At 32.3% G+C, this 72,089-nt stretch overlaps 1 protein-coding gene across 1 annotated transcript; it reads left to right on the forward strand.

Moving 5' to 3' along the window:
• The first annotated feature begins 14,409 nt into the window (after positions 1–14,409).
• On the forward strand, positions 14,410–49,005 carry Con (leucine rich repeat protein connectin). The gene is made up of 3 exons (XM_090103939.1): positions 14,410–14,450; positions 46,091–47,151; positions 48,135–49,005. The coding sequence occupies exons 2-3, from the start codon at positions 46,101–46,103 to the stop codon at positions 48,620–48,622; spliced, it is 1,539 nt and encodes a 512-aa protein (XP_089960065.1). The 5' UTR covers positions 14,410–14,450; positions 46,091–46,100; the 3' UTR covers positions 48,623–49,005.
• Positions 49,006–72,089: the final 23,084 nt, after the last annotated feature.

Genomic DNA, 72,089 nt, shown 5'->3' on the forward strand with positions numbered 1-72,089 from the left:
TGTCACTCATTACCATTATAATTAATTAGGTATGACTTCTAGCACATATTATAATATTCTTTATTCTCTTGTACTCTAGATAACAATATATAAATATCATTGTTTATGAACGTACTTGTAATATTGCTTCACATAATTATGTGCCTTAAAATTAACCTTTTTACGTGATTTCACTGAATTAGGGTGCACTCACACACATCAGTCACCGTCAAGTCACCGATGACTGATCGGTGACGGTTCGTGTACGTATCCACAAACACCAGTCACCGTCATGTTGTCCGTCAGTCACGTCGCCGGTTTGACTGAATCATTGAACACATACATCAGGTTAGTGAGTGATTAGACGTGTGTCACGCTAGAGAACATGTAGCAATTGACGGTAGCACGACGCTGACTGAACTGAGACGTGACGGCACCGGGTGAGTGGGGATAAAAGTATGATACATGTATGGAAAGATTATTTGACGTGCCTGACCGGGGACGTCACTGATAGATTTCGTGCCGGCGACTGTCGTGTGGGAACAGAGTCATACTAGAACTATTGATACATATTTTTTTTTAATCCTGTCCGGTGACGTGCCGTGACGGTGACTGATGTGTGTGAGTGCACCCTTAGTAGATAATAAAGGAGAATGGCGAACTCCCATAGGACTTTGGGCCTGATCGTTACACTTGATGATTTATGTGGGGTTAAATAGATAAAAAAGTACAGATTCTATAAATATAACAATTAAAGATCTGTTCTATGGGATAGCAGAGATATTGAGCATGTAACGTCACTAAAATTGAGGTTAGATTTGCTCGAGTTCAATGAATAGCTTTGTTTCTTTCTAAGTAGAGGTAAGTTTATATCCTATAATATACATTATTTAGATAAAGAGTGTAACAGAAGAACAGTTAGGTAATAGAGATATTGGATCGAACTTTTATTCTTTTAGAGTACCTACCAAAACATCGTAGGTACTTATATATAAAATAAAACACGTTTTTTCATAAATCGTTTATTCATCATTATTATCATAAACAATTAACACGTCTATACTACGGGTTAGATGAGAATAGTGTGAAATGGTTTAACAGTTACCTGTGCAATCGTACTCAAACTGTCTCAGTCTTAAAAGAAGACGGAAGCAGGTCACTCTCGAATACTAGTAGTGTCCTTAGAGGTGTTCCTCAGGGATCAATTTTAGGCCCTCTCTTATTTATATTGTACAGTGCAGATGTTGTAAATATGATTAAAAACTGTAACTATCAAATTTACGCAGACGACATACAACTATACTACTCATTTCATCCTAATCAAACTCTTGACGCAATTACTCGAGTAAATTCTGATTTAAAGGATATAAATACATGGTCTGAACGTAACTCACTTATTCTTAACCCATCCAAAACAAAATTTATGATCTTAGGTAATCCATATATAATAAACAAAATTAATCAATATGACATAAATTTAATAATTAAAGACAGAAAAATTGACCGAGTACACGAGGCTCGAAATTTAGGTATAATCTTTGACGAGAACTTAAGATTCGAGAAACACATCAACACTACTATTTCCAATTGCTTTTATCGCTTAAAAACTCTATATAGAATACGAAAATACATTGACACATCTCTTCGCATTCGCCTCTGTGATGCGCTTGTACTGTCCAAGTTCAACTACGCTGATACTGTGTATGGGCCTAGATTGCTCTCACGGACCAAATCAGCAATTCAACGTGTACAAAACGCTTGTGCACGTTATTGCTGGAATATACCGCCACGAACTCATGTCAGTCCATACATTAAGAGTGCCAAACTTTTAAACATGGAGGCGCGTAGGCGTTTACATTTTGCCACACTTCTTTTCGGAATAATGCAAGCCAAAGTTCCACTTTATCTATATACTAAACTTGCTTGGATGGGTGAGCGCAGTGCCCAAAACTATGAAACAAGATTTGCATTCCAAAAACTAGCCATTCCTAGACACCACTCCGCAGCGTTCAGGGGTAGTTTCCGCTACAGTGCCACCATGTGCTGGAATAATCTTCCACCACCACTGCGCCAATTGCGCAATAAAGAATACTTCCGTATAAAATATCGTAATTACTTATTGATCTCAGCTTCTTGAAGGCCTTGGTGGCACTGAAAGTAATTCCTTAGTTCCTTTTTCATATAGATTCCTGTGTTTGATTTTCATAAAATATTAGTTTCCGTTAGTTTATTCTAATATGTTACTGTTTTTTTATTGTTATTTTTCTTTTTTTTTTTTTTGTACGCTTTAAAAAGTTTTTGTTTGTTTTTAGACCTTCTTTACTTTTCTTTGGTTGTTTTAATTGTATTTTTTTTTTTCTCTCTCATTTCTGATACTCGTTTAATTGTAAGTATTGTTAGTGACGTGTTTTATTAGTTTAATTTTGCTGTTGTTTCAATCTCGTTTATTTTTATTCTTATTTTTTTTTTGTATTTCGTAATTGTCAACTCCAAGTGTCATTAGGGGCCACTGAAAATCAGTGGCACGAATGGTTTTACTATCATTCGTGCCGAACACTGAGTTGGTCCCTTTTGTCAACGTGAAAATGCCCAGTACCTTCCCACATTATAGTATGAATACATTTTTTTTTTTGATGATAATAATTACTTATTGATGATAAATAATTTAATGTTTGTATTATATGTGTGTTGCTAAATGCCTATATTGTGTAAAATCTCATGCTCTGGTGTATTTGTGTTATGTTGACAATAAACGTTTATTTATTTATTTATTTATTTATTTATTTATCATCCAGAAACTGTGCTGGCGGCATTAAATCTGGTTGATACCTTGCCCAGCTAAGGTACCATATTATGCACATAACGTGACAGCAGCAACCTACAGTTCTTCTTCCTACTAAACAATTACAATAATAAACTGTTATTGCTTCCCTTCCTATGAGAGCCCTCACTCAGCAAGAATGACATAGATATGTTGCTCTATTTCCAATCTGTAAAGAAATACTTTGTTAAAACACCTTTCATTTTTACTTTGAGATTTAAAAAGAAGATTATTGGCAACTTTTTACTTAAAATATTATCAAAACACTCAATAACTTAAATGACGAGGTAATATCCACTCTAATATCACTGCTCTAATTCTTTGATCGCGTTGAGAATCAGTTCTTAGTAAATGAAACCGTGTGCGCAATACAGAACGTCCACAATAAATGCATACACGTTGATGACCCAAAGTTACAGTGTCATCTTCATGATTTTCAATCTTCAAAGAATCATTTGCAAGTTTCCAGCATGCATCACATATGTGATCAGAGTGAGTGATCTACAAATAAAGAATTAATATTACAATTGGACAAAAGAAAGTGAATATACATATATATTAATATATATATAAATCTCGTGTCACAATGTTTGTCCACAATGGACTTCTAAACCACTTAACCGATTATAATAAAATTCGCACACCATGTGGAGTTCGATCCAACTTGAGAGATAGGATAGTTTAAACATGTAGGTACCACGGGCGAAGCCGGGGTGGACCGCTAGTATATATATAAAACAATGTGTGTTTACGTTTTTGTTTGATTTCAATAGCTAGTACTAAATACATTAGATAATACTAATCCACTAACCGTTAGAGGAGCAGCCCACCCTTGTATAATTGATATTATTGCGTTATCTTGTAACAAATGCATACGTATAGCATTGTTACGATTAGCATTAATACCACAGTTGATGCAGTTCATATTTGTAAATGAAAAATCGGATGCAAAGTCGGTGTCCAGGTAGGGTAGCAGTAGTGAGTCGTAAAGGCAGGTAATCAAAGTCCGGTGTGCAAGCGTTGGTTGGTAGTAATAACAGAGATCGTCAGTGTCCGTAATACGTAGCGAAAGTCGATAAAGATGAAGAAAATAAGTTAACCACGAAACGAAAAACCTCAATCAAATGTCAAAAGTCAAACGACAAACATGACATTGTAAGTAATTAAAATTGAAGCGGCCAGCTACATTTTTCAGAAATATTCTTACAAAGTGCGGCCGCCATGAGTAAAAATGTATAGAATTACCTAAATAAATAGCGTGCTAAAAAGTTAAAAATAAAATATGTAACGCAGTTAACATTTTAACGCATTTCTGATTTATAAAGCATTTGAATTTTATATAAAACTAAAAATGAAAATTAATATTCATTCGTTTTAATCGATATATCGACTATTTTACTCCTGACAGCACTGACAATCTCTGCTTGATAAGACCGGTAGTCATAGAAATCTAAATAACAATGCCGTTAGTGAACACATTAGGTATCTTTTTTTTCAAACATTTGTTTTCCCATAGAATCAGAAGTCAATATTTTACCAAGAATTATTAAAAATAACAAAATGAATTTTAAATATATTATGATTTCTGTAAGGCCCTAATTTTGGTAGGCCCAGTTTCGCCATTCTCCTTTACAAAATAAAAATAAATAATTTAAAATACATTCTAATTAATAATATCACCAAAGAACTAAAAATAACTGCATTTTCATTTCAAAGTACGCTAGTCTGTGGAATATTATATTTATTTATTTGTTGTCTAAATCCAAAGGATTTACATGTAATTTGCTGAGAGGAGCGGCTTTAAGATGATATATTGATTGAGACGGGCTTCGGCTACAAGAAAATTGTTTGTATTCAACCAGCCATTATGAGCAATGGTTGTTAGGTTTTTTATAGAAATAACTGAGGTAGGAAATCTATTTAGGTATAGAGTTGTTTGTTTTTTCTCTTGATAGTTATGGGAATCTGAATTATCATTATTTGAAATAAAAAAAAAATGTTTGAATGCTTGTAACCAGTTATTTGTTTTAAATAAAGTTATTTTTATACCATCTTTTTTAAGCGATGATTGAGAATTTTTTTTCAATAGTCTTTCAGTTCAAATAGAAACTCATTAAGAATAATACAATAGCTTGAGTACTTTATTAGGTTGCTTGGAAGAAATTGCTCACTAGCGATAAATTGCCCCTTACATACCTATCTAACAAAAATTATGTTCACATGAAGCAATTTCTATGTACTATGTATAATAAGGGGTTGCATTCCTTTCTTTTGAAGTTGGTTAAAAACAAAAACATACTGTCCTCTTACCTCGGACCGGAAAAACTTGTAAATCCATTATCTAACTTTGATAGAGGTTTCCTTCCGTGAAAGTTTCTAATAAAATCCTTCCGTTCACTTTTGTTTCCTTTGGAGCAAATAATTTTGTTATGAGTTAGGAATGCGGTTAGTAATGTATATTAGGTTACTTTTTCGTTTTATTCCCGTGTACCTTAGAAAGTTTCGGGTTCAATTCCGGTGAATCACTACATATTAATGTTTAAATCTTTAAAAATACGCGACGGATTTTGATGCCAGATAGAGTGATTCTCGAGGAAGGTATTCAGTTTAGACAAAGCGGGCGAAGTCGCGGCGGATCGCTAGTAGTAAATAAAAAAGATAGAGAATTTCATAACACTTGATAAGGTAATATGTAAATACATACGTATATGTACATATTATTGTATATAACAGGTATAAGCATATAAAAGTGTGTGCTGTGTTTTAAAGCTACGAATGCCACAGACATACAAACAGCCAAGAATTTGTAAAAACACATTTAAAGAGATTTACATCTTACTTCGAATGTTTCATTTGCTTTGCTAAAAACCAAAATAAAACATATCCATTCCAAAGGTGAAAAATAAGCGTCCCTTTGAAATTAATTTCGCGAACTCTGATTTCTGACCGTGTAGTATCCACTGTATATAGAGACAGCTTTTTCAAGCGCTCAGGGGGAAGCAAAAGCTCTTTGTAAAGCCTGAGTGTCCTCCGAGATGACGTTGACATGTCGACATAGAGCCTTCGCAACATTTTGTAGAGAGAAATTGAACTTTCTGTATTTTAAACTCTATGTTTTGCTTTGATTAAGTTTTGTTGATTTGGATACGTTTAATTTACATAGTATTGGTTTATATGGTCGACTTAAAATCTGTAAATAATAGATTTGCTTCTGTATTATATTGTAGACAAAAACTATATTGAATTAATTAGATGTTTTACTTTATAATCTTTGTAATACAGATATTTGTTATCAAAATAGATTAAACATTAAACTTCTGTATTCAACATGAAAGATCGAATTACAATAAAACAGATCGAATTCCTCAACGATTGCATATTTTAAATTTAAAAGCATTCGAAACATAATTACAACCCTATAAATACCAACGTTATTTTCACCTAGCAAATACTTTACCAAAAAGCATATTTTAAATCGTAAAATAGCACTATAACCTGTCAAGAAGATAAATGTAATGCTTGTAAAACAACAGTAGTTTTATATTTGATAGTTTTATAGCGTATAGGTGAAACAAACAATTTTATAGTCCAACTTTTTTATTGCTACATGACAATTGCGTAATGTTTATTTTTATGTGAACCGCAAGTTTGTTTTATCGAGGCTTTATGGTTGGAGGTGGCTTGGGAATTATTTTTTTATATTATTTTATTTGGTGGTGGAATATTTTGTTTTATAGATGTAGTTTGAGGTAGATCGTAGTTCTGGGATTTGTCTAGGATAGTTTGTATGTATTTGCTTTGGCTAGTTAAGTTTTATATTTGCTGTTTATATTAATAGTGAAGATAGTCCAGTCCAAGTGATGATAGTGTCTTAAAATTAATATTATATTTGTGTAGTTTCGATATTCTGTTAGACATAAGAGGCATACAAATTGGTTGTAGCAGTGATAAAGGAGAAGCTACCGAAAAGCAGTCACTTGATCATTGATTAGATTAAATTATATGATATCAAGAATTATATTTTTATTTATTTAGATTAAATACGTATTCAGAGAGCGTACTACAGTATTCAGGAATATATGGATGATAAAAACCCATGGAGGGTTGTCGCGTAAAAACCACAAGACAGTTCTTTGGCATGTTATTATAATATATGATGTTACATATGTATTTTGTAAAATTGTAAAAGTGACATGATTTAAAAGAGCAACTATGGAGTTTCTTGCCGGTTCTTCTCCGTAGATACTGCTTTCCGAATCGGTGGTAAATTTTAAAATATGTAATGACGTTTCAAAAGTGCTTCTATAAGAAGTCTAATTGAATAAATAAATGTTTGAGTTTGAGTTTGAGTTTGAGTTTGAAAATGGATGTACAGTTCTAATAGAAGCGAGACCAATAAGTACCACTACACTGTTTTTGTTAGAGATCGATACAGGCCAACAAGCAGTATGTAGTTTCGTCAGTAAAACTGAAGCCTAGATGTATTTGTATCAAGTTTGGTGTTATAATAGTCATATAGTAAATCAATATCAAATGTAATAACAAATCTATTTAAATAAACAATGATCTAATTATTGTAATATTAATGTTTTAATGAAAATTTAAAAAATATAAAACGACATAAATTTGATTAAAGAGTTTTTATGTGTATGTCTCTATTAAACCTACAACTAATGCTATAATATTACAAAAGCACACATAATTTCAAATTTACATATTCGTAATATATGTACATTTGGATTTAACTCATAAATTCTTTAATATCTCACAAAATGGGACCCTTATCTCTAACGTCCGTCATACTCTCAACTTCCTGTGCGGTAATTTTTCTCAAAACCCCTTGACACAAGTTGAATTTAACATCGTACATAAGGGAAAATGTATTTTCATTTAGTTTACTTTAACCTTATTCCTTTTTAGCATTTAGAATAATAATTTTATGTTGTATGGAGTGTCTAAGCTTATGTGATAATAAGGCAATAGAAAAGACGTTATGCTTCAAGGAATTTCTTGTTCCTTATTTATTTATTTATTTCACGTTTATAATAAATGCAATTAGGGGTGAGAGATGAGTGGAAAAATAACTACAGTATAAAGTAAATATATTCAATACTAATTATAAGCAAATGTTTTATAAAATGAGACCAACTTAAGATAAGGCTGGTCCACACAGAGCGAGCTGCCTCTCAAAGTAATTGCTTTAAATATAGGTGAAATAAATTCATTCTTACTTACGAAATCAAATCTCACAATTTTTCATTGAAACACATATAGAATAATTTTTCAATCAAAAATTTCAACCGCTACTTGTACACAATGCCTTTGAAAACGACAAAAAGATCTTGTTAAATAAACCTCACAAAACATCATAATAGCTCACAATGTTCGCAGATTTACCATTAAGTGGCAACCCTAACCCTACCGCATTCAACACCTCACGCCATATTATATCTGCCGAGCATCCAAAATGTCCCTAAATGACAAGACAGGATGATAAATAACGTTATATTGTTCTCGCACGAATGATTTCAGAGTAAAATCCAGGGATTAGCGTATCACAACGGGATTTAGCTGTTACCGTCCCGGACTTAAAGATCATATTTCTGTAATGTTTCGCCATTTCGCGCGTATTTTTTTATCTATTCACGTTAGTGTTTGATGGTGAATTACATGGGTTTCACGGATGATTAAATTTATTGTGGCTTTGTTTTTTATTCCTGTTTATTCAGTTATTAAGTTTTTCAGCTACAGTCAGTTTCAAAACTCTTTTATTTTTTGGACAAATTCACAATGGGCAGCGTTGGGTGAGAAAAGGCAATCACAATAGTGTGGAGGGCCTAAATGTCTACGATAGGCCGTCATTGTACCTAGATGTTTATTCATAATTGCCATAATTAATCGACGATCATTTGTTGGGACAACACTGTCCGTCGTGAAAGGGCTCATTGAATAATACTAAAAGGCCAAAGAATATCAATTAGTTGTTAAAATATTATGACAAACCATCCAAAACCAACTTCCCAAAAATATCTCGGAAAAAAATATCTCAGATGATATTGAGAGGTCCTATTAATAAAGGAAGAAGAAAAACAGCTGTCTAACAATAGACGGGCCAGACTTTTCACTTAATCTCTGAGACAAGGAGGCATTTAGCTAAACGGCGAGCCATCAATCTGGACACAGCCAAGTTACTTCACCTGAAGATTTTTTCGTATATTATAATTATCATACAAGTGTTTCTACTAATAGAAAGGTCTTATAAGTATTTGGTATATGGTATTTGAAACGTGTGAATAAATAAATAAAAATTATTTCTCCGATGCGTGTAGTTCAGGTCAAAGGCCAGCTACTTATCTACCAGATCAATTTTATTTATATGACAATCTTACTGATGAATCATATTGATTATTTCAACGATATGGACACGGAAAACTTATTCTAGTTACAATAACTGTTTTGCGCTTTAAAAGCAGTCTTATCCATGACCATTTCTATATTTTGCCTCTGATTTTTTAGTCATGTCAATCACTAAGCCAGGCCATGAGCGCATCGCCAACAAACTGCTCTGCAGTTTGGCGAAAATTTGTTAAAATAAAGATTTATATATCAATAAAAAAAAAAATGATATCCCTAACATGTTATTTTATGTACACGAATAAAGTGATCCAAAAATAATTTCTTCGACACTTGCTTGCTGTGAAGACATTCCTTTAAATTATACATTTCAAATGCGATATCCAAATCTAGAGTATCGTCCTAATGTATAAACAAAGTTCAAAATACTTCATTTTTCATCTTTAAAACAGTCACAATCTACAAAACTTAACCCATAATTCATCCAGAAATAAGTCCTAAAAATAGCACCCCGAGTTACAGTTATTCAGTGGTCGCGTTAGCAACAGGGTTAAGTTGGACGCCATGTGACAGGGCTATGAATTGCCACTTTTTGTTGGAGTTTCGTTGCATGCTACTGATTTGCATGCGAAACTTTGGCAAGAAGTACAGTTTGGCTTTTCTTTTTGGTGTCGCGCTTTGAAGTTTGCTTTTCCTTGGAAATTTTTGGATTTGTTTTGATGTGATAGGATTAAATTGATAACTATTCACTTAACTGTTACATGATGTAAAGAAACGTCTTTCATCAATTTGAAAAAAGGTAATACGTACGTCACCGTGTTTCTCGGGAGCAATTTTATTATTGCAATTTAACACTACCTAAATCTTCGTAGTAGCTATTTTATGGTAAATTATCGTATTAAATGTATGTATTTATCATCTAATACCTACTTATAACTAATTTTATTAAGCTCCCATAATAATAACATTTTCATAACAATTAAATACTAACGTAGATTAAATAATATACTCAAAGACATCCTTTTCTAATACTTTTTCACGTTATTCTAATTTACAAATACTTTCGCATTTGGTATTAGTTTTATAACAACTACCTTGACAGATACCTATAGTCATACAGAAATCTATTACATAGGTTCATAGGATCTCCTACTAATGCTAAAATAGGCCTTCCACTTGGCTGGAATAAAATCCACTCAATGGTTAAATTAGACCCATTTCACAACAAGACGACAGGGCTATGCATCAAAAGTTTTCAAGTTTTCTATTTGATTTGCATGTGGAACTTTAACTGTAGTTTTATGCAGTTCATTTTGTTTGTTTGTTTCTTCAAACTCTGTTTATTGAAAATGTTTGACGTTGTTGTGAGTTATTGTGTGTAGTTTATGAATAAGAATCTTATGAATTTTGTGTGAGAAATGATTTTTTATTTATTACTTATGACTATTTTGTTATGTTTGTGTTAAAATTAATTCAAATTACTATAAAATTTGTAAGTAATAAATTTTTAAGAGCATCATCTATCTGACAATTATTGTTGTACCTACTATTAAACAGAGATTATTTAATACGGGAAAAAATTGTTTCTTATCAAGTGAAAAATTAATCCTGGGGCTTTCTGCGATACACTTGTTTTCAACAACATCTTCAAACTGAGAGATACTTCATATTTATGAGCATTTAGTATCGATGATTCCTTTGCACAGATGCTAACCGTTCTTACTTTAACTTGTATTACTTTTGCTTTAATCCTTTGATCTATAAATGATACCAAAGGAACGATATTTAGTCTTAAATATCGTATTATTTTGAACGTTTCTTAACCCGCCCTTGCTCCGTTTGCTCTCAAAGCAAAGTACTGCGGTTAGTTTGAGATTTCCTAGCTCTTTGTGCCCATTGTTTGATGTGAAGAGGCCCTTTACTGTACGTAGTTCTACTTCACAATTTTTATATTATACCCTCTTTTCTTGGATAGTAAAATGCGAATATGTTATAGTTAAAATTCTCAAGGACCTTGCGATAGAAAGAATTTTGATATTGTAGACAAATTAACACACTTTCAATTCGATTTCAATAAACGTTTAAGATGTTTTCAAGATGATATTAGGTATTATAAAATAAGTATTTATATGTGGATAAGAAAATCTTTAAAAAATATGTTAAGAAAGATATTTTAAATTTCCATTAACACAATCCTAATCATGTACCTATAATTTAAAGATTAGTTATAGAGCTTAATAGCTTCAGAAAAAGGCGAATAAAGATAAATGTCTAAAAGCTTACAGCTAAACATTTTTTTAAACATACAAATCTATACATCATAATAAAAGAAAAGGTAAGCAATAAGGAAAAACAAAGCAAACAAGATTACAATTTGTAGGTAGACTCTAATGGTAACAATAACACCATAGTGTTAGAGAGTATTTAGAAAGTAAACAGAGATGGGTATACTAACCAAACACGATTCTCTGTGGGGGAGAAAGGGACGGAAATAATACCCTAAGTAATATTGTAAGGATATGAGTCGGGAAGTGGGGAGATATTACCCGAAACGGGGAAACTTCTGTTTATGGAATGGATGAAAATATTATCATTGGAGGTTCCGTAGATAAAGGTGACAAATATTGAATTTACGTATGTATTTTATGCATGGTTCTTTGATGATGTAGGGCATTGCTTTTATGTAAACTTGTAAGATTGTTGTTTTACATTATACTTATGATACGATATCGTATCATAATAAATTATTATTTCTAGAGTTGAAAATCTTACATTAAAATAATTCAGCCTTGCTGAGCAATTCAAATATTAAGATACCTAATTAACTTTATGAAAGTACTACAGGGACCTATATGTTTTCATTAAACGAATAAAGATGTTGTTTGAATTGATCGTTATACGTAACTGTGTAGTTCGTATGGCTGAGATTAACTGTGTATAAAAAAACACAACTGTAAAAAATCTTCGACTAAAAAATTTTAATTTCGTAAACCAACCTTAAATTTTTTACAATATTTCACAATATAATGAGGCTCACAAAACGTGACTAAAGCTTAGAAATTGCAACGACCAACGGTTCCCATAAATCAATCTAAACAATGACAGAAAACCTTAGCAGGGAACCCCAAAATTAGACAATAACGGGCCAAGTTACGCTGGACGTATTAAACTTTACTTTTGGCAAAAGAAATAAAGACGATACAATTTTATACACACCGAGGGGTCGTTAATTAATTATCTTTGTGTATCTTTTGTTGGCAACAATAATTGTGTCGCCGAAACTTTTTAATCGACGTTATTTTTGCGGTAACGAAATTCTTTTACAAGTTTTATTACTTCATGACTACTGGTTTTGGGAAGAATTTGTGTTGAACGATTTTGTTTTTATTATTTACTTTTTACGAGTTGCGGTATACCTACTTTTATATAGCTGTACTCCGCGGTTTTAGACGCAGTGCTCCGCTCTTGTTGGTCTTAGCGAGATGATATTATAATATATCCTATAGCATTCCTCGATGAAGGGGCTATCTAACACCGAAAGAATTTTTCAAATCGGACCAGTAGTTGCCGAGATTAGACGGTTCAAACAAACAAACAAACTCTATACACGCTTTATGATGCTAGTAAGTATAGATCATATTTTACTGTAATATCGTAAAAACCGTCCGATGATAAAATCTATCACTGCTATTGCAAAATTTCTATATATTGTGATTCATAAAATTTGCTTCAAATTTAATAATTTACGAAATTGTTTACTAACTAGGTTTTTACAATATAAAGTAAAAATACATAATATTCAAGATTTAATAATATTTGAGACTATTTTCAGACTTTATTGTTAGAAATACATATACCGTAGCGGTTTATCATAATATCTTAGGTACCTACATAATAATATTAAGTTGTCGTCTTTCCTTTCTTGTTAGTTAAAATTAATTGGGACCTAAAATTATGATATATAGCAAGTTCTTATAAAGGATGAATTTAATTACTGAGAAACAAAATAATAAACGGAGTAAGTAATAATATTTTTCTAATCATTATTTCAAAAAAACGTTGAAGTTCCAGAGATATTATTTACTCTTAACTTTATTTACTCAATAAAGTTTAATAAAAAATGTTGTGTGGTTTTATGAAACCACGGTAAAAGTGAAACTTAGGCACAAAATTATCGTATTTGTACGATAATAAAATTATCGTACGGTTCCGAACACTGCTCTATACCTACTCGGCAGCCGACCGTCACGCGACATGCGCTACACAGACCAAAAAGTTTGAGACGATGTAATAAAAGTTTCACTTTAATAATAACTAATAGATATCTTCTTATATATAAAATTCTCGTGTCACAATGTTAGTCTGCATACTCCTCCGAAACGGGTGGACCGATTCTCATGAAATTTTCTGTGCATATCGGGTAAGTCTGAGAATCGGCCAACATCTATTTTTCATATGTACCACGGGCGAAGCCGGGGCGGACCGCTAGACAGACTAGACATTTTTAATATAACAATAGGTATGTAAAAATAAAATCGTCATAATATATCTTCAAAAATAAAGACGACATCTCGGTATTATCATACAGAAGGTGAAACTTTTTATGAATGAATTCTCCCTTTACGATTTGAACTGATCACGGTTGAATCAAATATTCATAAGATTTATTCGACATCTCTACCTATTTCCGTAATACATCTATAAAACATAGAAAAACATATATTTTTTCTTCCTTGAACATTATTTATTTAAATTGACGTAAAATATGAGCTAATCGAAGAAATAGCGGGGGGTGTACCTTAGGGGAGCCTATGGTATACGCATTTTTGTTTTTTCATAACTTAGGGTAAATAAATAAATTGTAATGATGTTTGATCTGCCCGAAATAAGATAAATAATCACGCATATTGATAAATAACTTTTGCATTAAGTATATTTTCTTATCTTTTAAAATCTAAACTAAAATGTTACAATTTATTAACTTTTACAATTAATTTGTAAAATATTATTTGTTATGTTTGAGTAAAAAATCTTTTCTATAGAATTAAAATATTATTTGTACCTATATCTTTGGATTCTTAATGCAAAGTAGATAATACTATAAAAGGAATATAGAGAACGTATTTTATGAATGCGTAGTTATAAATATGTAAAACATCTTATGTATTTGGCACAGAATATATAAAATATTGAATATACCAATCTTTTGTAGTTATAATGTATACAAAGATTAATGAAAATATGTTTTATTTACAGATTTGAATGGGCAGCATTCTGGATTTATTCGATAAAGAAGGTTAGTATTACATTGAAGGTACTAAATTCATATAATTAATTTTAATATTAAAATTTAAGATATAGTAGATACTAAATACAATTGTTTGAGGCTTTAAAATACAACGTTGTTCATATATTTTTATCGTGATTAAATAAATATATCGTATCTCGTAGGAACATTTTTTAGGGCCATATTAAAAGAAGTGCAGTAAAGGAATAATAAGTTGACAATAAATTCTATTATATAACTGAAGCCTGCAGCTAGGAATTTATAATAACAATACATATCCTTTATCATAATAAATATTAATATCATTACCCGCCTCCTTAGTACAGTGATTAACGTGCGAGCGTAGAACCGAATCCTGGATTCGATTCCTGGCGGAGACGAAGAAAAATCAGTCTCCGTCTGGCAAGATATAGAAGGCTGATCACTTATTTGTTCCTAAAGAAAATCGACAGCTTTTTATCATTAATATGATAAAAAGCTCATCGATTTTCTTTCGTGTTTTCGTCGTGTTCTCAGCCATCGTGTTTTCAGCCATTAAAACAATCTTATATTCTTGTGAACATCCTCTGTTAACACAAGTTCACACTCAAAGATCACACGATCAACGTTCTAACAACGTATTCTAGAAGATGAAAAACGATGCTGTCCGAGCTGGATTATTGTTTATCCCCCCATATACAATTGTACGGACAAATCGTCAGCAGTGGATCATAAAGAAGCGCAAAAACTCGGTTTTGCAGTATCGCTCTTGGCTCGAATCCAACTTCAATTCAGCCGCGATAGCAGAAACCAATTTTTATATTAGAAATCCTCTATTGCTCTAATAGCTATAATCCATTTATTGGACACGGTCCTTAAATATCAAGTCGTTATGTAAGTTTTATTGTGGAATTTTTGCTAGATGTTTTTGGGAGGTTATTTGTTACTGAATACCTACTTGAACGGATTTATGAATGTGTTGTGGATCTTGATTACTGTTTTTGTAGTAGTTTGAAACAGTTACTTAATGAAAATGCCATTTATACGTTATGGCTTACCACCCGCGGCTTCGCTCGCTTTGACTTAAACCTAATAAATTATATACCTACTAAAACCTACCTCTCAAATCACTCTATCTATTTAAAAAACCGCATCAAAATCCGTTGCGTAGTTTGAAAGATACAAAGAGACATAGGGACAGAGAAAGTGACTTTGTTTCATACTATGTAGTGATAATAATATGTGTAGGTATTACGTATCAAGCGTGTAAATAAAAAAGTGTCCAAATGCATCAAAATTCTATAGAGTGAAGTAAATTGGCAGCACATGTTGTGTGTAGATTTTATTATAAAGATCATATTTCAATTCAATACGTGATTGACGGAAAAATTGTTTCAGAATTGTACAAGAAATCTATGAATGAATGAATGAATGAAAGCTTTATTGTACACACCAAAATAATGAAATAACATTTAGTAAAATATACATCAAGTTGCACAATAGGCGACCTTATGGCTACAGAGCCATCTCTTCCAGGTAACCCAACCAAGGAAAACAGTAACAAAGAATACAAGTAGGTGGTGCATACCAAAGCAATATATATAATAATAATATAGTAATACTAAGAAAGTAGGAATATAAATAATACATAATTTACAACAATAAAGAAAATAATATATGATATATAATAAAATAAATAAATACAGATAAGAGAAAGAATATATAAAGTCATCACTTAATTAAGGACATGTGGTAATCAAAGAGCATGTTTTTGAAAACATCAATGGATCTAGCTTTGCGTATGGCTATTGGTAATTGATTCCATAGTCTAATAGCTTTGACAGTGAATGAGGTGTTAACAAATTTTGTTTTATGTATAGGTACATTAAGGAGGCAAGTATCGTTCGATCTCAAATTCAACCCATGATTACGAGCGTATTCAAAATTATTTTTTAAATAGGGCGGGGTTCTGGGATCGAATAAAATTCCAAACAATAGATGCAGCACATGAGCATCCCGGCGATATCTGATAGGCAGCCATTTCAGCCTGTGACGATAAGCGGAGACGTGGTCAAACTTGCGCAATCCAAAGATAAAACGGATGCACAAGTTCTGAAATCGCTCAAGCTTGTCAAGCTGGATTCCAGTTAGGTCACAGAAACTGACATCAGCGTAGTCGAGGATGGGAAGAAGGAGTGATTGCGCTAACAAAATCTATCCTATATAGAAAATTGTAAAATGCTATAATATAGAACAGAACACGGATATTTAAATTATTATAAAACGAAACAACAAAGTTAATGGTGCGCGAATATTAAAAGCTATTTTTATTAAAGCTGTATTCTTCCATTTCTTGTTTAATCAAATTATATACAGTTCTCTGTAGTGCAATTTTTAGCTTTGTTTCTATAAGTTATCTTTATTTTTCTTAATTCCTATGCAATTTCTGCAATAAAAGGAAGATGAGTATTATGATAGTAATTAAAAAATACTTTCTTTCGTACATTTATTTTGTTCTTTGTACAAATGGTAAAATGTGTTGTTGCGCATTTACATTTATAGAAATTAAATCAATCACAAATAACAGAAGTGAAATATAGGTATCTGCTTTATATTCCAAAGATAAGTCCAAAAATAATATTAAAGTTTGAAAAGCACTATTACAGACTCATTTTAATAATAAATTATTCGTTTGTCACTTTTACTATCCTCACTTAGTGTGTCAGATTTGGCCGTATAAATTCTTATATATAAAAATGAATCGCAAAATGTGTTGGTAAGCGCATAACTCGAGAACGGCTGAACCGATTTCGATAATTCTTTTTTTATTATATTACTTGAAGTACGAGGATGGTTTTTATGTAGAGAAAACGTAAATAATATGTACCACGGGCGAAGCCGGGGCGGACCGCTAGTGTTAAATAAATTCTCTAACTGATCAATGTCTGTGGTTTTTTTTAATAGATAGAGTGATTCAAGAGGAATGTTTTAGTATATAATTTATTAGTTTTTAGACAAATCGGGCGAAGCCTGTATAAGCTAGTATTCCATAAAAGTATTTAACATTAATTATATTTAATAGCGTTTAATGAATTTCCCGCAAGAGGCAGTTAAATCCTCTCGAAGCTCGGAGGTAATTGCAAAATTAAAAGTCCAAACTTGAAGAGATAATACTTCGCAACACAATAATTAAACAACTCTTCAAGTTTAAGCTGTTTACTTATATTAAGTGGGATTTTGTGAAATTTAAACTGTTTAATATTTTATTTTTCGAGCTTGGAAACTGCGAAATCTGTGATTTAAATAGCTATTATAATATTGTTTTTATCAATTGCAAGGTTTCATTTACCTTTGTTAAATCTGATCACAACTGGCCCAGCCGTTTAAGTGTGAAGCTACAGCTACATTCGTATAGCTTATTAAACAAACGTATATCAGATTTTATTTATTTAAAAATTCAGAGCCTTACCTTAAAAGTACCTATAGTTAATTTAAAAGTAATTATTTTTATTTTTGTAATTTACACTTATTTTTAATTTGAAGTAACGAATCGTAGAGACTGCAACACCTGCAACCTGCAAGCACCTGCAACACTTCTAGTGTTACAAGTGTCTATGGGCGGTGGTGACCACTTAACATCAGGTGGCCCACCTGCCCCTTTGCTTGCTCTGTCATAAAAAAATACTACCTACTGCTTACCAATTTTTATTACATTTATCATTCTGTTAAACCACCTTATATGAAATTTTCGCGTATTTTTACAATTTCTTTACTTGCGATATCGAAAATAATTCGACAGCTTCATTTACAGATAAACAGGAATAAAGATAAACCGGTATTATTGTGTTTATATTCAGCCTGCGTATCGAATCGGTACCGACAGTATAAATCGATATTTATGCGAAAACCGAAAAATAAATTTTTATCGTTTCATCCTTGTTAAAGGCGATATCGTGATATTCTGTTGTTATAACCGGTCTTATTATGATTATTGTATCTTTTCATTTTGGCGCCAAAATGTTTTTTATTTTGCGGGTAGTCGGAATATTTACTTACGTTAATGTGACTGCGTGTATAGTGAATACATAACACGTGAATAAAAACACAGTTACAAATAAATGAGCATTAAACATACCTTACTATTGATTTTATTTATTTATTATTCATTTAACACCGTACAAAAACGTTAAGAAATATAGTCTGCTTTGCTCATATTATCTATTATATACATATAATAAAATCGTAGGAAAGTCAAAACTGTACATTGAATATTTTTTTAAAAGAATACTTGATCCATGATCTATAATCGATATAGAAGCCAAAAATATAGTTTTTAGAATTTTTGTCTGTTTGTCGGTTTGTCTGTTTGTCTGTTTGTCTGTATGTATTTCCGGGCTAATCTCAGAAAGTACTGCATAGATTTACTTCAAATTTTGCATGAATATTCCTAAGAGGTCGGGTGAGGATAGTTTAAACATATTATCATGATATCACCTTCGCGGGAGGAGCTGTGAACCTTTATTTTTCTTACATATTCCGTGTACTACGACAGCGTGCAATCTAAAGACTCATGTTTAAATGTTGGTTTCGAGTAAGCCATGCTATTATCTAGCTTTACAAAATAAAAACTATGTCATTTACGTAATTTGGGCAGAGAAACAGTTTAATGAATTTAGTAGTATAAAGACAAATTTGAAACAGCGCCATCTATGAGATTTCGTAAAAATCAAATCAATTTACATGTTATCACTACTGAACAACTGTTGAAAATTAATAATTTAAATATACCTAATCATGTTATTTATTTAACTCTTTAACCCATATCTTCCCTTCCCTATAAGGTGCGCTTATATTTCGTGTGAATATACTACATTTTTAAAAGTGAGGGTAGATGTTTATTATTTTAAGTCAAACTAGACACCATTAAAATTAATCTAATATTGATTGTGTTCATTGGTTACATTTTTAATCTTCGTGTTTTATAAATTTATAAAGAATAGAAAAAATTCGATCACGAGGCGGGACTCGAACCCACATAATTTCGTGATCGAATGTTTCTATTCTTTATAAATTTATTATTTATAAATTTATATTTATAAAGCATTTGAATAAATAAATAAATAAATAAATAAAATTAAAATAAATGTCATAAAACCAAAAATATCAAATTCAATCTTCGTGTTTTGTGAATTTTCACCATGCGTTCCCACAAAAGGTAAGTTGTTACTTTTATAGGTATTTTTTTTTATAATGATAGCAATTCATGTTTTTTATTGGTTTTATAATGGTTTTATATTACACTTTTAGAATGAAATAATAAAATGATGAATTCTTTTTGACTTTAAAGCTAGCCGCACACACAAAATAATATTGTCAATGCAAGATTGTCAAAAATCTTCATCAATATATGGTCCCCGCACACTACGCAATATTATTGGCAATTTTTCATGGTAAAATCTGACTCAGTCGTTCCGCAGCTAGATTACGTGCGCACGTATAACATAATAAATAGAAAGAAAAAAATCGTTGCATTGATTATTGCATTAATTTTACTATCTAAAAAAAGCAATCAAGAAAGAAACGATGGATTAAGGACTGGATGAGAAAAAAATTAATAATTTAATTTAATTTAATTAATTAAATTAAACAATAATTAAATTAATTAAATTAAATTAATTATTAATTAATTCATTCAAAATTCAATTGAATTAAATCTTTAATTCTTTCCGAAAATTTGTTCGTATAAGAATTAATTTTCTTCTTTACGTCTTCTCTTCTCTCTTTTCTTATTTGGTTTGATTTAGGTATTTATAAATATCGAGCAACTTATCAAGCGCATTATTTTTCGCGATATGATTTGCAGGATGTATTCCATAATTCTGGATAAGTTTCCCATGTTTTAATAAACACTGACAAATAGTGTTTTTCCGTGAGACTGCTATCATCAAAAATATTAACATTATTTTCGCTTTGGATACTGTTTTCGTCCTCCATTTTGAACAAAAAACACGAACGTCCGCCTGCCTTGAAATCTTTTTATCAACTAAAATATTGCCGTGCGCCCGCACACGTCAATATTATTGTCAATACCCCTGCCTCCCCCCGATATTGACGTGACAAAATCTGAATTTCTGGATAATCCACAATAATATTGAACAATACCGCAATACAGGCCGCACACACACAATAATATTGACAATACGTACTTTATTGTCAATATTATTTTGTGTGTGCGGCTAGCCTTACAAGATTTTGAGGTGCGTTGGGAACAGTAGTTTGTTGATAAAATTTTATTTGTAAGTAGCTTTTTTTATTGATTTACAATTATTAACGTTTGATTTTTTTATTTACAGATTCAATGTTCATAAAATTATATCGCCTTTGGAAGACTATTTCTGCTGACAATTTTACAACACCACTTGAAAATTGATGATTTGATGATGAAGATAGTGGCAGCAAGGATTAAGTGGAAATTAGTAATCATCCGCTTCGTCAATTTTTGACTGAAGTTAATGTCCAACGTATGGTTCAATCATTGGAAGTATCTCGGGTAATTTTGGAGGATATTTTTCAGGAAGGAGAGGAGGGGCAGCCAACTATCAAACTACTACGTTTCAGTACCGAAAAAAATGTTATTGCCAAATGAAACATAAATTTTGCACTCACAACTGTACAAGTTATGATTTTTATTCTGACTTTGCTGTTATCTGATTATAATATTTATCGTTATGGCTATCGAGGTACCGACCGTACTGGGATGAGAGTACATGATATTATACCTACTCATCATCCAGGATTGCTTAGAGCATTTTCACACTGAAAAAGATGTTTTCTTTGAATCGTAGTTGCTTCATTTATTTATTTTTAATCATTTTACATAATATGTTTTATATTTGCCCATTTTCATTATATTTTATAAATAAAATGGAACCAACATAACTTTGTTGTGTAGGTATCATTTCTCTATTAATAATCCGTAGGCATATTTTCCGAGCACCCCATTTAAGGTGCGGTCCTGAAATTATAAAAAGTTAATGTATACTTTTGCCTAATATAAGCTCAAGATCATTTTTAGATAAAAATAACAAAAAGAACTTATTTATTAAAATTTAGTAGATAAAAGAAATTATGTTACGATTTTATAAGAAAACACAGTATATTTATTAGGCGGCGGTGATCTCTTCCAGGCAAAAGATATTCATCAGCTCAATAAAATTGAATAGTTGTTGTTAGTTATTCTTTAAATTCACTGATTGTAATGAGCATTTCCGCATGCAAGTTGTATCGTAGTTTAGATATATCATAGTTTTGACACATTACAGTTCCAACAAAACCCTCAAATTTTTGAGCAGAGTTGAGCAAGATAATTTAAAAAATGTGCTGTGTTAAGTATTATAGAAAAGGTTAGTTCGTTGATAATTATCATTTCTTCATCATTTACATGGGTGTTGTTAAATGTTAGTAAAAATAAACTTTGACTGTTAATACTTTTGTTCAGTATTTACCTGTATGATTATTGCTTGGTAATTAATATGTATATTTTCATGTCGTATAGCTAATTATAAACATAAGTGTGATGTGAAACTAGCTGGATTTATTTTTACACACTCACAGCCATATATTTTATATTAAAATAGTGTAAATCATAATATTTTTTCACAATTAAAAATATTTCCTTTTTTCTGATGGTGTTGGCATCGAATTAAACCGCGCTGTCGTTTCGTTCACTAAAAGTGATGTTATGAGGACCGAATATGTAGCCGCCTCAACTTACGGAAACGAGAGTAACCCGCGTTGTCTGGTTATTGTATAGTCGAATTTAACGTTACATGGAAATTGGAATCTAAATATATTATGTATACTTAGGTATATTAAATCTGTACATGAAATATATTTCCTAAATAACTATCACGGGGTGATTAGGGATCGACACTGATGCCAAAGAAGCAAACAGTAAAATTTTTGTCCGTATAACCGGTATAGAAACAAAAACTACTCGACGGATTTAAACGAAACTTGGTACAATTATTTTTCATATTCCTGAGCAGAGCAGTAACTCCATTTTTAAGCTTTCGTCGCGTGTGCAACCTTAATGGTTAAAGCTACACAGAAATCATGTATGAAAGAAATGTTCTCCTTATTATATAAAAAATATCTCCCGACATCATAAATGTCTATCTTTTATGGTTGACTCACAATAACACGTGTAACTTCCGATAGCTTAGGAGTTCGAAGCTTTCTGATTATATTTGTCTACTAGCTGTGCCCGCGACTTCGTCCGCGTGGAATAGTGACTGCATAGTAGTTACTACTTAACACACAATTATTGAGTAAACACGTCTTGAAACACGTACTAATCATATACCTACAACTAAATTATAAGTACATACTTACACATTATTATAAAGTTAAGAAATAAAATAAATAATAACACAAAAGAACTGTTAGTAAAATTTATTACTAAACTGAGCTATAAAACTTAGGTACAGAAGAGTTCAAAATTTCCAGGATGTGGTTATTCACCCGCTCCCATATTCCTTCTACTTTCACAGACTTTCAACTTTTCCCTTTCACCCCTAGTAAATGGCAGAACCGATTTTGATCTAAACCATGTCTAATCATACCTATATATTATGTACATGTCATATCCTTTCGTTTGGTACTCCATTTGGATTATTTATCCCCACTAACACTATCACCCCTAAGGTGCCCTATATGTAATAAACAGATTAACCAATTTTGACTAAAAAAAAAACATGACTAATTGTAATTCACACGTCATTTGATATGCCGCTTGATTATATTATTTGACCACATTCGATTATTCATTCCCACTTTTACCGCTATAAATCAATAAATGGATGAACCGATTTTGATTAAATATGCCTCATCATACTTCTCACGTCAGGTCATACCCTTTCATTTGATATGCCACTTGGGTATATTATTTGACAACTTTTATACCTATATCCAATAAATGGATGAACCAATTTTGATAAAATATGTCTTATTGTACTTTACACGTCATGTCTTTCATTAGATAAGTCACTTGAGTATATTTGATAAAATTTATTTATTTATTCCCACTTTTACCCCTATATCAAATAAATGGATGAACCGATTTTGATAACATTGGACTACTTAATTGTTTCTGACAGGTCGTCTTTTTTCATTTGATATATCACTTGGGTATAACAGACAGCATTCGTTTTTCTCATTCCCACTTTTGCCCTACATATACTTATTGGATGAACCGATTTTGATTAAAATATATGCCTCATTATACTTCTCACGTCAGGTCATGCCCTTTCGTTTGATATGCCACTTAGGTATATTTGACAACTTTTATTCCCACTTTTATACCTACATATTATATCCAATAAATGGATGAACCAATTTTGATAAAATATTATGTCTTATTGTACTTTACACGTCATGTCTTTCATTAGATACGTCACTTGAGTATATTTGATAAAATTGTTTTAATTTATTCCCACTTTAACCCCTATATCAAATAAATTGATGAACCGATTTTGATATAATTTGACTTGTTGTTTCTGACAGGTCGTCTTTTTTCATTTGATATATCACTTGGGTATAACAGACAACATTCGTTTTTTTCATTCCCACTTTTACCCCTCTATATCATAAATGGATGAACCGATTTTGATTAAATACCTATGCCTCATTATACTTCTCACGTCAGGTCATGCCCTTTCATTTGATATGCCACTTAGGTATATTTGACAACTTTTATTGCCACTTTTATCCAATAAATGGATGAACCAATTTTGAAAAAATATGTCTTATTGTACTTTACACGTCATGTCTTTCATTAGATACGTCACTTGAGTATATTTGATAAAATTCATTTATTTATTCCCACTTTTACCCCTATATCAAATAAATGGATGAACCGATTTTGATAAAATTTGACTAATTGTTTCTGACATGTCGTCTTTTTTCATTTGATATATCACTTGGGTATAACCTACATTAAGAACTAACATTCGTTTTTTTCATTCCCACTTACCCCTATACTGCCCACCATACACTAAAGTGCAGTAACAGCAAAATCACGATTTCGAGTAAAACGCATTTAAAGTTAAGAATTGATTTTAAAAAATCAACAGAATGATAAGCAAAAAAATTTGAATGCAGAAAGGTTGTAAAGGCATAGGTTCACACGTTAAAGCAATAAAAAAAAATATATCTTAATAACTGAATTTATTATGGCCATTTATTCTTTTTGGTGCCTATTACTGCATAGCCTTTTTTGTAAAAAATACCATTTTAAACTTAGTAAAATGCAGCAAAAAGCCCTATTACTGCGTTTGGATCAGTTATTTTGTCAAGAAACCCAACTAACATGCAGTAAGGTCAAAAAAATACTGCATTTTAGTTAGTTTTTTAAGAAAAAAGTGTTCAATTTACTAGTGCAGTAAGAAAAATAGCTAGTTCACAGTTGCAGTATTTAAAACATTAACTGCACTTTAGCTAGGAATAATCATATCTGTGTCATTATGCTATCCAAACTAATCTGCAGTAATGCTGTATTTTACTGCGTGTTAGTCAGTTTATAATGATAAAAGAATGTTAAGTATTCACAACTAAAATGCGACAAGCTTTGATTTTACTGCATTTTAGTTGGGAGTTCGTGACAATAAATTGTATTTTCTTAATTTGCAGTAAAAATAGCTTGTATGGCGGTAAATTTTACTGCGTATTAATTTTTTTTTTAATTTTTTTCCAGAAATATAAAACTATCTAAAGAACTGTAAAATTATATTGCTTACTGCATTTTAGTTATGAAACCTTAAAATTTAATCTGCAGTATAATTTATACTGTATTTTAGTTGGGAAATCACGCCAAATTGTTAATTTTTTGCGTTTGCAGTAAGTGAAAACTGTTAAATAAAAACCATTCTTATAGTCTTAGAAATAAGTAAGTTAATTCAATAGAAAGCTTAAGAAACCCGCTTTCAGAATCACTAATAAAACGAAAAATCACAAAAGGGCTGTTACTGCTCTTTAGTCTCTGGTGGGCAGTATAATATTATAATATAATAATAAACAACTAATGTAACAAAAAAACGCATCTAATTCGTATTACCCGTTAGCGAGCTACGGTGGCACAGACAGACACGCAATACACACATAGCGGTCATAACACCCCTCTTTTTGCGTCGGGGGTTAAAAATATAATACCTACGACATAATTTCAAAGACCTTTTATATAGAAAATTTACCTAGAAGTAACCATAATGCTATTTGTGCAGGTTTTAGACTTATGAGCAAAAATCTAAATAAAGGTCCTTTGACCCCCCCTACTACCCCCTCAGCATAACCACCCCCCCCCCACGCTTGGGGACTTTCGATATGATCATCGGGACATGTCAAGGAATACCTTTAGCGTATAATTTACGTAATAAAGTAATTCATGTATAGAATGCCTTAGCAAATGTTCGCTGTGATTACTTAAATGGTCATAACTTTTTTATTTATGAACCGATTGACATGAAATAAACACTAAATGTTAAATGAAGCTTACCACAATATATTAGTGAAAACCGCATCTAAATCGGATAAGCCGTTTCTGAGATTAGCGTGTTCAAACATACAGACAAACAGACAAACAGACAAACCGACAAACAGACAAACAGACAAAAAATTTTTTAACAACAGTTTTGGGTTTGGGATCGATTTAGTAATAACCCCTGCTAATTTTTTTTTACATATTTTCATTGTACAGACACCACTTTTCTAGAATTTTATTATATGTATTGATAACACTCTCAGTCCGTTTTAACTCAATTTTTATTTTCATGCATCAGTGCCACCTAAAAAATCTTTATCTCGAAATTCGAGCAAAGCTAAGAAAATGAGAAATAAGGGTTCTCAAGAATCGTTAGAGGTATACTCTAGGCCGAAAACAACACGTGTTATGCCGAGAACCTGAAACCGCTTCACAACGAGAATTGCGGCTCACAGCTGACCGCGAACGGCATGTACTATCCCGTGAGACCGAAACCTTCACTGAGAGGGTATAACGTCTCACAGCTGATCACGGCCGTCACATTTTATCTCGAGAATCTGAAACTTTTACTCAATATGAAGACCGTTTGACAAATGATAGGGTGCACCATAATATTATTCGATCTCTTGAAGATGAACATGAGCATAAGCAATGACTAGAGTAGGGACGCGAATATTACAATTAATTGAGACAAAAACGATTATTAAGTTTGTTTAATGAAAGATTAAGAATTGAAACTATTCGGTCTCTGGAAACGGACGAATAGCGAGAGGCCCCTCTTACTGCAGACAGATTTCGCATAGTCTTAATGACTTAGAGGTAAACATAGAAGATCAATCTACGAATTCGGTGGTGGGGTCCGACAAATATAAAAGTGGGTTTTCTTATAACCTCACAATTGATTACAGATCATCTTCTGTATAGGCGATATTAACGTAGTATGTTATTTTTGTAATGCTTTAAAGTGGAGTAAGGAGTCGGCTTTCGTTTGAAGATACACCGGAACCTTTGAAATCACTACTTTTAGAGGAACATGACGTGCAATCTAAACAGTTCTTAGACAATATTCGCTCTTATAGTAGTGCGTTTCAAATGATCCTTTGGTGCTCAACAATTATCAGAAGGTCCTTTCATGCTTACTTTTAAGATACAAGGTCAAGTTTACCATTTGATAGGATCCCTTTTGCCTGAAGGCCAACCTAAGTTTCTTTAAATATATTTTGTATTCGACTACATCGAATAGTCGAATACAAGAATTATCAATATTTCTCGAATTTAAAACTGAACTCATTTCACAATTTTAGAACATGTTTCATCAGGTTAATTCGTATGTATGCAGTTTTAAATCGACATTAGAAGCTTTTCCTCAAGATGGTGATATTAGTATAAGATTGTTATAAATGCCGATAGACGGACATCTATCGGCACTCAGGAACTCCCTGGGCGTGTATAACGCCCAGGCCACAGTATTACAATTTTTCCTACAGCAGGGCGACGAATGTATTTTCGCATAGCAAAGGAGGGGAACTCGCGGGGGGTCAAGTGACGCGGGCCACGTACCATTAACATGCTTAGTTTGTGGTACCGAGCGCGAAAGAAAGTCATCGTGTTTTTGTTTTGTTACTATGTAAACTAACGTAATTTAATACTTAGGTACATATTCTATAACGGTGCGCTCAAACTGTTAATCTACATTTAATTTAGATTATTATTTGAAATACTAAGTAATGTAGAATTTTAATCACATTCCTTCATGTTTTCCTCAGATTTTCAATTTTCTCCGATTTTAAGATTTTCAGAGTGTTCAATTTTAATGTAGTTAAATTTTATAAGAGACAATTAAGAACATTCAAAAATAAAGTGTCACGTATTTTTTTTAAACGACGAATGACCTAAAACGACGTAATCGCGGACGAAGTCGCGGGCAACAGCTAGTTACATAATAATCTTTTGATTATTTTAATAGGAGTCTAGGTTATGAGGTACAGGAAAATGTAGGTAAAAACTTTATTTCACGATTACGTTTACTAATGGAATTTAAAAACTACTAGTAGTATTTATAAATTATTTGTTTATTATTTCCGCTTTGACTTGTCACATTTTTTATTCTATGAACCTGAAATTATATATACAACTAGCGGTCCGCCCCGGCTTCGCCCGTGGTACATATGAAAAATAGATGTTAGCCGATTCTCAGACTATCCGATATGCACAGAAAATTTCTTGAGAATCGGTCCACCCGTTTCGGAGGAGTATGCAGACTAACATTGTGACACGAGAATTTTATATATATAAGATATCTTTATTAATAAGGGAAAAAACAGCAACAAAAATAATTTATCACAGTTCCAAAAAATCTAAATATTCCATACAAAAAGTAAAAGATAAAAATTAACCGTATCATTTCGACTTGACATAAAAATAAAGTGGAACGCTCCGAAACCTCTCTGGCATCTCCACAGCCTCCCAGTGCCAAGTTGGAGATCGCTTGCAGTAATCATAGTACGAAATCCATCAAACTAACATAGTTTTCTTTAACTGTATTACTTTGAACGACACACATCATAAATTGTGAGGCTTATTGTTATGAATGTCTTGGCTGTGAGTAATATTTCAGTATTTGTCTGCTAGACTGTTTGTATTGAGATGAATACACCTGAGATGTGCAATGTGGAACATCTTGAGTATACTCGTGACTGGTGTCTACTGGACACGTCATACTATGAGGTTTTGGGCCATAATGTACCATGCTGGCCAAATGTTGATTGGCAAATATCACACATAGGTCGTTAAACATGCCAATTTTCTTAATACGTAGTCATGATGTTGGTTAACAAATCAAGTAGGTATACTATTGGAAGCTCTCCAAACTTTAAATTTAATAGATGTTGGAAGTAACAACCACTGAGCCATCGCCCTATACATTAGCAGAATATTGCCCAGTTGTTTTAACCGCATTGTTTCGCTTCTATTGGTCTTAGCATGATGATATATAAGAAAATAGCCTATATCCTTCCATAAGTGGGCTATATAAAACTGATATAATTTTTCAAATCGCAGCCGTAGTTTCTGCATTTAGCGCCCTTAACCAAACTCTTCCAGCAACATATAATATTAGAATACATAAATAATATATCTGCATACCAAAATTAAGGTAAATCCTTTTTTCAAAAGAAAATTCATAAAAACTTAGTATTCATAATATAGAATACCTACAGATTGGATTGTTCTAGCGCAGTGGCGTGCCTAGGGTGTAAGGACTGGGCAAGCCCAAATTTTTCAAAGTGTTTGATGGGTACCCTTTTCATGAATAATATACCTACCTAGGTATACTGTGTAATTATGTTCGTTATAAAACTTATAAAAAAACGTGAACATATTAGGTACATCCCGAATCAAATCTTTTAAATTTTCACGCGCGCCCGCCAACAGTTGAGTCAAACGTTTATCATTAAAATCGATAAATTATATAAAACTGTAGAAAATTGTACAGATCATTTATATTCTAATTCAAAACGCCAATCTTTCTGAAGGAAAGATAATATAACAATTAACATCGGAATTATAGAAAGTAGGTGTTTATTTTAGAATTCAATTACCTAACAGCTCCTTTTCTATGGCAATTATTGATACCTAATTCAGAAAGGCGTTCTTGGCCAAATAAATACACAAGTATTTCTTAATAATTAAATAAACGTACCTATGAATACGATTTAACGATGAGAAAGCACGCTCCGTGGAAGAACTACTACCTATTTAGTAGCAGGAATCGTAACTACCAAAATATGTGCAAATTTCAACAGCTGGGGAAAGGCTTCTTCTAAGCAATTCTCATTCATGAAATCGTTCGTAAACATTACAATTAAAATTTCGTTTATATGTGACTTACTAGTTTCGGTTGGTTGGTTTTGATGAAGAAATTAATTGTTTTTCAGTAAAGTTTAATGATTTTACCTTTCCCCCGCTGAGCACAAAGTAAACCATCACAATTTACAACACAATCTGCTGTCGCGACACTTATTTTACCACAAAATTCGAAAAACTTAACCTAAATTACACCGGTATAATCACCCGCTCAAACAAACTATAATTTAACAATAATATTCACGACGTTCGTTCGCGCAATCGTAACTATCTTCACACTGTTAAAAAGCCGGGCTTCATGCCCCTTACAAATTGCTATAGAGTTCTATAGCTAGGTATGTATCTACTACGACGAAATTTCATACGTTAGAAGAGATGAGCGCAAAGCCCGGTAAAAGCCCACGCGTGCAAGCGAGACACCGCACTGTTTATAATCCATCCAATTTAGGTTGTAACGTCCATATAAAAGGTACGACCTTATTCCGATAGGAAGAAGGATGAAATTAAAAAGTTTACTCGAATTCGTTATTGTTTTATGCTAGGCGTATTATATATTATATTGTAGGTGAGTTTTCATTGAATTCGGAGCAGATTATGAATTGCTCATTGCGCGCGAATATTCAAACGTGAATATGGGTTTTTTCCTGTCTCGTAGCGAATTTCTAAGGCAAGCCGGGCTTTTCGGCTTGTATGAACGTACCGCCACTGTTCTAGCGTATACTTATCTATGCGATGTACGAGGTCAGACTACTAAGTGCCTACTTTATGTAATAACTATCATTTATATGATTGTCATATTGACTATTGGATTCTAGAAAGGGAAGTAAACACATTTATTACACTTACAAAAACACTCATTAATGAGAAGTTACAAGAACTGTTATAAGGGGATATGTAATTACTATATTATTAATATTTATGACACTATTCCATTTGATATATCTATATAGAAACCTAACATAATAAATTTAGGATTAATACAATTATTTATTATATATAATGAACAACATTTTAATGTCCTTGATTCAATTAAAGCATGAAATATCATCTGTTGTTTCGAACATTATTCTAAATATTGTTCAACCATGTTCATTTTGAACATAATTATATTATGTTTCATAATCAACCTGTTAGTTACGCGTATCTAACATAAACTGTACCATTACATAACAACTTATATCATGTTCATTTCATTGATAACATTTTATTGGTCTCAGACAAGATTTTTTTTATCCGCATAAGTTTCCATCAGAAAAGGCTTACCAAAAAGCAATAAGGCTTAACCAATAAACCTAAAATAATAATTTAAAGCACATCACATAACAAAAGTGCCCTTTATTACAAAAACTCTGACAAAATTCCGTTCGTGCCGTCTCAAATTGATCATACTGGGGCGCTTCGTCGGCGGTCCGTCGATCCGTATTTATTGCCAGTAAATCATGCGGAACGAAAATTCAATCAGCTTTCCTTGACACCCAAGCCCTCGGGAGGATATTTTCTAGTCGTTTTAGTCACAGATGTTGAAATATTTTTTTGCATCGAATAAAATAGTTTTATGAGCGCGGGCGGCTATAACTTTTTACGCGTAGCGGATGCATCGGTTAATAGCCAGCTAACATGATATTCCTACTACCTAAATAGGCAGAAATTTTATTCAGTATTTTAAAATAGTTTCTTCAGCAAATAGTTGACTTCTGGAAATATCTAGCTTTAAATTTTATAGTGTGTTTTTAAGTAGATACAAACAACAAAGAACAGAGGTATTCCTCTTTTTATAAATTAACTATGATTGCAAATATTGGAATCTTTTAATAGGTTTATGAGATTTACAAGGTGGACACTAGGCAAAAATCTACAGCACTCATGGGAGGTCTATTTTTGGCGAATTTTACGACGTTCTTTCATGTAAAGAGAAACAAAATTGCCCCGCCAATTTTGGAAAGAATGCTTTGTGTTCAAGCTTATGGGCTCATGTTAAATCATTTAGTCATTGATATTGTGCACTATCTTTTAAAAATTTGGGTATATATTTACCTACTAGGCTATTGATTCTATTTTCCGAGCTCAAAAAAGCTCTAGACTCCGTAAAGTAAACATAATATTATAATTGAATTTCATAGTACCTATTCTAAAAATAAAATTTACCATACCATACTTTGACCAGTTCAGAAATTAACATAAAGCGCGCCATTCACGGTAAAACAAAGGCTGATTACCATAAAATAAAACCTCCCATTCCGGTTAGGTTATGGTCCATGTTTGGCACGTGACGTGGCCACGGCTGCCAATCCCTTGTAGCCTGACCACATCGTGATTACCCTGATGGGATTGACGTATAAAATTAAGTTTAGAGTTATTGTTTAGAGTGATTAGGAGTGGTTAGCTTTTATGGAGAGCGTATTTTCTATGTTAATGTATGGGTGTACATTTGAATATATTTTATACTAGTTTTCCGCCCGCGGCTTCGCCCGCGTTTGCAAAGGAAAACCCGCATAGTCCCCGTTCCCGTGGGATTTCCGGGATAAAAACTATCCTATGTGTTAATCCAAGTTACCCTCTATATGTGTGCTAAATTTCATTGTAATCGGTTCAGTAGTTTTTACGTGAAAGAGTAACAAACATCCATACATCCATACATCCATACAAACTTTCGCCTTTATAATATATATTAGATATTAGATATTATTAGATGTTTTGAGTAGATACCTAATACGATTTACGGTACTGTAAGGAGGGTTTAGTTTTTGGTAAAGGTCGCAACGCAGTGTGATGGGTTGAGTAAGAGATTTTTAACATTCGTCAAATGTCTGCTCTATTGTGTTAAAGGAATTTATATTTTTTAATGCAATTCTTTTAAATACACAATCAAATCCATGGTTACAAAATTAAAATTTTAAAATGTTTTTTTACGATACTGCGTCACTTTTTGTACACTGATTTAAAATTAACATAACACAAAAATATAAATATACGTTTATAAATTCAATAAATATATAAACCAGTAAAATCGAATCTATATAAACCAGTAAAAGTAATTTTGCGAAAGTTTAAACTCGAACGCGGTCAATTAAGTTGAAAATTCAGCGATTCGTAAGTTCCCTCATAATATTGGTTTTATAAAGTTTGTGTTAATTAATACAGTTGTGTGCGAATGTGATACCACGGGATTTAATTCAGGTTTTATTCCGAAATCCAATGTCTGGGCTTGTGTTATATTCAATGGTATTTTGGTGAGGTCGTTGGCACTGAGTAAACCTGGTTATTCATATTTTATTCATATTATCGTAATATGAGTAAATAAAATTATTATGTGTACATTTTTATTAATTTATTAAAGGTGGAAAATGTGCATTTGATTATGAAAAAAAAAACCTTAACATAATATTATTGCACATTTTTAAAAATCTGTATTTAAGATTATAGATCATCATATTATAATTGTTAATAATATTTACAATCAATAAATTAACCAAAGTTAATAATCGATAACGATAAACAATAATGTAATGTATAAATAACGTACACTCAAAAACGACTGAAAGGATGCTAATAACTTTTGCTTGGTTTGTGTCATGTGATAAATACATTTGTCGTAGAAATTAAAAGTACAAATAACATGTTAACAAACTACATAATTTCTTCACAAAAACCGAAAGCACACAATCCATACTAATATTATAAATGCGAAAGTAACTCTGTCTGTCTGTCTGTTACTCAATCACGCCTTAACTACTGAACCAATTTGCATGAAATTTGGTATAGAGATATTTTGATACCCGAGAAAGGACATAGGCTACTTTTTACCCCGGGACATAGGATAGGTTTTATCCCGGAAATCCCACGGGAAAAGGAACTTTGCGGGTTTTTCTTTGCCTGCGCGGGCGAAGCCGAGGGCGGAAAGCTAGTATTATAATATGATAGATATAATTATATATCTACAGATATGTATTTTAATACAAATTCCCATTGGGACAATCTATCCGATCAATCATTACTTTACCAATTCGCGTTCAGAAATATCTTAGTTTGTTTGTTCGTTGATTGATATTAACTTTGTTATAGTTTGTTTGCGATGTTTAGCAATATGTTAGTGTCAATTTGATAGATTTTTCGTATAATAGTATTTAATTGGATATTTAATGAGATAAGGCAAAAGGAGCAGCAAAAAGTGGTACCTAGACGTAGGTATATTTCTTTATGAGATCTTTAGACCTTAGACTATTGGCCGATTCGTGAATATTTTTATAATATTATTATTCTAATCTTTAGATCCTAGAATAAGCTTTGTTAAGACTAAGACCAAACAATGATAAATATTCATCAGACGTGAAGAGAAATAATATCACAGCTAAAGAATTTATGTATTTTTTTGTGTAATCTTTAATTCTTTATTTTATCTATATCTATACTAATATTATAAAGAGGAAACCTTTGTATTTTTGTATGTTTGTATTGAATAGGCTCAAAAACTACTGGACCGATTTCAAAATTTCTTTATTACTTAGAGGGATTCTTCCGAATCCGTATAGGCTATATTTTATCCCGGAAATCGTAAATATGTACCACGGGCGAAGCAGGGGCGGACCGCTAGTTCTTTTATAAAATGTCTAGTGTTAGGTAGATATTGTTGTATGGTAGCAATCGCCGCCGCAAGATTGTTACATAATAGGTGAAGTCTCAATTTGTAATTTATCTAGAGCATTACAGCATAAATAAATAAATAAATAGATGTGCTTTCAAAACCTAACTAATTAAAGGCAAGAGATTATAACCAACCGTTAAACATTTATTACATTAATTAACATAACATTTCCTATTCATTAAACATTAGCCTAAACTCTAATCACGGCTAAATTGCTTTATAACCCATTCCGTAACCAAACAACTACTCTTGGCTTAATTTTATAGTATGTTTAACTCTAAACAGTTTGGAACGCGCTGTGTTGCGGCTAATCTATTTTTATTTTAAACACTAAACGTGTATTCTAATTATTTGATGCTTTAAATACTAAAATCTTAATACTATTATAAAGGCGAAAGTTTGTATAAGGATGTATGGATGTATGGATGTTTGTTACTCTTTCACGTAAAAACTACTGAACCGATTACAATGAAATTTAGCACACATATAGAGGGTAACTTGGATTAACACATAGGATAGGTTTTAGTGGAACTATGCATGTTTTCCTTTGAAAACGCGGGCGAAGTCACGGGCGGAAATCTAGTAATAATATATTTTTGGGAACGTATAAACGTATAGAACGTATAGAACGCAATTTTTTATTACTTTATAGAAAGTAATAAAAAATTGCACGTGAAGATTAAAAAAAAGATTAAAATTATTAAGATTAAAATGGCTTTAAAAGTTTTAATGTTTTCTACAAAACTATGACAAAATTCCCTTTTGTTCTATAGCGTAAGGAAAATACTCTTTATCACCTAGAACATAAAAATTATAGTGTAATAATTCATTGCATGAAACTACAACACAATACGATTAGTGTTGTTGCTTTTTATCTACTGACAATTACTACTGACTTACTAGTCTGATAAAGTCGTATTTAATAAGAATTATTATTCACGTGAATACATAAATCAAGAAGGCATAAATCTTAAGAATAACAAAATAAAACTTGATAAGTACCTACGAAAAAACAACACGACTCATATAACTATAGTCGAGTTCGTTAAGCTTAAACTCTAATATTTTAACGCCAAAATCGGAGTTTCGGATGTAAATTTTTTCAATAAATCCTCTGTAACGTTTGAAATTAAAGGCGAAACCAACAAAAAGTTATCGTTTCCGATCCAATCGGATTGACGGGACCTTTTTCGAATTAAAGTCGTAATTACAGGCTCTCGGCTTACTTAGATTTAAGGATTTTTCCTTCCAAATGTTATTTGGAAAAGGTTGCCCGTGGTATAATTACGTGGTATATTTTTACACTTCAAAGGTGTTTACGTTTCTATTTTATCTATACAAGTATTTATTTAAAATTATATATATTTATTTATCAGCCATCTGGTTTCCATAACACAAGCGAAAGCTTAGTACGGGATCAGATCGTGCCGTGTGTGAAATATTTATTTTTGGTTACGCACGGATAGTAATTTTTCTTTCGAATGATAACACAGATAATATAGAAAACATGGACGTATAAAAAAAGACGGACGCCGTATTACGAATAAACAACGTGAAGCCATCATAGTAAGCTAGCGATCGTGTAAAGACAATAAACACGCACACACTCTCACCATAGTAAGCTAGTCGGCCGCCATTACGTCGTGAACTACCGACTGATTAACTGCGTCACTGTTTCACAAAAAATATTTAAAATGCCGTCTTGCGTGGTTAAATGGTGTCGCAACAGTACAATTTTAAATAACAAAACACAAGGAATTACATTCCACAGGGAAGCAAGTTATTTCTTTTATGTTTTAATGACAAAATTATTACGGCAAATTTTATAGAAAAAAATACAGCCGCCATTGTCATCAGGACAGCTGTTGCCATGGCAACATGGCACACACACATGGATGTGTCGCCGCCATTACTAGGCTTCACTCAATGTTTAGGCGATATACCGTCCGTCTTTTTTTATACGTCCATGATAGAAAATTACTAAACGTAATACCTAATTTAATTTGCCCTTCAAAATCAGTTAGAGCTATTTTCCTAATAATATTACAAAAAAAGCTTAACTCGTACCTTCATAAATAAACATTATTTTTAAATTAATTTACGATGAAACCTGATTAAGGTAAATTATTTTATCTTCCTCCGTCTTTTTGACGCTTACGTGATTAAATTTAACAATCCCTTAGCCATTGAAATTATTTTATTAGGGGATTCAAAGGGAAATCTCACCCTTTAACTGAATTAGGATTCTGAATGAGCCGCTGGTGGAAGTCGCGGGGTATTTAATGAATTTCGTATAATCCTGCTATTTTAAAACGCCTCCAACTTTACTAATATCTCAATCAAAGCTGGTCTTGTTGATTGGGGAGTATAATATTGCTACGGTTTTGATTCGTTTTTGTTATGGTGATTGAAAGCCTATGTTTTTAAAGGGTAGGTCATTTAGCCTAGAAATACTAAGATATCTTAAGATATCTTAAGATATCTTTTCATTTTCCTATATACCAAGGTTGCCTGGAAGAAATCGCTTCAAAGCGATAAGGCCGCCAATTTGTACGGTGAAGATTCTTTTTGTATATTATTGTATTGTATATCTGTGCATTGTACAATAAAGTGTTTTTTATTATTATTATTAAGATATTAGAAGAAATATATTGCTATATTTATATCAAGAAAAAATATAAATGATTTTCTGGCAAATTATATTTACCGAATAATCGAAATTACTCAAACGATAATATTTCATACAAGTTTATTTATATTTATTTTCAATAGAAATATACTCCTTCCAAAAGTTTCATTGACTTCTACTACGAAAAAGAAATATATGCCTTATAATACTGTAGTATAAGGTATACATTTGCTTCACACGAAATGTATTTTATAAGCCTCATGGGAACTTTAAAGCTGCGCCATTCATAAGAATAAAACTCACGACTTTATGTGAAAACTACAAGCTCTTGTTAGTTTGGAAAATCATATAAAACGTATAGTTTATGCTTTCATACGTAGCTTAAATCATTTTCTACAAATAGTGAAGGTTTTGCAAGAATTATATTAATTATGTTCTCAAGAATTATACACAATATGTGAACTTTCGTATTGTCTTTAAAAGGCCAATATAATGATTAAAAGAAAATTTAATGTTGTCAGTAGTAATAATATTTATTAACTCTTATATTTACTACTATTATTAGTATGTACTAATGATATGAGATAACTTGCATTTGCTTTCGAAACTCAAAAATTGTATTTTACAAGACACTTTACAAGTCAAAATAGGAAGAGAGGGGAAACGAAAAATAATAATAAAAGGAAACAAAGAGCTTAAAAACTGCGAAAAATGCGACCGTGCTTTTCGCAAACTGGGTCTTCCCACTTACAAAAATACAATGATTTTCTTTTTAAAATACATATTGTATATTTTAACTTAAGTTATACCTATTTGACGCATTTAGCCAAAAAATAATTAATTAGCTCTTCCTTATTTGTATGTACAATTGTACATGTACCTATTGGTGCATAGATATTGTATGCACGTATAAGTAAAAAAAAATAATAAAATAAAAATAAAATAAAATTTATTAGCAACTTCAAATATAACATTACAATATTGCTCTGCCTTCTGAACTAGGTAATTACCTGTATCTCAGAAGGCAGTGCCTTCCCTTACAAATTCCATATTACATTATATTTGGCAAGTTAACAAAATAAATTTTAGTGACTAATGATGAAAGAATACAAAGTAAATGATTAAGAAAATAAAAGAATATGATTTGGGCCGATGGACATTGTGTGTGTGTGTGTGTGTGTGTGTGTGAGTGTGAGTGTGTGTGTGTGCTTGTGTGTACCTATGTTTGCGTGAGTGTGCATGAGTGATTGATTTTGTTGCAAGCATTTATTTAATAGTAATGAAAAGATTTTCAGTTTGTATATAATCAAGATTTTGGAGCCAATTGACAATGTATTTTTTAAAACGATTGGTAGGTAAATTTATAATTTTGTTGATGTCATTAGTCGGGATACTGTTATATAACCGTGGAGCAATGCAATTTAGTTGCCGTTTTGCAAAATGAGTCTTGGTGGTGGGTATAGGGCACCTTAATTTTCTCTTCCATGTTCGAGGCAGTGTGTGGGCTGTAAAACGGTGGTAAATGTTTTCTCCCTATCTAAATGCCAAAGCTCCACTCATAAAGATTTATTCAAAAAGTCTTTATAATGTAAACGGTACATTCTATTAAGGATTACGTACTTAGTGTCGTAATTACATTGTATATTAAATTATCGCGAGCGGTAATCCGATTAATGAGAAAGGTGTAATCGAAAATATTTTACTTGTATTTACTTCAAAATTTAATCATGTTTCATGTGATTACAAATTCACATAACCACGGATAAAGAGCGTGACGGAGAGGCTTATACAGGGGCGGACTTAGGGCAATATAGTTTCCTTTCATAATATTCATAATTAAATTCATAATCTGTGTCTTTTGTTCGTGTCGGTCTTACTTCTCATAATACTGAGAATGACAGGAAAGGGAATATGGGTTTTGCGCTCGTACATGCATCGTGTTCTTGTTCAAATCAACGCAAATAAAATTAAATGGTTTTTAATTTAATTAAAAGATGTAAAAATTAATTTTTCATGTAACAATTATTTCGATAGTACATTACTTACAATTTACACATCATTTTACAATCGTCTTTATTCACTACACGTGTACGTATTGAATCCCAGGTATATAGAACGCTGATGTGCCCTTGCAATTAAAGAAAATCAGTCAGTAGAATCTATTTGCCCCGTATACAGTAAGGGACCGTGATTTTATATTTAATTTGTGTAATTTGAGACCCAGATTAACCCTTCTTAACCTGAACAAATATTCAGGAGGCCGTCAAGATAGGACCCTAATGCGCATTTGAACAAATTAGTTGTCACGTTTTTTCGTAAAGGCAATGTCAGAGCGGGGAAATTAGCTTTAAAAAGGATACTAAAGAAACTTTTATTTTTTGTATGTTTTCAGTACTAATAACAGTGAAGATTTTGTTAGTCATTGAACAGATAACATAGTTTTCGAAACGATCTCTTTAATGGTTGCATTATAGCTATTCAGATTAAGAAATAGTGTTTAGTTAATTGGTAGATATTTTTACTGTACGTTAAAGTTTGCAACACTAAGTTTGCAAACACTAAGTTTGCAACTTGTCATTAATAAATTTAATAACTCTTAATATTTTGATTTAACTGATCTTCTTAATTTCAATAAAGACATAAAACACTACTCTACCATTTACTATAATACAATTAGTAACACAGATAAACAACGGAAGCAAAGATTAATAAATCCGAAGCTCTCAGAGAACTTACAAAGAAACAAATTGCCCAACAAGATAATCCGTGTCGTATAAGACACTGTCATCTTAATTTGTCTACATATCACGTGAAATTGATGGGCGCAATGAATCAGCGTCCAAAACAAGTCGCGGCACGTGCGAGTCCGGCCCTGTACACAATCTCATTAAGCACATTGAATCGGGCCTGTCCTTAAGCCTCAAAGGGATTAGCGGATGTGTTAACGTTGTTTAATTATTTAGTCGCAGTTTTGTAAGGCTTTAATGATTTTAAGTGATAGTTATAGGCGATAGGTTAGTGTCAGGGTCGAAGTAGTTTGCTTTATGGTGTGTATGGGAAATAGTTTGGTTTAACTTGTGTCACGTGTTTTCATAAGTATGCTTATGTAAAAGGAAAATAGCACATGATGAAAATAAGGAGACAAATAATTTTCAGACAAAAATATACAATAATTATAATATGCACTAGAAAAAAAACAGACATTTTTGTAGATAAGAATTTAAAACTTTACGAAATGAATATTTTAATAATGTTATTTTGTGCTTTGTACCTACGCTTGAATACCTTTCTACATATTATATTGTATTTTTATACGTCTGCTACGACATGACTTATAAAAACTATTTTGACCATTTCCGTCGTTTTCATCAAAATATAAAAATTTACAAGGTCTACGTAAAAAATAAACATGATACTTTTAAAAGCTCTCAATTACATTCTATAATATCACCCTCACTTCCCTGAAATTCAATTAAAAAATAAATTTACAAAATATAAATATAACCATTTGCGTCCTGAATAAGATCCATCATAACAGGCACAATAAATGGATTCTCATTTCCCACGAAAAATGTATTGCACACGACTCCAATATTTTCCACCGAAATTTTCTTAGACACACATGAACAGGCAATAAATAACGGGAATGTCTATTTACAAGCAACATTACTATATATCAGACAACCCATTTAAAGGACAACACGTTATAGGTCCCTTTCTAAATGCTCCTTAGAGGAAAGATAGGTTGAGACAAAAAGGGCAAATGTAACAGATGCCAGAATTGATGTGATTCTAATCCGGCACGTAGTACACTGCTGGTGTATTAGAGGGTAGAGAGCAGAACTTAAGCATAAGGAGCAATGTACTGCAGACGGATTAGATTGCCGATTTCGGTAGCAATAATCTTGAAAACCGTTTTGCGTTAAGCGGCAAATGATAAAGGGTCTCTCCCTTGATACGGGAGAGATTTATTACTTAAAATCTCTTGTGGAATGGATAAACTTTTGTTTTAAAAGTTTATTGAGTGAAGGTGTTTAACTGGTTAAAGTGTGGAGTTTTTCGAAACTAGCGCAAAGAAAGGCGAGTGATAATGGCCATGTCTTTTTTTCTATGTGCAATTGTGCAGTACTTTAACAGTTCTTAGAAATGATTCTGTATTAGTTCATAACTTATAATAATTCTGCTAAGCAGTTAAAATCACTGATATTATTACTTTCAAGTTATTCAACCTATTCGTTGTTTCCAATAATGTTTTCTTAATAATATAATAGGTAGATAATTTCGATACGATCCAAAAAATAGTTGAAAATTGTATCACAAACGTATCTAATAATAATATCTTGTTCTATTTTAGGTAGGTAGGTAACTTTATAAAATAAAGTATTTTTCTTTTGAAGTGAAACTTATTTAGGTGCGTTGAGAGTAAAATTTCAAGGTCGCGTCATGGCAATACCATCACGTCATTTAGTAAGGCGACGATTTGGTTTATTTGAATATAACCAAAGAAGTTTTACTTCTGCCACGCGTGCTCAGCACACACGCTCTTTTTTTCACTTCAGAATGTTCCTATTCGATATTTTGGATAATACATCTACAATATAAATATTGAACAGGCTAGCTTTGCCGAGTTGTAAAACCATGTAGGAGACATTAAACGCAACCAAATTGGCTTCTAATTAGGCACATTGAGTGATCCGTAGCGATACGTCCTCTGCTGCAACAAGATTAACAATTGTGTATGCACTATCGTCCTAATTGTGTGTCCCTTGTGTGGATGCATTTCTGTTTCATTGAACAGTTATTGATTCTTTGGTATGAGATGCTTTTGAAGTGAGTCTTTAGGCGCGTTAAGAGTAAAATTTCAAGCTCGCGTCATGGCAATACCGGCACATCATGGAGTAAAGCGATTTTTGTTTTGAATCTTGCCAAATAAGTTTCACTTCTGACACGCATTTCTTTTATTTGTATAGTGCATGAATGAGATGCAACCAAATTCAAAAATGGAGGAGCTTCTCAATTCGAGTTGACTTTTGAAACGTGTTTGCGCGTAAATCAAATTCAAACATTTATTGATTAATTATTATTATTATTAAACACTGGTTCACAAAGCAGTTTATACAGAGAAGAGCTGACAAGAAACTCTATAGTTACTTTTTAAAGTCACGTTAATTTTGTAAAATAATTAATTGAGGAATTGTTTCATACAGCGATACAACGCGCTCCATATAATTTATGTGTGTTTCACTACATGCTCGCTCCAGTTTCACCTGGATTTCAGATTAATTAGTATTAAACCAGACTCTGATATGTGTTTGTCAAATTTCAGCGGTATATTAGTTTTTGTTAATCAGTCATCGACGACCATATTGCAATTGAATAGTCTCTCTCTAGTATGTATCTGTTTGATTGATGTAGCATACTAGCTGTGCTCCACGGTTTCACCTGCATTGCTCCGTTCCTGTTGATCTAAGCGTGGTGACATATAGCCTTCCTCGAAAAATGGGCTATCTAACACTGAAAGAATTTTTCAAATCGGACTAGTAGTTCCTGAGATTAGCGCAGTCAAACAAAAAATAAACAAACTCTTCAGCTTTATAATATAGATTACTTCTATTTTAACTCGAAATTATCCACGTGTAAAATTTCAAATTACACAATATCGGACATGCTGAAAGATCGCCCGCTATGTGGTTTGTTATGTATTGACTATTGAATAAATCCATCCAAAATATCCAGCTAATTACAAAATTACCAGTATACATCGTCAGAAGCGTGAATAGATAAAATGAAACGCAAAATAGCAGAGCGTTAAAATCAATATCCAGGGTATTCAATAGAGCCTTATTGTTTAGGCTCGCCACAGCGCTCGTAACCTAATTCTGGAAGCGCTTTGAAATTCAAATTTAGAAACGCACAAGCATATTGTTGCTTATCTATACGGTACAGACTATATATTTGTTAAGATGTTAAAACACGGTAGCTCCCTGGCTTTATTTGGTGTGCAAATGAAACCAATATTGGTCTTGCCAATTTCGATGGCAAGTGTTAGGAGAAATTTAAATGGTTATGGTTGGATTAAAGGAGGACGGACTAATAATTATTTTTTTACAAAAACTAAACCGCCTTCAAATGGTCAGAACTGGATAAAATGTAAATGGGACCAACCGAAAGGCACCAACTTTTAGGTAGGGTAAAAGCCGGATAGTTGCGCCAGTGGGATACTTGCCGCAGTTTCGAATACACTATGTTACGGACATTAGTGGCAATAACGCTTTACTATAGTTGTAAGTACCCCTCCCGCAGACCTCAGTGCCAAGTCAATCGTTTGTGTAGACGCACGCCCTTCATCTGTGCGAGCGAAATTGTTCCGCGGTGAAACTTCGATAGGCGTTGAAACTATATTGGTAAGTCATTTGTATTGAATATTTTTGTTACTAATTGTGATTTCAATATAGTTTATGTTTCTTTGCGTGCATTAGACTTTAAATTATACTGTTAATTACATTTTATTGCAAAATATTGTTGATTTATTTCGCAAATAAAAAGGGCAAGTATCCGTATCAAAAAGGATAGTCGCCTTAGAAACTTGTGCGGATAGTTGCTCTCGGGGCAACTATCCGCAACTACAAATTCTTTCACTAGCAAATATTAATATTATTGCGTTTTTATTGGTAATAAAGCATCTCCGTGCCGGTACAATATTCACTTCGCTAATTTTTTATTTAACTTCCAGGAAAATACCCTGTCCTTGATTTTGAAAATGAAAAAAGACTAGTGACTCATATACTAAAGCTCGGAGACGCAGGATTTCCTCCTGAAAGAAATACAATTCGTCAGCTAGCTTACCAGTTTGCCGAAAATTTGGGGTTAAAGCATAACGGCTGGGCCACAATGGTTAAAAAGCTTTCTGGAAAGAAATCCCGAAATAGTTTTGAGGCAAGCTGAGGGTTTATCAATTGAAAGAGCGAGGGGTCTCAACAAGAAGACGTTGCAAAATTTTTTGATCTACTTATTACCTACTGTCTTAACTGAGAATGAATTGCTGGTTAAACCAGATGGAATATTTAATATGGATGAAACTGTATTGCATGTGATGTGGAAAGATGAAACCCCTCGCTTCTGATGATTAATGCCAAAGTTGATTGACATATTCTTCTATCTTTAAGATAAATATCAATAATTTTACTAATATGTGATTATAACTAATTTAGAGGCTATTTTTGTTATATTGTTATAGTTTTATAGCAAAAAAATGTATAATGTTGATTAGTTCTTAATTAAAAAGCAAAACAAATAATAAAGACTGATTAAGTAAATTGATATAAATTTGTTTTTATTTAAAAAAAATATTGTGAGGCATCTATCCCCTCACGAGGCAAGTATCCTCTGAAGTATTATTTACGATAGGCAACTATCCGCTAGATTAGGCAACTATCCTTCATTTGAGAGGTCAAATAAAACAGGATTTACTCAAAACCTTTAATAATTATGTTTAATAAAATAGGCTAATATGATGGTTTAAAGACCTATCTTTTGATATACATGTTTCATTATTCTTATTAAGTACATAATTTTTCATAATATAGCTTTTTTGAAAAGTGGCGCAACTATCCGGCTTTTACCCTATATAAAAAATACGGTTTATATAGTGAATACATATTTCGACAATTGATAAACGTTAGGGAATAAGAGAAGTTAAGTGTAGTTGGTTATTGGTTGATTGTTTACTTTTAAAAGGAAATAAGTAAGATAATCGACGTAACATTTATTTTATTTATAAGTACTTGAAATCCATTGTACACGAGAAATGGATTTCTTTCGCACCTGGTGCTGTCTCACGGCAGTTCTCTAGCGCGGATTTTCTTATAGAAATAGGTTGGAAGGATAGACTGTATATCTGTTTGTTTTCTAACTGAATGATGATTAGCTTGAATGACATTAAACTTAAAATTATTGTGATATTAAAGTTACTGTGAACTTATCCTATACCATATAAAAATATTTGAATATTGACAAAAATATTTAACCAAAATTGGTTTTCGGCTGAGAATATTTTTTCAGTATCAAAGTGCTTTATTATTATATAGCTTTAATTCTACTATAAAATTTAAAAGTATTCACTAAATGTTGATTTGTTCGTCTTTTTTGTGTAAAGGAAATTGATGACCTAAATACAGTAAGGAGTAAAAACTAAAGAGATTGTCTTGTAAGAGATCTTCCTTGCGGTTCAGAAATCCATAGCATCTATTGTTTGTAAGCGGAGAGAAACGCTTACTCGAGTAGTTCTATTGTTATTTATTTTTAACTTACATTTAAAAAGATCCGATGTCCTAGCTACTCTTGTTTATTCTTCTATGCCATTGTTCTTACAACAATGTGCTGTAATTGTATTATAGTTCTTGTGTACTGTAATATAGGATTTATTTTTAAATGCGCTATTTCCCAACGATGTTAGCAGCCTAATATCAGCATTGTGTACGTGATAATAATATGGCTATTTATTGTGAACTAGATTCTCCCTGTGTTTGTATGATACCTGGAATATTCAGGGTTATACTATATTCCTATGTCAAACTATTTTCTATCTGCGTATCGTATTTGCGTATGTTTCAAACAATAATGGCAGTTTTCGAGGAATTCAGATAATTTAGATTATCATTTCCACAGCTTCATCTATACCATTTTGTATAAGTCAGTAAGGATTATTTGTTAAACGCGAGCTTATCAATATATGAGTAAAAATACCATTTCAATGGTATTTTGAATTGGAATTCAACATAAATGATAATAAAGTCTAAATTCTGAATTCAAACCACGCCATTGCTAACATTTGTAAAGTTATATGCATTAATTATACAATTGAATATTAATTTAGCTTTGTTAATGTGACTAATTCCGGTCTAATGTTATAATGCAAATGAGATTTCCCTTAAATGTATATAAGCTTTTTACTATCAGAATATGCAGTGAATTCATGAAACTAATTTCATTTGTTTCAGATAAATTAAAATGGAGCAACGGGCGCTTTGGGTCACATACTTATTGATTATATTGGCTCTGGCTAATGAAATGTCATCCGCCGTCCAAGCCAGGGACAATACTAAACGAAGGACAAAAGAAAAAGGCGGCTTCCAAAAAAACATTTGCGACATCACCGACAGAGATTCGAAAGTACACTGCTATTGCGAGAACACAAGGGAACCAAGAAATGCGACGAAGGCCGAGTGCTGGGTTTTCAACGGAGGCATTCCTCGGGACGACCTCATCTGGCAAAGTTTCGCGTCACAACCGACTTTGCAAACTTTGTCTTTCAACGTTCGAGTTGACGGCGCGTTAGGCTACGTGCCAACCAAAGCGCTTCAGTACTTACAAAGGCTTCGATCCATAAACATAAAGTACGGAAACATAGTTGATGTTGCCCCATTTGCCTTAGCGAATCTGACTAATATAAAAGAAGTGTCGCTCTCTCAGAACCAAATTGAAACCCTCCAGCAATACGCGTTCGCTTACCTCCCGAACCTGACTGTAATCAATTTGGAAGACAACATGATCCTCGAAATTGGAAAAGATTCATTTTTCGATCTTCCGAAATTGCAAAAGCTGACGCTCACCAAAAACAACATAACGACGATTAGCAACGGAGCCTTCCAACACGCGTTCAATCTGTTGGAATTGGACCTGAACAAAAACAGCATATTCCATTTGAACCGTCACACGTTTGATGGATTGGCGAACTTGCGGAAATTGGATCTCAGGAAGAATCGCATTTACAATTTGACCGAGTTCACGTTTGCCGAATTGTGGAATTTACAAGAGTTGCTTTTGGGGAAGAATGAAATAAAGTACATATCGGCGCGGGCGTTCGACGGGCTGTCACAGCTCCGGAAGCTGTCCCTTGATGACAATAAACTGGCCGTGATACCCTCTGGCCTGTTCGAAGGAGTCCGAGGCCTGAGCGCCCTCGACCTGCGTTCCAATGAACTACACGCGTTGACTTTCGACAACATAAAACCCATATTGGATAATTTGAAACCCCCAAACAGCAATTTGCTTCTCGAAGGTAATGAATATTTAGTACTGCCTCATATGTTCTATAATGAGTTCGAAAACATTTTGAATGTTTAACGAGAAGAATTTGAGATACCGCTAAAGTTTAATACAGTTAGAAGTTTGTTCATTTATGATTCCGCGGGGCGTAGATATCTTTGCAATAGGTAGTTTTGGTAGACAATTATGTCTAATTAAACAAGATTTATCCACGTGTAACATATTAATTATCGTAATTTTACTAATGATGAAGCATAATTATCCAGACATTTCTCTTTGGCAAATTTACACATTTAATATTTTAAATTATAATACATATATTTATTAGATAAAAACAACCATTAAACTTACTCAAAACGAACGTATATACAAATTGAGTTTCATTATGATAGATATTCCCATATAGCAAATTTTGTCGAAATTGCTTGCTTCATAGCTTTCTAAAATCACAACCCAATTATATGCATAATTATGATGTTATGCATATTTGATTAAACTTTATACTAACGTACATTCATTGGATAAATAACAACCACAAAACATGTGACCAACAATAATAATTTATTGACATTACCGATACGCCCTCAAGCCACAATGACCCAAATAAAACGTAACAAAGAAAATATTTATTACGTCACCGTTTAACAAGAATTGTCATAAAATGTTAACAAAACTTTTACTCCCAGGGCCGGCTAAAGTTACTTCAGAATTGTCTCCTGAACATTTGTCATGCGCTACATGATAAAGGACGCCAAGAAAAACTTTCCTGAAAAATTGTGGGCCATAATATTGTTTGAGAGAAGTTAGAAATCCAATATTTTATATATGTATCTTCCATCTTGATATCGCTCATGAAATCGTTCGCGTTTATGTATATTATTCTACCATACGATCGAAATCATAACTTAGATTTGGAATGTTTTCTCGGTAAAACGAGTTCAGTTTTGTTCCATTTACCGTTGATGTATGTTAATTAGTTTTTAATTCTGCTTACAGAGAACAACTTCGTTTGTGACTGCAGGCTGAAATGGATGCATTCATTACGTAACGAGACGAAAAGTCAAAGCACCAAGGACTCCCTTGACGGAGTCACATGCAAAATGGATACTCCCATAGTTAGTTCAGCTTACAACAAGATGTCTGATGATACCAAGATCAACTACAGTTTGGAAATATTGCACACCAGCGCCACTGTTGAAGTGGTGGACAAATTTAACACTACAGATAGGAAACTTGATGAGAACGATAGCAGCGAAGGAAAGAAGGGGGTTAAGAGGAACGTTCTAAAGATCCCAGCGGAAACTTTGCCTTGCCCTAAAGAAACACTGACCACCACAGAGAGTCCACCGTTCATTGTAGACCCAGTGATACCAATACAGAATGAAATGAAAACCTTTAGATTTCACGACATTAATTCTGCTGAACGGGTTTCCTTAACCAGCATTCTAGTCTGGAGTGTGTCTTTTATTTTTTTCAATACTTAGGTTAATATTGCCAATATTCTAGTCACTATGAATGAGGTATAGACTTTTAATCTAACAAATGTATATAACGATTGTGAAATACGCTAATCAGCATAATATAAATTCAATTATTTATGACAAAATTAATTTAACTATTTCATTAATAGAAATAGGTTCTCCGATAGATGTTAATTAAGTGATTATTCTAGGGTAATATGAATAACAGTATTGTAATATAGTGCCCCATCTTGTAAATAATAATGGTTATTACATAGAATATTATATTGTAAACCAATGCGTAAGAATTTTATATAGTTAAATTACATTATTATTCACCAATTGTCTAGTCAAATACTCAAATCTCAATTTATGGTTTACAAATTTTCAAAATATTATCAATCACGATGCAGTGATTTCTAAGGTTTTTTGTTTTAAATAGTAGATAATATTTACTGAAACAGGATTTAAATATCTATTTGTAAGTAAAAGTGAATGTTTAATGTAATTAGTGTATTTTAATTGAGCTTATGAATTGATCTAGTCAAAATATTTCTATGATTGACAAAAATTATTGTAAAATGTTTTATTATAACAGATGAAGAGTATCTACATAAAAAGGGGTCTCTAATTATTTTAATTGAGACAAATTTATTTATTTGTTTATTGAAATTGATTATAATATTAAAATATTGTAACTTATTTGTAAAGAATTCAAGCCTTTATTAAACAATTCTGCTTAAGAAATAATCAGATTCTGGAATAAAATGTGAATAAAATGTATTTCAAAGACTATTATTTTATGAGATAAAATTCAAACAGATTCGGCATTGAATGTCCGATTAAAGGAAAATAAAAAATGTAATAAATGTATTGAGTATAGAAAAAATAACATTTTATTATCAACGTCTATTTTGTTTTATGTCGACATAAAATAAAAATAATAAATATTGGAAAAAATAGAACCGAATTTACCCCTAATTTCCAGAAAGACTTAGATAATTTTAGCATTCCTTTTTTTTAACTTTAAGTAGAAGTAAGCAAGTAAATGTGTTTTGTCTATCTAAAAAGCAATTGTGTAATTTCGTCTTTTAGTGTATTTAACGTTTTAAATGTTTTAATAATATGTTGTATAAGATATTTTGACAAAGCGTTTTTGTATCAAATAAATGTGTACATTTTTCAAATTGGTTTTATTTGTGTGACTCTATCCTATAATACCTATACACTTATCATAGTAACACATTCTTTCAATTAGATTCAATAATTGAGAATCTATTAAGAAATAGCCCTAAATTACATAGATTTTTAACTTTTAGGATATATCCTACTAATATATTATAAATGCGAAAGTTTGTGAGGATGTGTGTGTTTGTTACTCTTTCACGCAAATTCTACTGAACCGATTACAATGAAATTTAGCACACATATAGAGGGTAACTTGGATTAACACAAATGATAGGTTTTATACCAGAAATCCGGGAAATGCGGGTTTTTCTTTGAAGACGCAGGCGAAGCCGCGGGCGGAAAGCTAGTAGATGTTAATATGTCCTAAAAGTTAGAAATTCATGTAAACTTGTAATCAAACTAGTCCGAAACGACTTGACCGAATTTTTAATTTTATTTCAATTAGTGGGTCTTAGAACAAGGGCCCTATGATCACTAAAATTAGGGAAAATAAATTGCAAACAACGTGTGCCGAGTAAGTTATAGCTATTTGAGTTGATTTCAGGTCCTACACTTAGTACTAAAACGATGTAGGTAATAAGCAGAAATTATATTATGATTATTTTACTAAAGGAACTTAAAATTACAATTTTATCGACAAGTACTGAACTTATTAGTACTATTAATAATTATTTAGAGAGAAAAATAGCAAGTACAGCAAGGGCACATTACTAGCAAGTTATTATTTGTGAGAAAGAGCATTTAAAGGCCCGCATCGCTTTGTGAGGTAAAGGCTTATCTCGAGAAGATAATATTTTAAAACGTAGTAAAACATTTAATAAATGTATTTCAGAATGACAATAAACATTCGTGATAAACCAAAATTATCTGGGATGATATTTTAAGCTTCGCAGAAATTGTATTTAAATCAGTTTTAATTTTCTTCGTGAAAATGCTAGAAATGTTGAGATCAACCTACAAGCCGCATTATGGATTGTACTTATAGTAAAAGCTATCTAATCCTACCTACTTAGGTAATATAATATTATAAGTGCGAAACTCTCTGTCTATCAGACTTTCTGTTTATTTGTCTCTTCTTCAAGCCTCAACCACTAAACCGATTTGAATGAAATTTTGAATGAAATTTGTTACAGATATAGCACGACTCCAGAAAGTACAAAGGACTTCTTACTCCGGAAATACCATGGTTTACTTTTATTACGCGGGCGAAGCCGTGAGCGGAAAGCTAGTTTGTAATAAAAATTGTTACTTATATAAAAAGGATATGCCATATGTACTTACATCAAACATACCCATACCTACATCTGATGAGCTTTGTTAATTTTCATCAACATATAGCCGTGAAAGAGTGTGCAAAAACGGGAAAGGCCAATATTTTATTTCTTATTTTCTTTATGATACAACCATACAGAGACGTAAGTATCTAAATTGTTGTAACGACGTAAGTATGTAAATGTTAAATGAGATGAAAAAGTTAGCATTAACATTTAACTTCTCAAAAGTGCAGCTAATATTAATGGTAATCTGCCTACCTGTGTACATGCATGTATTTGCACTTTTTCGTAAGAAACGACTGAACCGATTTCGAAAAAATTTGCTTGAAGATAGATTATACATTAGCGATAAATATAATATTATAAGAGCATACATTTTTTACGAAAACAGAACTTGATATTTGACAGGCTAATAGGGGTATTTGTAAAAGTTTCGTTGCCAAACAAACGAAGCCAAGTGTATAAAACTACTTTTTAATGACTCTACTTTTCTTAGTTACCACTTTTAATTATAATCTTTATCACTTGTAACGAAAATCATTTAGTTTGAAGTAGTTAGGTATGAAAAATATATATACATAAAGATATTTTCGACAGAATTTGTAGATAGTAATCTGCCTACCTGTTCTTTTTTGTCTTTTTTGCCTTTACAGCTTACGTCAATCTCATACATTCGTAGTCTATTCTATTGAACGCTACGCTAACAGAAAGCCACTTGACTAGGGGGGCAGATAGGATTCATAATACAGTCTTAAATCCACGGACAGTTTCTAAATGAACCACCACTACTCAATACAACTTCTTAAAAATATACTTAAACACATTATTTCCGTACTCAACCATAGCTGAAATAAATCTGTATTAAATAAACAGCACCTATAAATTTCCTCTAAAGCTATGGCTTAAAGATACGTGGTGTCTTAAGAGCATTAAACTTAATTCTTACCCAATCTGATAGTGAACTAGTATTAGTTTGTGTTCAAGAGAAATTGCTCGGTTTTAATCGGGTTTCTTTAAAAATAAAATACATGTGTACTATAGATAAACTTTTGTTTTTGAAATAAAACTGGCCGTATACTGATAAAGAAAGAAAGCTATGGTTATCAATTATTTAGTAAAAACATATTTAAGAAAATAAATTTTATAATGCACTAGCTTACCGCCCGCGGCTTCGCCCGCTTTGTCTAAAACCTAATAAATTATATACTAAAACCTTCCTCTCGAATAACTCTATCTATTAAAAAAACCGCATCAAAATCCGTTGCGTATAGTTTTAAAGATTTAGCATACAAAGAAAGGGACATAGGGACAGAGAAAGTGACTTTGTTTTATACTATGTATCTAGTGATAAAACTAAAATTCATAATTAAACTGAAACTGTCGATCGATGTACCTACCTAAAAATTAATTATTTTACTTTCTGAATATTCTTATACAAATTGTAACAATGATGAACAAATGAAAGCTCGGGAAAGCTATATACCTACATTATAAATCGTGACATTATGGCCTTTCAACTTTGTATATGAATTTATAGGCTTATAGCTATAGCATAACTTACAACAAATAATATTATTAATAGTAAATTAATCTAAAAGTATTTCAACTACAATCTACTGCGTTTCCCCAAAAAAATGGAGAAAGTGCATTACAAAATTATTAATCGTCCTCTCTTTACTTTTAAGCGACATACCTAATATCGTATTTATTACTTCCTAACTTTTATTACTCCCGGGGAGCGAAAGGACCTCTGGGATCTTCTTACTAAGGGGGCGATCTAATCTATATAATATTAAAGGGGTAGATTGTGTAGGTATGTATGGTTTGTGGTAAAATGTAAGGGATGTAAGGGAGAGGGATGTAAGTTTTCTTATGGGACTTGTTTTTGAGGTTCTTACGATTTTTTTTAAACTTCACGATGGCTATTTTGTATATAAATGCTACAAAATTAAACTATAGATATATAGTAGTCAATTAAATGAAATCGCCCATTGTTTATACATTTTTGTTTACCGGCATTTACAGCGAAAACTTTATATTTATTTTATTTTTTTAGGTCATCAAACGGCTGTTACAGATAAAATTTATAAATACGATATAGGTAGGTATCGTATTATAGTAATAATAAAATATTTAACAATTAAATGAGATAATTATTAGGATAACATAACATACGTATACCTACAATTTCGCGTCAAGTTACATTAAATTGAAATTGACGAATTTTATCACAAAATCATACTTCCTTTTCTTAAAGTACTTTTATCTCCAACTAGTACAAATACTAGTTATACCAGAACATTTGTAGGTCAGCTGAGTTGGTAACTTGTAAACTGAGGGTCGTGATCAACACTCGCAAGTTTGACAATTTAATGCGGTTTTATGCGACTCAGTAATAACTGAGGAACTGCAAACGAGACGGGTGAAATATTAATGCGTTGTAATATGAGGTGTTATTTTAATTGAGTTCTAGAATGTGTTACTAGTTTATTTCTTCTACTACTTTCGTAGAGTACCTAAGTATCATCATCGGAAAGTAAGGAAAAACAAGTAAAAGTAATTAAATGATAGCTTATAATTCTGGTAAAGAAACTACATTACTACAAAGTACCTATCTATCACGAAAATCCGTTCACACAAAACCTTGTGTGCAGAGTAACAATAAATAATAAATATACATTTTACATACATTCTCACAAACTTGTTTAAAATTGAATACCTATTATATTCGAAGGATTTACTGGGATAAAATGTGACTAGTATGCAACACTATCCATTAAATTCATAATAAATATAGGTATGTGGTTGAAAAAAGACGGGTTGCACTCCGGGAGTGCCGGCAGAAGTGAAAACTTGATTATTAACGTTGAGCATGTTTGATATTTTGGAATGGTATCCGTCTTACGCTTTTTCGATCAGGTCACGTGTCCTGACGCGAGTGTAAGATTTTATACCCATTACAGAAAAAGTTCTCAACGCCGCTAAAGAAGTTTTCACTTCAAAAATACCTATTGGTAACAGAGAACGTCCATTGGGAAGGACTGGATCATTTTGGGAAGGGTAAGTATTTAGAAATAGAATGCATTATTTTTTAATTTCCTCATGAGCTAAATGTGCGTGTGAATTAAATCAAATTCCCAACATCATACATCACTATTTATACTCTCAAATCATCATTACAAGATAACGTTTCTCAAATGCAAATGCAAAACAGGGTAACAATAGACTTCGATTCAAGTCGAGTAGACACTTGTTAGTAACAACTTCGATTGAGTGTGGCTTACTCAGACTTAGATCCAGTATTGGTGGAGTAAACCATGTTCCTGTAGGAGATAATGTCCTGTTGCAGTAAGATTAAATCATAGATTTTAAGTTTTTGCTAATTAATAAGATCTGTATGTTATGTTGAAAGTACAAAAAATAAGAATGAATAAAAATTGTTAATATTTATCAAGTAAAGTCTGACAAAAAAGTTGTATTTTATTTCTTGGGAACGAATGATGGCATGTACTTATTATGTACTTATAATGTTGCATATAAATTGCAGTACAAGTCGTAGGAAACTTGCATAAATTAATGAACATAACATTGACGACATCATCATCATCAGCCCATATACGTTCCCACTGCTGGGACACGGGCCTCCTATGAGGGTACTCGCCATAATCAGTCATTGTTGAAAAGTGTATCAAAAATTCCTACCTTAATCTATACTTATAATATTATAAAGCTGATGAGTTTGTCTTCTTTGTTTGTTTGAACGCGCTAATCTCAGGAACTACTGGTCCGATTTGAAAAATTCTAGTCTATTCTATAAATGTTATAGGTTATATATTATCACGCTAAGACCAACAGGAACGGAGCCACGCGAGAGAAACCCCGTAGCCCAGCCAGTATTATATAAAGACGTATCGACACAGACAAAGCATAAACAAGGTTTTAAACGCACCAACTCACCCGTAAAAACAACGATTATATCAACCCGCTTAGCCTTTCAATTCCCACCACGTCGTGATAACGTATCAGCCAATCTAAACAATAATGAGAACATTTGTAATTCTCCAGCAAACGGGATGAAATTTATTAGATCGGCTTAATGAGCTTTAGGGACATTTGCATCTTCGAGACGGGAATTAACGGGCGGACGGTAAAAGTGTCAAAAAGTGGCGCTTTTTAGCGATTAATTTACGCTGAGGTTACAATGTGTTCAGGATTTTGAGGGATTTAATTATGCGATATCTGAATGAATTTCAATATTATATTTTAATGGTCTGAAATCTTTATGAAGTTATATATTCGTTTACACTTTACCATCTGTGGCTTTGCCCGCTTTGACTAAAACATAACAAATACCGTATAGTAAAACCGAGTTCTACCAAGTCTCTTATTATCTTGAATGACTAGCATACATCGCTACGGACAGATAGCAACTGCATTTTTGTTCTATAATATTATGGGTAGTGACGAAACCAAATCATTTATATAATTCATACAACTGAGATGTATATCTGTCTGGGGAGGAGCCTGCAAAACTCTAATGCTGCCTGTAGAAAGGGCGCAAAGGGCTGTTCTTAAGGTTATGTTCTACCTTAATTATAAACATCCTACAACTGATATATACAACAAATCAAATGTTCTTAGTGTTCGAAAATCTTATATTTACCAGTGCGTCCGCAGAAAACATCGCATGATAGATCTTTCTAATACAGAGGTAAAAAGACTTAATCGGCTACCTATCCCCTCAACCTCATCCAAATTCGCTCAACATCAATATGAATTCTTAGCAACAAAATTGTATAATTTGTTAAATAGTAAATACAACGTTAGGGTTTTAAATCATAATAAAATTAAACGAGTTGTGAAAGATTGGCTAAAAGATATGGATTACGAAGAAACAGAAAAATTAATGATAGTAAATCACTAGGACGTATTCAACCACCCACCCACATGCACACACACAAACACATACACACATGCAAACACACACACACACACACACACACACACACACACACTATATATATATATATATATATATATATATATTTATTATATGCGAACAGATACGTGCACACAATATTTATAATGGGAATGACTTCTTAAAATTGAAATATTAACTTCAGTTTTTCCTTTTTTTTTTTGTATAGATATAGTTATATTTTTTTTTCTCCTTTTATCTATTTTTACTGTATAAACATAAAACTGTGAGTTTGCAGAAACATATAAATATAATATAGATATAAAGACTGGGAAGAAACTGGCCTTCGAAACACAGTTTACCACTAGTTCGAAGGTCAGGGTCTGAACATAATGCTGTACCTGTTTCTTGAAAATAAATTTCTATTATTTTTTTTTTTTTTTTTTTTTTGAGATGTTTTGGAAGTTATAAACATAAAATAGAAAAAGAATAACTCTAATATTCAAAAAGGTAAGTAATTTTAAATGTAAAGACAATATATCAAGCCTTATAATAGGTATGTAAGTAGGTAATGCATAATTTTAAAATGTCGAAGTAAAAAAAATTGGTTGTCTGTAGTCGGTTTACTGACGATAGTAATTGAACGTGACAACGTCCGATTGTGCTTCTTTGTCGCTCGTTCCGCGCTCTCGCTTGCACTTCAAGCCTTACATGGAACGCCTCAGAGCGAGGTAACGCCGCATGAGTCATGTTTTTTCGTGCGTGCAGCCGGCTCTATCGAATTATAAGACGTTGTCACGTCAAAAAAGCTACTAACTTACTACTTCTACACTTTTTTTTACAATAACTTCTGGACTAAACGTTATAAATATTCTTATAGTTTAATTTATTTAACAATTAAATAAAGAAACATTTATTCACATATGGCCATAAATTTAAAAAGGGTTTATTTTTAGAACTTTAGATGCTTTAGGTCCATAAAGTTAGGACCCTTGGGGTTGACCGCAATAAATAGTGGCTTGGAATGGCATCTTTCTATCTTTGATACTTCAAGGGTCTTTACTCCTCCCTTGTGTATCGATAGCTTTTAATCGATGCGATTAAATTCGATTATTACCAAATAACTTGATGTGATAGAGACAGAAGATATTTTCTATCTATACTAATATTATAAAGAGAAAAGGTTTGTAATTATGTATGTATGTATGGTTTTCACGCATAAACTACTGGACCGATTTCAATGAAATTTAGCACACATATACAACTTGGATTAACACATAGGCTTGGTCTTATCCCGGAAATCCCACGGGAACGGGAGATACGCAGGTTTTTCTTCGAAAACGCGGGTGAAGCCGTGGGCGGAAATCTAGTTTTTAGTAAATATAATAGACAAAGGAAAATCAATAAAATTGACTTAATTTGACTTTGCTCCAATATACTTTTAATTAATAACTTTTAAAACGATTAACATTCGTTAATAGAGGCAAGATAACGGGATTAGGGTGAAACCAGACATAGAGATAGATTCATGTCTAGATCTGCACCTATACTACACCAAAACTATACTGTTCCAGGTCAAGATACAAAGCTTCCATATACAATTTCCATATTCACAAATTATCCATCATTAAAAATTATAGATACAAAACATTATAATATTTATAATATTTATATTCTTATATATAAAATTCTCGTGTCACAATGTTAGTCTGCATACTCCTCCGAAACGGGTGGACCGATTCTCATGAAAATTTCTGTGCATATCGGGTAAGTCTGAGAATCGGCCAACATCTATTTTTCATATGTACCACGGGCGAAGCCGGGGCGGACCGCTAGTAATATATAAAAGGCGCAATTTAAAACACAAAACATTATATTTAATGCGCAATTTTATTGCCTACCGTCTTAATATAGGGAAAAGTAATTTCGCTTTGAATACCGAGTTATTTTCTAAAGACCCAAGAATCTATTTAATGTGGATTATTGTCGAATAAGATTTCAATGACGAAACGAAATTAAATAAAAACGTATTTAATTTCAATGAATGTCCTTTCTGTTTGAAGGTTAATTTATGGTTTGTTTTTATGCTATTTATATGGAATATTTTCTTAAAGAAAAATAAAAACATTATATATAAAAAAGTGAGGTCCTAGATTGTGTAGATATATTGGTTAAATGCATTGTTTTTCAGCCTTCTGTGCCAATCCAGAAGCATTTTATCTCGTCTAGACTAGGGATCGAACCTCGGACTTTTAGATGAATCTAACAATAAATAACAATAAAACAAAGAGGAAATACCTCAACTATAAATGAGTACGTTGTTGATTACAATGATTGTAATCGGTTTCGGAACTATAAATATATTTATTATTGAATTGAGATTCATATTGTTTTCTTGGTGTGGTGCTTGCTAACAGCTGCAAGACTTAAGAAGATTTGATTAGTATGGAATGATTAATTATTGAATAGATGAAGAAATAAGTGTCACAGTGTATCGTCTCACCTTAACTAGTATCTAATCTTAACATTAATTTCAGTGTACGAGAAGGCATGTTTAAAAGTTGTCAAGTTTTGAATCTCTAGATACATAATATAGAGACTTTTGCACATGTCGATAGACTTAGGTCCTCTTGAAGAAGATAAATACGTCGATTTTCTTTACGTTCTAATAAAGATCAATAAATAACAATATTCATAAGTGTAGGTAGGTAAGACAATACAAATGTAGTCGATAGAATTAAGTCGTCATACGTTACTATTGAAGAAGAATTACCTCTACATTCTATAAAAGATCACTATAAACACACTATACACCTACACTAGACAATATTATTCCTCCGATTTGTCCCATCTCCTCTCTATTATGCAAAGGAACAATAGATTTATTATAAATCCGTTCCCAGTTCACATGTGCTAGCAATTGAAGCATAACTGTTATTTTGTAGCGATGCATGAGTGTGCAATCAAGATAGGAAAGCTGTACGCGAACTGTTTGAGCTTTGCTTGTACTTTAGTGATGTGTCTGTGTCGATAGTTGAGAGGATGGTAATTTTTATTTATTTATATAATATCTTATGGGATAGGAAGTATTTTGTAGCAATGCATGAGTGTGCAATCAAGATAGGAAAGCTGTACGCGAACTGTTTGAGCTTTGCTTGTACTTTAGTGATGTGCCTGTGTCGATAGTTGAGAGGATGGTAATTTTTATTTATTTATATAATATCTTATGGGATAGGAAGTATTTTGTAGCAATGCATGAGTGTGGAATCAAGATAGGAAAGCTGTACGCGAACTGTTTGAGCTTTGCTTGTACTTTAGTGATGTGCCTGTGTCGATAGTTGAGAGGATGGTAATTTTTTTATTCATATACCTATCTTATAAGATATAGATTTTTGTAGGGATGCATGAGTGTTCAATCAAGATAGGAAAGCTATACGCGAACTATTTGAGCTTTGCTTGTACTTTAGTGATGTGCCTGTGTCGATAGTTGAGAGGATGGTAATTTTTTTATTCATATACCTATCTTATAAGATAGGTAGATTTTTGTAGGGATGCATGAGTGTTCAATCAAGATAGGAAAGCTGTACGCGAACTGTTTGAGCTTTGCTTGTACTTGAGTGACGTGCCAGTGTCGATAAATGGTGAAGGAGGGGAATACAATTTTGAATTAAGTATGTAAAAGGATTGTGCGATCTTTCATTTGTATATGGGTAGTAAGTTTGTACGTGTGTGTGTGATACTGCACGTTAGGGGATTTTTTTTCTTGTTTATCATCTCAATCAATATATCTTCATTTATTATTTTTTGGCATTTAAAATGGGTTACACTAGACTACGATGGCTTATATTCTAAATATATCTTCCTTATTTTATCCGCAAACATTTCTATATTTAAACCACCACACGGTTGCTCCAGTGCCACATTTCACGAAAATTCAATTTAATAGTCATAAATATTCACAGAGCGTGCAAAATAAACAATTTGTATCACGTCAAACGACTGCACGGGGATCAAAGACATCTGACTATCTTGTCTCGAGTCGCTGAGCATGGCGTAAATAATGAGCATACGTGATTGAAATTCGATAATCGACAATCTGTAGTCGCAGCCCTATTTTATAGTTACGATTTACACCTCTTTATGACACGCTCGCACATGACAAATTGAATCTTGTTGCCTTGTGTTAGGGTGTAATTCGGAGCGTGTCAAATTAAGAGGATTTAGGAACAAGTGTGGTGGATTTGTGTTAGAGAGTGCGAGTGACTGGACTTCAGTATGTGCGCGGGGAAGTGAATAATTTATTCTTAAGGAGTTCTTATATTTCGAGCATATAGCTTACTCGACGGTTCAGCAAAGGCCATCTTACTATTCGAGAATTCGTCGGATATTTTCTTACGTTGTAGCAAATACGCAGGGGTCGTAACTTTTACTACTGTAACCGACATGTGCTAAATGGATACTCTTAAGGCTAAGTATATTTGCTACGTAAGTATTATTTATAAAATAGGTTGCAATATTAAAATTTAGACATAATCGTAATTCTTGTTGACTTATTCGGGAGTATAGTAGGTATACTACTACCACTGATTCACCATTTATTACAAAACAAGATTAGTATTTCAAACATTAAAAAAAATGAAAATAAGCTAGTATCCTGTTAGCAAAAGGCTTCGCAGCAATGGCCACTTTAATAATTTGACCCATATTTTGTTCCACGTAAATAAACATGCATTACTTGAGTTTAAAAGGTGTTTTAACATATCTTTAAACTCAATAAACTTAGATATTAATGTCCACAGTCAACTTTGTTAACGAGTCACAAAGTTTACCACACTAAAGTACAATCGTTCGCATTTATTTTAATTGTCATTGAAAAAGTTTCAGCCGGCCCTCAAGAGGCTGCTTGAAAAATTGCTATGCATTTGCATTTTGTAATAAACGTTCTATTGAAGTTTCAATGGTAGCACTTTTTAGATATTTTTAATCTGTCCTATTTGTTTTAACTCTTTGAGCCAGTATTGTAGAACTTTTATAACCGCGCTTTTTCATACTGTTTAATTATTTAATCAGGGCAATGTTAAGACTTCATTTATTCTTTATTATTCTAATTCTATGGGTTTTGTGTTTTTAATAATACAATTTAATAGACCAAATTAAAAGTAAATTAACGTGGAATTTAAAAAATAATCAACAGTACTGTCCCCCTAGTCAAGTGGCTTTCTGTTAGCGTAGCGTTTCGTAGCATTCGTAGCATTTCGTAGCATTCGTAGTCTATTCTATTGGGCTGGACTAAGTGAGCGCGAATATTGAAATTAAGCTATCTACACACTATTTTATGCTTTTAACCCTAACATAAAATGGATCCTCAGTATAGATAATATGTTATAATATTTACAGCATCAATATTTCTGCCCATACTCGACGCGTGATAATAGACCTATAAACAAATTTTCTATTACGAATTTCCTACCCGAAGAATATATACAAAATTAATCCATTATGTATTAAGTATAACATGGATATAACTAAACTAATTACAGGGAATTTTATCCGATATTTTGATCAGAGTAAATAATATCAATTTTCCAAATTTCTACATATTTTATGTATATAATTTTGATGGATTAACAGCGTATTTGTTACTATGATTTGAGTTTAAAAACTAATTCTACTTTTTTAAATAAATTAATAAAATAAAAAGATTCATTTTGAAATAAATTCTCTGCTAACAACATGTAAATTTTTATTACTTTACCTTACCCGTAGATATGTAGATAATAATATTGAAATATTTTATTTATTTGATCTTGTATGGATTCACATTCAATAGCTACAATGGCTCTGATTGATAAAACGAGAGATAATTTACTTCTAAATTCTCTGTTACGTTATATATTTATACTTTTATATAATATATACTAGGTTTCTGCCCGCGGTTTCGCCCGCGCAGGCAAAGAAAAACCCGCATAGTGTCCGTTCCCGTGGGATTTCCGGGATCGCGTCATTTTCCCGGGATAAAAAGTAGCCCTTTCTCGGGTATCAAAATATCTCCATAACAAATTTCATGAAAATTGGTTCAGTAGTTTAGGCGTGATTGAGTAGGTAACAGACAGACAGAGTTACTTTCTCATTTATAATATTAATACGTAATAATAAGTAATAGTATGGATTATTAATATTATTAGGTAAAGCACGAGGAAAACGTTTCATAAACGAAATATATAAGGTATTGTATATTATATTCACTAGTATTTTTATCCTAATAAAGAAGCAATTAATAATACCTACTTATTTATAGGTATATACCTACTTTTCGTCCTGTGAAATTACTCTTTGACTGTTTCTTACTTTTTATCTATAAGTATTTTTTTCAATCCTTCTAGCATAGCAACTTCAACATCTCTAGCCTCATAAAAACAGCTCAAAACAATAAAACAAAGGACAAACCGAGACAATGCATAGTAAGCAACTACCCTACAGTTCTCTTTATACTCTACTACTATGGAACACCATAATCTACATTTATTAGACCAGCTGACCGCAGGAGGGATTGCCCAGTAATGAGATAACTTGTAAGATCTTAGGTAATGGGACATGGCTGCGAACTTGTGGAGTCGACATTTTATTTTGGAGGAGTGTTTTGTCACATTTGCAGGTGTATTAGTGTATATCAATACAAGTGAAAACTCTTTACTATGAACGATACTTCAAGCGTCGTTTCACTTAAGTTTTCTCTTTAATGTGTAATTTAAACAAACAATTTCTTAGGAATTAAGGATAGCATTACCTAGTGTAATTTAATTTTAACTCCATTTTTTTTGCTTTTATCTTAATTATTTTTATAAATATCACCATTACCTAACTCTCTCGCTACTCATCATCTCTCATACTAAAAATAATTTTAGTTTAAGCATAATATTATTTATATTTATAAACCTTCCTCTTGAATCGCTCTATCAAAATATAAAAAGCTCATATCAAAATCCGTTGCACAGTTTTGAATATTTAAGCAAAGATAGTAGGATCCTACGCAGACACGTGCAATAACTAAAAAGAAGCTTAAATAGAATAAACACTAGTTACGAAAAAACATTAAAAATGAATTTGAATCATATTGCGCGAACGGTAATCGCGATTTTTCTCGTTTTTGATCGTTTACATTGATGATACCAATAACACGCAGGCTAGCATAATATATTTTAATATTATGTATTTTTAGTACTTATAGAAGCTCAGCATACCTACAGATTACGTACCTAATCTTTAAGGAATACGTAACATCCATACTAATATTATAAATGCGAAAGTTACTCTGTCTGTCTGTCTGTTATTCAATTACACCTAAACTACTGAACCAATTTTCATGAAATTTGGTATGGAGATATTTTGATACCCGAGAAAGGACATAGGCTACTTTTTATCCCGGGAAAATGACACTATCCCGGAAATCCCACGGGAAGGGGAACTATGCGGGTTTTTCTTTGACTGCGCGGGCGAAGCCGCGGGCGGAAACCTAGTTTTGTTATAGAATCATACTTAAATTCGGCCCGCAGCTTGCATGCCCATTATAGAAATTAAGATTTGTTTTAAAGTATTCTCCGTCTTCAAAAATAGCGTCCATTTATTAGTAGATAATATGAATTTATGAAGGATGGAATTATCGAAAGAAACACATAACACTTCAACCAATGATTTTAAATTTTCATACTTCACTACCCTATTCCCCCTCATTATCTAATAAAACGTCTGTTTAGCTTCCTGTATTTATTCGTCATGGACGTACACTCACAAAACTTATCCAAAGCCGCAAGGGAAGTATCCAATAATAACACCTATCTCTATGACATAACACATATTATTATATACCAACATATACATGATATTTACAAGTTGTGGTCCGGTCTGACCGCTAGAGATTAGCGAGTAATGAGATAAGTTTCGACCTTTGATCTTAACTAATCTGCGGGACGTTTTCAAGATGTTTGAATTGATGGAGGTTGTAGTATATTTGGGTCTGTTTAGTATGTGATACAAATTGCTCTTTTTGCGTTAGAAGGAACTTTTTTGATGAATTTGGTCGAATAGTGATTGATTAGAATTGTTATAATATTGTATGGTTAGGGAGCCAGGTGCAAATTTGGTTAACTATTTCCTCTCAAGAGATAATTCGTCAGACGCATGAGAGTATAGTATTATAAAGCCTCGTGAACGTCAGCTGGCGCTCGGTTGGGGGGGTGAGCGGTTGTAGCCTCCCACGCACATAGGAAAAAAAATACATTCATTCATTCATTTCCTCTCAGCTAAAAATTTGTCAAATTGTAGCTAACCCAATATCTCAACGAAAAAAAATAGTCAGCTGGTTACAACATGGTGTATTATACGTCAGCTGGTGTCTCGAACATGAAAGTTAAATTTAAAGAAAAATTTATTTTCCGTTATTTCCTCTCAAACAAAAATTTACCTGATGATAGCTTATATGTAACTGTGGATAAATATATATGTCAGCTGGCTGTATCTTGGTGGAAAAACCGTCAGCTGATACGGGAGGCTACAACCGCTCTTCCCCCCAACCGAGCTCCAGCTGACGTTCACGAGGCTTCATAATACTATACTTTGATGCATTTTACTAATTACCGCTTGAGAGGAACTTGGTCATAAAATCTGCTGCTGGCTCCCGGACCAGTATGTTCTAGATTTCTTATTATAGGTATTATCATATCATTTTATTCTTAATTGGCCATCCTTATGGCATTTCACTAGTGTTACGAATATGGTAAGAAGTAAAAACAAGAATATTTCAGATTTACTTCATCACATAGACAATAGATTTATTTAACTAAAGAGACGATGACTGCTACTACGAGAGAAACTAAGTTTGTGACATAAATTAAAATTAAGTGACATCAATTTTTGTTGTATAAATAATTTGCATGCTGTTAATAACGGCTGAATATGCTGGAAAACTGTTATCATCTCTGTATGCCTACCATGTTTTTTGGCAAATAAAAATAAAATCATTTATTGAACAATTTGTGGGTTAGGTACAAACATGTAACATTTGACCACAAACTAGGTGAATGAATATGAATTTGAAATTGACATCTTTAATAGTCAATATCAGACCCTCTATTATTTGTTATTACGTACTCTATTAAATATTAATTCCTACCCTAAAAATATCCAGCGATCATAGTACCACCTTAGTTAAAAGGAATTAGGTATATTTTAGTGAATTTTAAATAGGTAATAGATATATTTAAGTCACCTACATTAAGAGCTAAGCTAAGTTTGTATTTCACTCTCAAAAACAAGTAAAAAGCCTTTCCCGGCTGTTGTTAGAAGTTAAGACAGCAATTGTGTAGTATTTCGAGCAAGTTTAATAAAACTAACGAAGACGGTGAAGACTTAAATCAGCCTAGAGCTATTGCTATTTTGGTAACTTAACATGTTAACATTAATTTCAAATTGTGTACTTTAAATCTAATAAATCTGTATAATATAGAATTCTCGTTTCACAATGTTAGTTAGCATGCTCCTACGAAACGGCTGCACCGATTCACACGATATTTTGTGTGCATACCGGGTAGGTCTGAGAATCGGCCAACTTTTATTTTTCATACCCCTGAGTGATAAGAGTACGGCAGATCAACGTTTCCCGTGTCAGCTAGTATACATTAAAATATATAATACTTGGTGAAATTAATATAAGTTTCTTTTCCTCACATAAACAACTAAACCGATTCATTTGAAATATGATTTCAATTTGTTGGTAAGGACATGAATACATTTGTTATTCGCTTTCCCTACATAACCAAATAGCGAATAATCAAGTAAGAAACACCTGCTCAATACGCCATAAATTCTTTCATTTCAATGTACAAAGCTGTAAGAGCCGAAAGCGACACAGCGCAGTAATCACGATTGTAGCAACGTTGCTTTTACTAGAACTTAACTCGAATACAACGCGGTTGAACTGCCGTACTCTCATTTACACGCTACGACACGACTGACACGACTGGAATATCGTGAGGATAAAGGATACTTCACATTTATAATTTACAAGCCGCTTAATCCGGTTCTACGTTACGGATTGACACAGAATGAAAACAAAGTAAAATAGTCACTCAGGAATAATGTAGTTTCTGCTGGTGAAAGACTTTTGAAATCTTATCAGTAGTTTTTTAATTCAATCGTGACAAACAAATAATAAAATCCCTTTGTAGTCTGATAAGTATTCGTGTCAAAACTAAATATGTAACAAGAATTATCTCAGTTGAATGAAAAGTCAAATCCTAAGGAGAATATTAATATTCTGAATGATCATCTCTACAGTGAATTATGTATAGGATCTTAGTCAAATAAGTTAAAAATAACGTTCAACAATAACAACGTCAACTAATTTTAAATTGACCATCCACTAATCTACGTACCTGTGCTCTCTCTCTGCTCCATGCTTCTCTTTTTAGTACAATAAAAACAAAAGCATTTAATGCTGTTTATTAATTTGTAGAGAGTAGAGTTTAGATATTTTAGAAGTCTTCTCCACAACTGCTACGAAAATTGTGGAAGGAATCAGTAACATAGTAGCAGTAAATACTGTGCCATTTTTACAATACAATTTCGATGTATCAGAAAATACATGTACATAGTTAAATATACTAAATATCTAATAAAAATGATGCGTGTGACTTTATTGGTACCTTTTTCAACTTTACTTCAGACAGATTTAGAACATTCAACAAAATCTTATCAGTTTTATTTTATTTTATGAAATCGTATTACTATCGTACTCTATCACTATACGATACGACACCGCCACGACATAATATCGTATGCTATAAACGGCTCGATGGCACAGCTGTGGTAAGAGCGTGTAATATCGGCATCGCCATCAAACCGTTACATGCGGATAAGAGCTCTTCGCGATATCTGTCTATTGTTATCGTTATAGAAATGCTTTGAACGCATTGTTTATTTGGACACGTATTCGTTCCTTATTTATTTAGTTTCGCTTTGTTATATTTGTGATAATATGACAATGAGTAAATAAGCAACTATGGAGCATCTATTGAGTTTCTTGCCGGTTCTTCTCCGTAGACACTGCTTTCCGAATCGGTGGTAAATGTTAAAAATATGTAATGACGTTTCAAAAGTGCTTTTAGAAGAAGTCTAATTAATAAATAAATGTTTGAGTTTGAGTACATTATTGTTTTTAACTCATGAAATAATTGTGACGAAAAATACAACCTGTAGCTTTCCGCCCGTGGCTTCGCTCGCTATGTCTAAAACTTAACAAATAATATACTAAATGCTTCGTCTTGAAGCACTCTATCTATTAAAAAAGCCCATCAAATTCTGTTGAGTAATTTTAAAGATCACACAGAGCACACAGACACACACACACACGGTGAAAAGCGACTTTGTTTTAAAAATATGTTGTCGGCTAGCAAATGTTAAAACTATCTACTGTATCGAGATTTTTCGTAACTAATTACTAATTATTATAGAGAAGCAGGTCCTTTTATTCCTTTTACTTTACTCAATGTACCTACTGGTATGCGTATGGATTTTGATCATTGGACGATGTCCGTTATTAATGCTCGTAAGTATTTATTCACTAATTTGAATTCCTTTACCTATAGGTAGTTATGTATTAAGCGGTATGAATATATGTGGGCCTTCAAATATTTGGGATAAGGTACAAATTTTACATAACATATAGGTACCTAGATGATATTTTCAAATATAGGTAATTAAATTATGACTGCTTTTGATCTAATGCGGGTTGATATTTTTTGGCGAAAGTAACCTTGTAAACGTTCGAAAGACTTATGAGATAAAATAAATAAAATGAATACTAGTTTATATTTTATTACATGAAATATCTTAAAAATTCTGTAAGTTTTCGCGAAATTAAATTTAACCCGGCGTCATTGTGGTAGAAAACAGATACGCGAACGTTGAGGTGGGTCAATATTACCCATATATTTTATAGTTTGTATTTCTAAACTTTTTAAGAAAATTAGTATTATGTGTTATTATTATAGGATAAAGGTATTCTGGTTTTGATATTATAAAATAAAAATAATAATTAATCAACGTTTTATTCACTTTAATCAACTTTGACATAAACTCATAAAAATAGGAACAAAATATAGACCTCTTGCGTTTTCATATCAATACTATGCTATTAACCAGTATTTTTGGTTACAAATAGCATTTTTATAAACTTAAGTCTAATATATGAGAAAAAAACTTTAACAAAGCTAATTAGAATCTTTGTTGTGAATGAAATCAATACAGAAAGACATGATGCGTTCAGGACAAATAAATTTAGGGCAAGCTTGACAAAAATGTTTTGTTTTAGTTACTATTTTTTTTTCCTGACACACTTAACATCTTTTGCGGAACTGCAGGTGGCTCCTCTGATGATCCACCAATAAATTCTCTGATTCTTTTGCCCATTTGTCGTTGCTATCGATTCAATTCCTGGCGAATATTCAAATTTCAAATGTTCTAATACCAGAGCAAGACCTAAGTTTTTCAAAACTTACGTCGCTTACCGCTTGGTTTATTTTTATTTATGCGACGTATTATAAGCGCATTAATTCCTGTGTGTCCAACATGGCATAAAAATTGTCAGGGGCCACCTTTTGGAGTTACGACTCACATCATATGAGGCGCAAAGTTCATCAGCGACGTCAACCCCATATTTAGTTTTATTGTAAAAGGTATTGAATTCGGGTTTTCGCTTTTCTCCGCTTGAAACACAGTCCGCACTCTAACATCATCCTTTTCTTCAACTTCATCACCATAATAAGATAAGTCCTAGTAAGACAAGAGTCTAAACCCGCCATGATACGTGAAATTTTCTATTCTATCCGTTTATAGTACCTATTTTATAATAAGTACCTGATGGACAAACAAAAACATTAAATTCACAGAAATAAGCAAAAAAAATGTTTGCAGACACCAAGAAATCATACACAACAGTAAAAATCGATAACTTAGCTATGGCGCGAAATTGTTACATGAATTGTGAGGATGGGTCATATTTACCTTTTTCGAAAATACAAAACAAACAAACAAACAAAAATACTTTATTGTGCACCAGGACATAAAAATTACAAAATCAAATGTATAAAAGAAAGAGACACAGTTGAGCACAACAGGCGGTCTTATCGCTAAGACAGCGATCTCTTCCAGACAACCTGGTGGTCACGGAGAAACAGTGGAAGTAAAAGTTAATGGGCAAGAGGTGCGTTTATAGTTTAGAGCACATAAATAAAATACACATATATCCATATTATATACATACAAATACATACACATACAAACATATACATATATACATACACATACAAACATAAACATACATACATACACATAAATATACATATACATACATACACATAAATATACATATACGTACATACACATACATATACATACATACAGAAAGAAATGAGCTATTTACTAGTCGAAAAGCAGACACATACGGAGACAGCATCAATACAAAGATATTTAACACTAAACAGGTAGATCTAAATTCGTTACTTGGACAGGTAAAATCGCTTCAGCAGTGTTTTGAATGTGAGTAGAGATTGAGCTTCTCTTATGTCTAATGGTAGATCGTTCCATAGTCTGATGGCACGCACAGTAAAGGAAGAATTATATATATTAATTAGAATTATTATTTTATTAATTGAAAAATGCCACTTAAACGTAGTCCACCGACTAAGAAGACTGGTTTATCCCCTAGCATGAGTTCAGATAAATCTTCTTCAGACTCCCGTTTAAATGAGTTGTCTGACACTTCCCAATCATCAACTTATATTACCCAACGACTTAAACGTGGAAGGGAAGATGATCTAAGTTTTGAATTCAATAAGTTTAAAGAGGAGTTTAAAGCCATGTTTTCTACTTTTACAAATAATCAACAGTCAGAACTACAGACTATTGCAGCAAAAATTAAAGAAATACAGGAATCCAATCACAATATAGACAATTCCATCGCCATGCTAACAAGTCAAAATGAAGAATACAGAAGAAAAATACAAGATATGGAAATTCAGGCAAAGAAGGATAGAGAATATATTGTCATGCTAGAAGAGAAAGTCGAAGATACACAAAGGGATATTCGTAAAACAAACATTGAGATAAAAAATGTTCCAATACAAAGTGGAGAATCTAGGGAAGATTTAATAAATATGTTTTTACACCTGTCCAGAAATATTGATTGTAAATTGGATAAATCTCAAATTCGGGATATTTTTCGAGTGCGTCCCAAGTCCCGCAATGGGGATACTGTAAAGAACTCAACTATTGTAATCGAGATGGGTTCTGCATTATTAAAACGCGATATACTGAGTATGGCGAAATCCTTCAATATTAAAAACAAAACGAAACTACAAGCGAAACACTTGGGACTCATGACAAATGGTGACACCCCTATTTTTATCTCAGAACAATTAACTCAAAAGGGCGCTCGTCTGTTCTTTCTCGCAAGAGATCTCACAAGATCGGGTAACTTTAAGTTCTGCTGGACGTCTTTTGGTCGTGTATACGTAAGAAAGGATGAAAAGTCTTCAATTATCACTATAAAAACCGAGTCACAAGTTCATCAGTTAATGCAGCAACAGCAAACTACGACACAAGCATGACTCGCGGTACTACTATCTGTTTTTTATTGTCTCTCATTAACTGCTCTAGTGTTAGTTTTATATTTTATTTTTTACTTTACTTTTAATTTTTGCATTGTATCTAAGCATATACAGGAGTTTGAAATGTTTGATGCCTCAATTAGTATGAATTCTCGATGTATCTCAGTACACTATTCTACTCACCTAACTACTCATATTTCAACTCACACCACACTTAATTTAACTATTATCATAAATTACACTACACACACATACACAAAATCCGCACACATATTGCTATCATTCAAACAGTCTTACGAGTTCATAAAACTTGGATTTTTATTGGGGGAATCTATACTAACTACCGTATATTTTAGCATCTCATACATAACCTGTTTTGATTATGACATTATTATCCAGTGTCAATTTCTCTCTGAACTAATAAAATATTTCTGCTTTTTAATAAAAGCCTCACTGATACATCATGTGTACACTTACTTAAAAAATGGCAGCAATTAATCAACTTTATGCAATAAGAGACTTAGACCAAACAATGCCATTTCCACAAATAAGTTGTGATATACAGGACCTTACTAAATCCGTAAATATTTCAAATGCAGATCTTACTATAATGTGCCAAAATATAAGAAGTATCTACCGTAACCTAAATGACTTCCTAACAACTGTATCGGTACTAAAATCTGATGTGGACGTACTAATTTTTACAGAATGTAGATTAAATAAATTTAAACCTATCCCACAAATACCTGATTATACTGCACTAGAATCGGTATTTAATCAAAATCAAAACGATGGAGTTATTATCTATGCTAAATCCTATCTCAGACCTAACCTAAAAGAAATAAAATTGGTACATGCATCTTGTGTGCAGCTGGAAATCCTTGACCTTACCATTTTGGGCATCTACCGATCGCCCTCTAAACAAAATGCGTCCGAATATATAGAATCTCTTAATAACCACCTTGTAAATATAAAATCACATCGTAACATAATTATAACAGGAGATATAAATATTGACATTCTAAATAGTATGAACGAACAATCTTACGAACGTAATAATAGAGTTACTTATTTAAATATGCTGGCTGATCATGGTTTTCTTGCTGCACATACGCTGCCAACGAGAGACTCTAGTTGCTTAGACCACTTTATGGTGAAGCTAAACAATTCAAAATTTTCGGCAAATTCTGCTGTATTAAATACCAGTATCACTGATCATCTAACAATTTTCTTAAGTATATCAAAACTTAAAATTCATACCGTAAATACAAAAATTATTGAATATGTGAATTATGATGAAGCCTATGATAGGCTTCTTCAAAAGAATTTAGAGTCTCTGTTATTGTGCGATGATCCTAATTTAGTCACGGAGTGCCTACAGTTATATTTATCTGAGGCATTAGATGAGAGTAAAACAATAAGAAGAACGACCAAAAAACACCGAACTA

This window comes from Colias eurytheme, chromosome 7, assembly GCF_061535395.1.
Source record: "Colias eurytheme isolate Ceu_HAF_F1 chromosome 7, ilColEury1 Martin Lab GWU primary, whole genome shotgun sequence".
NCBI classification, from domain to species: domain Eukaryota; kingdom Metazoa; phylum Arthropoda; class Insecta; order Lepidoptera; family Pieridae; genus Colias; species Colias eurytheme.

Bases quoted from the DNA above. Each gene is read 5' to 3' on its own strand.
- Con (XM_090103939.1), top strand. From the start codon at position 46,101: ATGGAGCAACGGGCGCTTTGGGTCACATACTTATTGATTATATTGGCT. The intron at 47,152-48,134 runs GTAATGAATATT...TTCTGCTTACAG, and splicing joins CAGCAATTTGCTTCTCGAAG to AGAACAACTTCGTTTGTGAC.